At 51.3% G+C, this 70,929-nt stretch overlaps 1 protein-coding gene across 1 annotated transcript; it reads right to left on the bottom strand.

The window, feature by feature from the left end:
* Positions 1–40,980: 40,980 nt before the first annotated feature.
* Positions 40,981–66,512, bottom strand: LOC144247713 (uncharacterized). Its single transcript, XM_085564758.1, has 4 exons — positions 66,412–66,512; positions 55,412–55,654; positions 53,130–53,332; positions 40,981–42,285 (listed from the first exon to the last, which is right to left on the bottom strand). The coding sequence occupies exon 4, from the start codon at positions 42,256–42,258 to the stop codon at positions 41,428–41,430; it is 831 nt and encodes a 276-aa protein (XP_085420884.1). The 5' UTR covers positions 42,259–42,285; positions 53,130–53,332; positions 55,412–55,654; positions 66,412–66,512; the 3' UTR covers positions 40,981–41,427.
* Positions 66,513–70,929: the final 4,417 nt, after the last annotated feature.

Below are 70,929 nucleotides of genomic sequence, written 5' to 3'. Positions count from 1 at the left end.
CCCACTGCTGAGTTTGAGGATCTTTCCAAGTCACTACTGACTTGTGGGACCCTCCGGACGCGTCCGTAAAAACTGTTAGAGCCTTTAAGGGTTTTTTGCTCTGAATTTGTTTTGTTGACAGAGTGAATTGGATTTCGGAATTGAAAATTTTGTGGGCCGGTCTCAAAACAGAAATTTTTCCGGTGTAGCTGTCCAGTGCAAACTGCAATGATTCATTCTCTTGCAGCAGGTGTTCTAACATTGCCTTTGTGAATTGGCCCGATTCTAATTTCAAAGGAATGTGGATGTGATCAAAGTCACACCCCGCCAGCTCCCGAATCCGCGTTCTCACTTTGCGGATTAGCTCTGCCACCAGCTCTTGTGGCCGTGTCATTCTTTTGGATCGTGAATGACTCAGGAATACCCACTCTATGATGGAGAGTGGGTCCCTTTTGTCCTGATCCTTGCCCTTTCCTAGGGTGTCTGCCCATTGGAAGATGACACCGTGGAGGTGTGGCAGTCTGCCCAATATGATGAATCTGAAGGGCAGGCCCGGATCGTACCTGTGGGCCTGCCTGGCAGACATTGCCTCCTGAACCTTCTGCAAAGCAGCTTTGGCCTCTGGAGTGAGTTCCCTGGGAGAACTAGGCTCTTCCCCCCCTTTCAATAAATTGAAAAGAGGGGCTAGGTCTTCGTTGTTAATACCTAACCAGGGTCTCACCCAGTTTAAAGACCCACACAGCTGCTGCACGTCGGCTAGAGTCCGAATTGAATTTTTTATGGCCAATTTCTGCGGAACAATGGTCCGCTTGTTTATTTCTAAACCCAGGTACTTCCAAGGTGGCATTCTTTGAATCTTATCCTCTCGCAGCTCGAACCCTACAGCAACCAACGCACTGGTTGTCAGTTCAAGCGTGTGTGTAAGTAGATCGCTGTTGGGGGCACAAATAAGAATATCATCCATATAGTGCTGGATGATCACGCCCTCGGTGGCTGCACGCACAGGGGACAGCAATGAAGAGACGTACCACTGGCAAATGCTTGGGCTGACTTTCATGCCTTGGGGAAGAACTTTCCAGTGGTATCTCTCCATTGGGGCTTCTCGGTTGATGGAAGGAACCGAGAAGGCGAACCGTGGTGCGTCATCAGGGTGTAGGGGAATTTGGAAAAAACAATTTTTGATGTCAATGACAGCTAATTCCCAATTTTCTGGTAACATCGTAGGGGACGGCATCCCTGGCTGGAGAGGACCCATGTCTTCTATTACATTGTTGATGGCGCGAAGGTCATGAAGGAGGCGCCACTCGTCTTTGCCAGGTTTTTTCAGGACAAAGACAGGGGAATTCCAGGGGGATGTTGTTTCCTGGATATTCCCTTTGGCAAGTTGCTCCTTCACGAGCTCCCGAAGCGCTTTTAATTTCTGTTTATTGAGCGGCCACTGCTCTACCCACACTGGTGTATCTGTGAGCCAATTAAGTTTCCGGGTAGGACGCTCCTCAGTGACTGTTGCCCGAAAAACCTGGGGGGTCGGGATGTTAATTGTGACCCCCCACTGGGCCATCAGGTCTCTCCCCCATAAGGGTTCTGTGTAATCTAATACGAACGGGCGTAAATAGGCCGATTGTCCGTTCGGCCCCTCAAATTTTACGATGTTTTTTGATTGCTTTGCCAATTGAGAACCCCCTACACCTTGAATTTTCCCCGCCACATTTTGCAATTCCCAGCGTGACGGCCAATCCCGTGCGGGAATGACTGTCACGTCTGCTCCTGTATCTAGGAGACCGCTTAGGTGTTTGTACTCCCCATCCTTCCGCATATAGCAGGAGAGCTTTGGTCTTTCCTTCCCTATGACCTGGGCCTGGCACACCTGGTAGCTCTTCTTCGCTGACTTCTTCCATAGATCCTCAGGGTGTGCCGGAGGCCCAGATGCTGGAATGGCTTGGGCGATGATTTGGCCCTTGGGAAGGAAGACTGGAGGATGGGGGCAGTGCAGCCACACCACTAATCGCTCGGTGTTCCTGGATGTCAGGGATGGTGCAATAGTGACTTCGAGAGGCGTGAATTTTGTGTCCCCAAGAACGATGTACTTACTGTGGAGGTTCCTCCAGGTTCCTGGGTCCTCTGTGTCGACAGCGATGGAGTGCCAGTCGCTGTCCCTTAGGTGCAGAGCCTCAGTCAGGGCCAACCTATATGGGGAGAAACCAGATACGATGTTAAGTATCGGCTTGGGCTGGTTCGGGCCTCGACCCAGCCAAGCAGTGGGAATGAAATCTACATCTTCTCTCATATAGGCTGGTTTGTCAGCCATAATCTGGTGTGTCAAGTCCAGTGAAATGTCCTCAGGTGGGCATTGCAGGTAGTCGTCCCTCCCCTCCTCTGATGTTATAGAACCCACCATATTTATGTCCTCGCGCAGGGAGGGACTGCGCTGATGACTCAGTTTTTTTATTTTCCCCCCGAGTTGGGGGCACTCTTTTCTTGTCGCTGCTGTTTAAACCTAAAAAACTCGTCCCTCAGCGGGCATTGGGAAGCCCAATGTCCCTTCTGCCTACATAGATTGCAGGCCTGATGGTGCTGTTGTCCCCTCGGGGGTGCTCCTGTAGGGCGGCGATCTGGAGAAGGGGTGGCTGGCGGTGTCACGGCTTCAATGAAGGCTACTCTCTTTGTTGGTGGTTTAGGAGTCTCTGGAATGTCTTTAGCAGGAACTGTCACTTTCCTCGCACAGACTTGTAGCATGCTTTGAAGGGTAGGCTCAGGGTCCAGGGGCAGACTGAGGATTGCTTGCCGGCACGCGTCGTTAGCGTTCTGCCTCGCAACTGTGGCAAGCATCCCCTCTCGCAGCCTCTCGTCCGGGACTTGAGCCTCCATCGCGTGATGCAAGCGATCCACGAACGCGACAAAAGGTTCTAGGGATTCCTGCTTTAGGGACAAGAAGTTAATAACCGTACCGCTGGGTCTTAACTTAAAAAACGCCTTTTCTTCTGCCCTAGTGCTGACTTGCAGCGCCTCTCTGGGGATTTTTTCCGCCTGCTTGGTCCCCATTTTCCAATCCCCCTCCCCGCACAAGTGGTCTAGCGATATTACAGCCCCATCCTCATCCCTAGAGCTATCTGCATTGGCCCAGAGGTCAGGTAACACCTCTCTGATCTCCCGCTTCCACTCGGACTCCCAGATGAGGAATTCTCCGTGGGTAATTAAACAGGAGAAGAGAGTTCGCATGTCTGCTGGGACATATTCTTTGGAGGAGAGGGTTGCTTTTAATAAGCCTCGGAAGTATTCGCTTTCCATCCCGAACCCCTTCTTGGCCTTGCAGAGCTCTTTGATGGTCTGCTGGGGGATGGGGGACCACTGTGCAAGGGGCCTACCCCCCTGCCGCGGGGTACAGGTGACAGGTGCGGTCGAGAAGGCAGGTAGGGACTGGGGTGGATCGGGGTTCCCACGCTCCCCCCCCCCCGGAACCGAAAGCGTGGGAACTGGAAGTGGGGTCGTGGGAACCAGGGGACAAGGCGTGGTCTGGAGCAGGAGGAGTGGTATGGTGGGGACTCCCCTCCCCGGGGGTGGAGCTGAGGGGTGGGGTGTTGAATAATTCAAGGGAGGGGGAGTTGACGGGGGGTGGAGGAGGGAGGTGGGCGGAGAAATCCGGGGAGCAGAAGGGGTTGGTCTGCCGGAAGGGATTATGGGAGGGGGGAGGACAGGGATCATGGGAAGAAGGAGCACGAGTGGCGGGAAAACCCACGCGGTCACCTCCATCTTGTGTCCTGGGGAAGGGGGAAGAAGGGGAGCCATTTCGTGGGGTTTGGGGATGGAGGATGGGGGATGAGGGATCTTCGGGGGTCTGGGATAACTGAAAACGAACGGAGTCTCTACGGGACGGGGCTGTACAGCGCGGGGAAGAAGGGGAACGGGTAGAAGCAGAGACAGTGCCTGCACCGCTCTGCGGGGTGTCTAGGGTATTCTCAGAGGGGCCAGAATCTGCCTGCGGGCAATGCCGGGATGCCTGTCTGATAATACCCGACTTCGGGAGAGAGGGAGAGTTTTGCCGCAGTTTTCCCGCAGCGCCCGCCGCAGCCGCAGCCTCGGGAGCAGCGGCAGCAGCCGCCCCGCGCCCCGCCGCAGCGGTGAGCGCTGCATCGTACTGCAGCGACTGGGCTGAGGGACAGGGAAGTGGAGTAGGGTTATATGAACTACCCGCCGAACTGGGGATCGGTTTGTTTGCGGCTGGCTGTGGCAGACTTTCGTAGCGATATTTAATTATATCGCGAATTTGGAGAGCCAAATGGGTGAATATGGAGAGAGAGAGATCTGACTGTCGCAGGATCTTCCCCGCTACCTGTTCCCAAAAAGGGGCTTGGTATAATTTAGCTGGCGAAATGTCAGGGAAAGTTTGCGACAACCACTGAACGAACCGTTTTACTTCAGATTTTTTAACCTTAATTCCCCCCACTAAAAGGATACCTACAACTTGGGAATAAATGCTCTTCTGCGGCACGGACAGCCTTGCACCCATGGCTGTTAGATGTTAAATCGTGCTGCAGCGCCTACGATTGGGAAAACACGAACGAAAAACAAAAGACCACACTTCCGGCTTTGTCGCGGTCCTTAAGCTTCCCGCCTGGAAAGGGAAGCACCAAAAACAGGAATTTTTTCCCCGAACCCCAGGGAAAAAGAAACCCACCAAAAAGGGATCCTTCCCCTAAAACCTAGGGGAAAGGAACCAACCAAAAAAAAAGGACCGGGAAAGCCCCAGGGGCCCCTATACTCACAAACCACAGGGGTCCGAGAGGGAAGGGTGGAAAAGAAAAACCAATCGCAGGGCTTCTCCGCGAGAGAATCGACTCCGGAGGTGCTTTCCAGGGCTGCCGATCCTGTCCCCAAGAGTGCCACCCACTAAAACGTGGGTCTGCTCTCGCCGGGGTAGCTGACGGCCAGGAGGACGATTCTTCAGGTCTGCGCGACCCTAAAATCCTCAAACGAGGGTCCAACGCCGCGAAAACGGGGCCGCTCGTTGGGCGCCAGCTGCCGCGCTCCCGCCCCGGTTCCCTTTGTCTCAGCCCCGGCTAGCTCTCATCCTGGGGCGAGGGCGGGCGATGGAGGCACCCTCCGCCGCTCCCAGCTGGGGTTTGGAGAGTGCCTTTGTGGGTCCCGAGCAGCGCTAGCAAGCCTCGCGGTGGTAAATGAAGAGCGGATCCTGTTGGGGGCTAAGTCCGAGTTTATTGTAGCCCAACGGGGCCAAATGTCCTAGAACGATGCCAGCCAACAGGAACAAGCACAAGGTGCTTGCACTGGCTTATAAACTGTAAGGGAGGGGTATCCAACGACCAATGGGGATAGGGATAGGGGGTGGCTCCGGGATGGGGGGATATGGTGGGGTCCAATGGGGGAAGGATATGGGGGGAGCCCCAGGTCCTCGCCCAATCACCCGGTGCCCTGAGTAGAAGCTTCTGGATGGATGGGAAGGGGCACCGAGTGATAGACAAGGCACCCGGGGGGGGTAAAATGCCTCTTTCAGGGTGATGGATAGATACTGGGAAGGCGGGAAGGGCGGACAAGGCGGGAAAACTGGGGATAAACCAAGTTGCACACGGGGGTACAAAGGAATAAACCAATACATAATACAGGGATAATAAAACATATACATAACGCAACTCCACACCATCCAGCTGGACACCTGTATCCATGAGGTCTCAGACTTGAAGCAGTCAGGTTGTATAAGCCTCACGTCTCCATCGTACAATGTCCTTGTGCAGGTTACAGAGACTTTTGTACATCAGGGACTCGGTGATGATCACAACCTCTGGCTCCCCTGTGGGTTGTGAGGGCCTTCCCTTATCTGGGTGCTCTGATTCCATCTTAGACCTCCTTGTTTCTACAGGGGTGACTGCTGCTGGCTGTGGCTGCCTTTGTGGCTCAGCTGGAACCTGGACAGTTGTAACATCTGTGGGTTCCACTGCTGCCCCATCAGATTCTCCTTTTTTGGGGCAGGGGGAGGGCTTCCCACCAGCTGGGGAAATGCACTCCTTCAGCATCTCCTGCATCTCCCTCACCAGACCCCCACCCAGTCTGGGTGGTTCATATCTGGGGTGGCTGTGGGGCAGGGTCAGGCTCTGGGGCAGCAGCATCCCTGGTCTCTGGGGCCGTGTCAGGTTCTGGGCTGGGTGTCAGGGTGGTTATCCAGGTTAATCTTCCCTTGTCTCTCAGTGCCAAATAGAACAGGGCTAACAGCAACACAGCCCCTGTATGATATCATTGGTATTTGGAGTGGATCTGAGCCCTTCACAAACTGGTGGGGCAGCCCCAAAGAGATGGTTAAAGGCTTGGGAGAAAATTTCCCCCGGTGTCATTTCCTCACAGTAGGTGCCACTATTAAAGTAACCCCAAAAGCACACAGTCAGTGTGTGATAGCTGTGAATCCATGTGCCTGCTTCCCAGAGGAAGTTAAAGATCCATTAATTCTTCCCCTTATTCACCCGTAAAACAAACCAGAGGACAGCCACAGCAGCCTTGGCTGTAGGAGCCATGTTTAGATCAGGGCCTGCAAATGGAGAAATGCAGCCACGGTTCCGTGCCACCCAAACCAGGGCAGGCTGGAGCACAGGGTGCCGCTGAACGAGGTTTCTGTAGCAGTACACAAAAATCAAAAATTTGATTACTCAAGAACTGTTATTCCCTTTTTTGTTTCTTTGCCTTCGAGCTGCACGTTGGGTGCCAAAATCTGTCTTGGTTTGCAAAGACAGGAGTCTGCTAAGGAAGGCAGGAGCCTCCCTGAAATGGGGAAAAAAATAAATGTAGACTCCCTCCCTGTAAATTGCTATAAATTTGAAGTTAAGGGCGACTCTCGGGCAAAAATATGGGAGCAGGAATAACAGTTCTTTATTAGGGAAGAAAATAAAAAGATAAAATAAACAATGCAGTGAACCAACCTCTAACAGATGGCAATTGAATACATCTTGCCTCGCAATCTAGGACACAACTTATTCAACATGAATCACATCCATTTACCACATGCCCCTTACCCCCAGATATTGCCCACCTGAGACTGACATGCCAAAACATTTTTTAAAAATTATGCATTTTTCTTCATAAATAAAATTTAATTAAATTTTAATAAATTATTTCAATTAATTAATTTTAGCTTAATAACAATTAAAATTTTATTTTGCTTATGAATAAAAATATTGATCAATATTTTATTATTTCATTTTAATGCTTGTATAAAAAAATCTCTATATGTGTCTTGTAACCAAAAAATTATTGGTCATTGGTTCTAAGTAACACAATTAATTCATTGACCACTATTGGCTATTGATTGGGCACTCGGGGGGCTCGGGCGGGGCTCGCTGGGGCGCGGGGGCTGATGGGAGTTGTAGGCACGGGTACAATGCGGTGTAACGGGGCCGCGGAGCATCACGGGAGTTCCAGGCACAGCGACAGCGGCACTCGGTGGGGCGCGGGGCATGACGGGAGATGAAGCCTCGGGTGGAACAGCGCTGCCCGTGCGCCGCGGAGCATGATGGGAGCTGTAGTCCCGGAAGTGGTTCGGACGCGGCGTTTGGGGTCCGGGAAGGCCTCGAGGACACTTTTGCATGGGGCAGATGGGCGGCGGATACTGGGGGGGGGCGGGGTGTGTGCGTATGTGCGTGTGTGCGTGTGCGTGTGTGTGTGTGTATTTGTGTGTGTGTGTGTGTGTATGTGTGTGTGTGTGTGTGTGTGTGTGTGTGTGTGTGTGTGCGTGCGCGCGGGCGCGGGCGCGTGTGTGCGTGCGCGTGTGCGTGCGTGTGTGTGTGCGTGTGTGTGTGTGTGTGTGTGTGTGTGTGTGTGTGTGTGTGTTTGTGGAGCGCAGGGCATGTCGGGCGTTGTAGTCCCGACCCCAATGGGACTCTAGTGGGCTGCGTGGCATTATGGGAGTAGTAGGCAAAAAGAAAAGATGGCGCTGACTCCAGGCACCGCCCTCAAAGCGATGATCCCATGCGCTGATTAGCTAGGGGCTGTGATGGGCGGGAGCCTCGGCCAATGGCAGGCGGCGGAGGCGGGAACTGCCATTCAACCCCTCCAGTCCCTCCCAGCATAGCCCAGTTCATCCCCAGTACAGCCCAGTACAGCCCCAGTGCCCCTCCAGTCCCTCCCAGTACAGGCCAGTCCCTCCCAATACACCTGAGTTCATTCCCAGGCCCTCCCAGTTTCTCCCAATGTCATCCACAGTATGCCACAGTATTGTCCAGTCTTCCCCACAATGTCCCTAGTTTGTCCCCATATCCCCCAGTTTCACTCCCAGTTTCACTCCCAGTATGTCCCAGTGTGTCCCAGTCCACCCAGATTCCCCCTCAGCATTCCTCATGTTCCCAGGCTGTCCCAGTGCCCCACAGCATCACTCCCAGTATGTCCCAGTGTACCCCACAGCATTCCCAGTGTTCCCCAGTATGTCCCAGTCCTCCTCAATGTTTCCAAGGACAGTTTAATTTCTCAGGGCTACCGTGGCAGCCAAACCCAGCAGTGGGGTCAGTGCAGTGCCCATGGCCACAGCCCCTTGCAGTGCCCAGTGCAGCTGGGGCTGATGATCCACCCTCACAGCTGGCCCAGGGCCGGTCTGGATGGTTTTGGTGGCACCTTGGGCTGGCACACACCTGAGGAGGGTGTCTGTTTTCATGGGGAAACTCAGGAGTTTTAGATTGCTCCAAACATAGAAAAAGGGAAAGCCCCTCTTAGGCTGGGTGCAGCCAGCTCTGCAGGCACAGCAGGTCCCAGGTGAGTGAGGACAGACAGGATGGGCTGGGGCAATGTGGAGCAAGGTTGTCCACGCTGGTCCAGAGCTCAGGGCACAGCTTCTCTGAGCAGGCCAGAGCTCCTGAGGGGAGACTCTGGGTCAGTATCAATCACAGAATGCTGCAATTGCCTCTGATCTAAAGAGAAATGTAATAAAATACACCCTTTAAAATAGGAATGTGTATTTCTTACAAGCACTTTGAAATCTTTCCCCACAACTTGAATAGGAAAACTTTAATGACCCTCTCAGGGCTTTGGTTTTGTTTACATCAGACTCAGTCCCTGAGAGTGTCTTCAAAAAACTTCTCAAGAACTCAAAGTTAAATTAAAACTCCAAAGTCTCTTGAAGTTTTAATGGGTCCCACTGAGGACACGACTGAGAAAGTGTCCCCAGGTTCCAGTCAGAGCAGAACACTGGAGGCACTGATGACAGCTGGGGACAATCAAGGGAAAGGTGTCTCTGGTGCTGAGCAAACCTGGATGTGTTTCAGGAGTGCAAAGGGCCCAGGCTGAGCCCCAGGCCCTGGCAAGGCAGATCCTGTCCCTCCCTCATTGCTCAGGGCTCTTCCCGGGATGGGCACAGGCATGTGGGGATGTGCAGTGCCAAGGGCAGGACCATGGGGCGGCCCCTGCCAGGCTGCTGAGCAGGGACAAGGAGGCACTGAGGCCCCAGGGCTGCAAGGGTCACTTGTCCCCTCGTGGCCTCAGGCCCAGGGCCAGCAGCCATGGCCAAAGGGCTGCACAGGTTGGCTCTGTCAGGGCCTTGCAGCTGCTGCACATCCCTGAGCCCTCTGCAGCCCAGGCTGTCCCACGGTGTCCCTGCCCTGCGCCTCTGTCCCTGCAGGCTGTCGTCACCCCCGGCTGCCCCACCTCGCTGGCCCTTCCTTTGCTGGCAGCTCTGCCTCCTGCTGCCCCTGCCTGGCCACACAAAGCCTTGGGCTGCTCCAGGCTCCTGCTGGGGATATGTTGCACCACAACCCTGCCAGGGAGGGAAATTCCTCTCCTCATGTGTCCAGTCTGAACTTCCCCAGCTGCATTTGTGGCATAATTTCTCTCCCTGCCTGATTCCCACTATGGAGCAAAGCTCCACCATTTCTAAATCCACCCTTCAAACCCTCCCAGGCCACTCCTGATCTGTCCTCAGTCTCTTCACAGCTGAGCCCAGGCACATCAGCCTCCATACATGGGTTATGTTCTTGAGGCCTGCAAAACCCAGCTCGAGTGATCTCTGGGCCCTCTCCAAGGTGTTTGCAAAGGAAAACATTCTGCTCATATCACCAGAGGCCAAGGCCAGGCAGAACTGTCTGTCCTGGCAGCTTTTGTCTGGGAGCAATCCTAGGATAGATGGAATTTTGGTGGCCACATTCCAGTTCCTGCCATGGCCCCTGGACAAGAGGGTCAGTTCTTTTCTGCAGGAAGGAAGGCACAGAGCCCCAGTGCTTCTGAGGCAACTGAGATGCCACCACCAGAGGCCAAGGCCAGCCAGAGCTGGCAGGTTTTTTTCTGGCAGATACCCTTGCATACAGGAAATTTTTGAGGGGAAGTACCAATTTTGTCCATGGATGTCTGAAAAGAGGGACAGTTCTTTTCCATAAAAAGGAAAGCATGGAGCCCCAGTGGTTCATGGGCAAATGAGAAGCAGCCCTTGACATTCCAAGATCAGCCAGACCTGTCAGGTGGCCCCTGGCAGGCCAAGCCAGCCAGACCTGTTCCCTGTTCCCCTCATTCCATGGAGCCCCACAGTGTCCCAATGGTCCCTTGCTTCCAGGAGGCCCTGAGGTGTCACAATCCCCCTTGGTGACACCAGGCCCTGAAGGGTCGGAATGGTCTCCACGGTTCCACAAGGCCCCACAGAGTCATGGTGATCTCTGGGTTCCATGGAGCCCCGCGGTGTCACCATGGCCCCAGAGTGTCCCAATGGACTCCATGGTTTCACCAGGTCCTCACCGTGCCACCATGGTCTCCACAGGAAGGGAACAACCCAGCCCCAGCGTTCCAGGGGCAGATGAGCCACAGCCACCAGAGGCCAAGGGCAGCCAGATCAGATGGTGCTGGCAGATTTTGTCCTTGGATATAGGGAATTTTAGAGGTGGAATCCCAGTTTCAGACCTGACTGCCTGGAGGAGAAGGACGCTTCTTTTCCATAGGAAGACAAGCACAGAACAACGGTGTTTCAGGGGCAGATGAAAGGTGACCATCAGAGGCCAAGGGCAGCCAGACCTCTCTGTTCTGGTATTTTGTTGTCTGAAAGCAACCCTTGGATATAGGGAATTTGGGAGGTGGAACCCCAGTTTCGGCCATTTCTGCATTGTTAAGAAGGACGGTTCTTTTCCATAGGAAGGAAAGCCCAGAGCCCCAGTGTTGCAGGGGCAGAAGCAGAGAGAGAAGGCTCCTGGGAGGCCGAGCCAGCCAGCCCTGTTTGTCCTGGCAGCTTTTGTCACTAAGAAATCCTTGGACCTAGGGAATTCTGGAGGAGGATTACAAACTTTGGCCATGGGCATCTGGTGGAGATGGATGGTTTTTCCCATAGGAAAGAGAAGCGTGGAGCCCAGGTGTTTTGGAAGAAGATGAGAGGTGGTCACCATAGGCCAAGAGAGCCAGACCTGTCTCTCCTGGCACCTTTCATCTGGGGGAAATCCTTGGATATTCAGAATTTTGAAGGTGGAATCTCAGTTCTGGCCATGGGCACCTGGGCAGGAAGAAGAGTTCTTTTCATCATAAAGGAAAGCACAAGGCCCCAGTGTTTCAAAGGCAGATAAGGATCAGCTCTTTGGAGACCAAGGCCAGCCAGACTTGTCTCTCCTGGAAGCTTTCACCTGGGAGAAATCCTTGGATATAGGGAATCCTGGAGGTGGATTCCCAACTTTGGCCATGGGTGCCTGGATGTGAAAGGTGTCTTTTTCCCATAAGAAAGAAAAGCACAGGGTCCCAGTGTTTCACAGGAAGATGAGAGGTGGCCCCTGGGTGGCCAAGCCAGCCAGGTCTTTCTGTCCTGGCAGATTTCATCTGGGAACAATCTTTGCATAGAAGCAAACTAAGAAGAGGAATCCAAATTTTGGCCTTGGCACCTGGAGGAGAAGGACAGTTCTTTCCACAGGAAGGAGAGCACCGAGCCCCAGTGCTCCAAGGGAAGATGAGCAGCAGCCCTGGACATGCCAAGGTCAGCTGGACCTGTCAGGTGGCCCCCAGGTGGCCCAGCCAGCCAGGCCTTGATGCCTTGAGAGGCCACCTAGAGCAGAGGCTGGACAGTGTTACAGGAGTAAAGTGGGGATTTATTAAAAAGACCTTCAAAGGATTCACCTGGGCAGTACAAGGGCCTGGCTGAGGGTACACCCAGGATGGACGCCAGGTCACACGTTTACACACTTTTGTAAGATTTGGTTCATTTCCATATTGGGGTTAATTGTCCAATTACACCTTCAGGTTATGCAGCCCCACCCTCCCAGTCTGATCTCCTCAATTCGCTGTTGTTTTCACTTTTTGGGCCTGAAGCTGAAGCGGTGTCCTTGGTTCTCAGGCTGGAAAAGGATTGTTTTGTCTGACTACACCATGAGGAGAACTTGCTGACACTCTGCATGAAGTTCAGAGTTACAGATACAGGACAGAATTGGGAAAATATGGAAGCTAAAACTTAAGGCATCAGCCTGTCCATGTTCCCTTGGTTCCATGGGGACACACAGTGTTACAATGGCTCCTCCAGGACACTCTGGGCTGCACAGTGTCACCCTGGGCCTTTGGATCCATGAGAGCTTCCCAATGGTCCCCTCTGATTCCACAAGGTCCCCACAGTGTCACAACTGACCCATGGCTCCATGAGGCTCCCTGGTGTCACCAGGGTGTCCTTGGACCTGCCTTGTCACAACTCACCCATGGCTCCATGAGGTTTCCCAGTGTCACCGTGGTCGCTGTCAGAGGCTGGATGAGATCAATGTCCCCAGACACCTTGGGCTGAGCTGTCAATCAGTCACACAGCTGGGACAGCACTGACACAGCTCTGAACACCTGAGATATCAGAAGTCCCAGCTGGGGGGAGGCCCACGAAGGCCCAGGGGCTTAAAACCAAGGAGCACAAGGTCATCTCCTGGTATGGACTCTGCCTTCTCCTGGGGTTTGTGTCTCACCTACACTGGAGCCCCAGGAGCTGGGAGCCACATGTGTGTCTTTCTGTGGAGCTTCTGTCTTCTGTCTCTCTCTCTCTTTCCTCTCCTTCTAATGCTCTTTATATGGAACATTTGTGGGTACATGAACAACTTCAGTGTTTAGGGGTTTCCAGGCTAAATGGGCTGAGGGAATGAAGTTACAGCTGTGACAAATGATGTAAGTTGGATTTGTATTAAATGTTTTTCCAAAGTTTCTTGTTCTTTTGTACTTTGCCAGTAAAATTTTGGGGGTCCGAAATGGGCGCTGAGGGGCACTTGGGGGTCCCGGAGGGTCTGGGGGACACTGATGAGACAGATGGGGGCGGTACCGGGGTTCTGTGGAGCGCGGGGCATGACGGGCATTGTAGTCCCGGCTTTAATGGGGCTCTATGGGGCCGCAGAGCATGACGGGAGTTGTAGGCAAAAGAAAAGTAGGCGCAGACCCCAGGCCCCGCCCCCAAAGCCATGATCCCGGCGCTGATTGGTTGGGGCTGTGATGGGCGGACCCTCTGCAAATGGGAGGCAGTGGGGGCGGGAAGAGCCCATTCAACCCCTCCAGTCCCTCCCAGTACAGCCCAGTTCATCCCCGGTACAGCCCAGTACAGCCCCAGTGCCCCTCCAGTCCCTCCCAATACACCTGAGTTCATTCCCAGGCCCTTCCAGTTCCCCCCAGTTCCATCCATATCCCGCTCCAGTGTCCCCCAGTCTTCCCCACAGCGTTCCTGCCCATTGCGGGGCAGCGGCGCAGACGGAATGTCCTGCGGCCCAAACCTCCTGCTCCTGCCACACAGCGCCAGCCTTCTCCCCTCCTCCTCCTCTCCCAGCACAGCACAAATTCCAGCTCGGAGGAGGCTTCCCCAGAGAGGGCTCCGGCTCCTGTCTCAGCCTGAGCGTCCCTGCAGAGGAACAGGGCATCCTTCAGGCACTTCCACAAGCTCAGGGTTCCCATTTCATGGGGAATCTGGGATGAAAATGGCTTTGTTAGGAAGGACAAAAGCGGAGGGAATGGATTGGAAATTATTAGGAAAAACAATCCATTGTACAGGGAAAGTCCACCAAGTCATTCCCTGCATTTCTCCTTTTCAGATTCTTTCAGGCATCCCCTGAGAGGACCAGCTTGTTCTGGTGCTTTTCATGCACTGATTGTACTCTTGATTTCTGTCAGTGCTTGAGAGCTGGAAGGTTCTATACTGAACACAGAAACAAACTCCCTCTGTCAGCCCATTTTCATCTTCTACATCACTTTCAAGATGTCCATGGGGATGTTGGAATGATTATCACACAGCTCTCCATTTCTGGCTGCAGGCTCTGGAGATTCTTTCTCTGTGTTCACTCAGGCTTGCATTCCCTGACAATTCCTGGGAGCCCATCATGGTTTCTTAGGGTAGAACAATAACAGTGAAAATCTCACCAATGGCACAACTGCCCAGCCCTCAAGGAAAAGAAAGAACAAGTTGTAAAGTTCTTCATCTATTTGTCCTGCTTTTCTGCAAGAGTCGAGCTGCACACACGGTGTGGAAAGGCAAGAGAAGCTGCAGCTGGTGGCACATCTTGTGACAGAAGCTGCTCAAAGCCTCCTCGTTCTCCAGCAAAGGTTCTTGGAAACAGCAAACAGGACTGTGTAGAAGATTCTGGGAAAACTGAAACAGCTTTTAAGAAATGAAATGAAAATGGAAAGAAACAATCCAAGATGATTTTCTCTGTTTATTTTTATGCTACCCTTTTCTATCTTTCACTACTTCTCCTTCCCACTATTTGCAAATGGATCTCACTTCTATGATCCACAACGTGGCAAGTTTTAGACACTGTAAAATACCATGAGCTACACACTTGCCTTCCCCTGTTTTGAGGTTGTTTTTTTTTTTTTTTTTTGGAAATCAGTGCTGGGGACTAAGTGCAGTTTTTGGGTCAGGTACAAATTCAGCATTCAGGGAATGTGCTCCAAGAGTGTTTGACCCTCAGCAGGGACAATGAACAGCAGCGACCGAGGGGATTCCTGTGCCCCTGGGCAGGAGTCCAGGCTCTGGGTCTGGGCTGGACACGGCAAAGTTCCCGTGTTTGGACAGGCTCAGGGGCTGCCCCGGGGAGCGCGGCGCTGGGCACGGGGGCGAGCGGGCAGCGGACACATGGACATGGGGACACACGGACACAGGGACACACGAACACGGGGACACACGGACACGGGTACACATGGACATGGGGACACACGGACACGGGGACACACGAACATGGGGACGCAAGGACACAAGGACACATGGACACCGGGACACATGGACACAGGGAAACACAGACACGGGGACACACGGGGCACAGGGACACACGGACATGGGGACTTAAGGACACGGGGACACACGGACACGGAGCTTCAGCTGCAGCGGCAGCAGTGGCAGTGAAAGCCGCGAAAGCATCCAGCACCGGGGCGAGCTGGTGATGAGCGGGGCCAGCGGCAGAAGCCGGGCCGTGCCGGGCGGGGCTGAGCCGGGGCCCGGCAGGGTGGGAGCTGCCAGGACGCCTGGAGGGAGAGCGGGCGTGGGGCCAGCGCAGGGCGCAGAGCATCCCGGGCTGGCCGAGGGGTTCCCGACCCCCGGCACAGCATCAGCCCCACTGACGGCATCGTGCTCCTCCCGCAGCCCCACGGCACCAGCGCAGCCCTGGAGATCGTGCTGCTGGACAAGGTCTCCTCTGGCTGTGCTGGTGTCATTCAGCTTCTGGAGTGGCTTCAGCTCCCCGACAGCTTTGTGCTGGTGCTGGAGCATCCGGAGCGGTGCCAGGACCTGTCGGGTTTCCTGGCGGAGCGGGGGTTCCTGCCGGAGGAGGAGGCGCGGGGGCTGTTCCACCAGGTGCTGGAGGCTGCAGCATCCCCCGGATGAACTGTGTCTGTGTTCCACAGGAACCCTGTCCTACAGCCCACCAGAGGGGATCCACCACCAACACTACCACGGCGAGGCAGCGACGATCTGGTCCCTGGGCCTCCTGCTGCACCACCTGGTCAGGGGGAAGCACCCGTTCAGGAGGGGCCAGGAGATATCTGGGGGCAGATCTTGTTCCCAGGACAGCTCTATCAAGGTGGATCCTCATCTCTGGCCTCGGGGGCAGTACCAGTGCTGGGAGACAGCAGCAGCTCATGCGCATCCCGCTCTGGCAGCTGCTGAGGAGGTGGCACATGTCCTGCTCTCCTGCTCTCCTCCAAACAGAGAATCCATGGGGAAGTTTAGGCCCAGCTCTGGGCACACCCAGCACGGCCTGGGCACGGGAACAGAGGGCAATTTCTCCAACTGACTGGTGATTGCTGGTTTCTCTCCCCAGAGTGCCAGGATGTCATTAAGAGGTGTTTGTCCATTCAGCCCTTGGACAGGCCATCCTTAGAAGAGATTTTCCATGATCCTTGGGCTGTTCTGTGTTCCTCTGCCCTAGAAGATGGGAGAGATCCACATGCACATTTGGATCCAGGAGCCTGGCAGGTAACAGCTCCACACATCTCTTGGCACTCAGTGGCAAAGCCAACCAGACAGGTTTTGTCCTGCCTGTAGCTCTGAGCAGGGGTCAGCAGAAGGGAACACGCAGCTCTTGGGCTGCAGCTGAGCTGGAGACCTGGTGTGGCAAGCACTGGGGCCCACCATCCCCCTGGTTTTGCTTGCCATGGTTCATGGATGGTGGGGCCCTGAGCAGAGCCCTGACAGCCTGGTCTGGCCCAGGGAAGGAGAAGGAGCCCCTGGAGAAGATGTCCCAGGTCGGGCTGCTGCTGCTGGGGACAGTGAGGAGAACACCAAGGATGACAACCTCTTGCTTCACCTGGTCTCTAGCATGCTGAAGATGATAGACTTTGATTCTGACATCTCCTTCAAAGTCAGGTTCCACAGGGAATTTGCAGATGAGTCCACATGCAGGGGGATGCTCCCAGATTTCGGCATTGCTCAGCCTGGCTGGGAACCAAAGGTTCCCCCTTTGCTGGGGTGGATGCAGCTGATCCTTCAGTCGGCTGCAGGCTGCTTCTGGCAGGGCTGGGGACATGGGCTGGTGTGGGTACAAAATGGGAGTGGGCTCCTGGCACTGCCAACAGCCCCCAGCACCCACCATGCCCTGGGCTGGGGCTGGGCTGGGGCAGCCAGCCCGACACAAACAAACCCCCATGGTGGGAACAGAGGTGGGACTCCAGACCCTGTGCAGGGGCTGCTTTGCTTTGCAGGCAAGGAAGGGCTTGGGCTGCTCCACTGCCCTTGTTTGCTTTGGGATCACCATGGGGGCAGTGCAGGGGAAGAGAGAAAGCCTGGGATTATTCCCTCACCCATGCCAGGGAAAAACCTGGCATGCAGGGGTTGGGCCTTCCTTAAGGCCCTGACAGAGGTAAGATCTTTGACCTTTTTTCTTATTCCCCTTTTTGTCTGTAATCTATTTTAAATAATTTGATGTTTGTTTTTCTAGAAGAAGTGTTCCAGGTGGGGCCCAGGCTGGATCAGGATGTGCTTGGGAGCAGCTGTGGTGTGGATGGGCCGTGCCCTTGGAGAAGGCTGAGGGCATCGTTTGGGAGCAGCTTTTCTTCCAGCGTGGGATGGCGTGAGGTGGGTCCTGTCTGCTGGGGATGGTGGGATCAGAGTTCTGAGGAGATGGCAGCGAGCACAGGAGCGTCCTGCTCTGGGCAGCTGCTGAGGGCTGGAGGTGCCGTGGCTGGCTGCAGGCTGGGCACATGTCCTGCCCTCCTGCTCTGCTCCCAAAGGCAGCAGTGATGGGCAGCTCTGGGCACAGCTCTGGCACGGCCAACATGGCCTGGGCACCGCGGGCGGCTGGGACGAGGGGACAGGAGCCTTCAGCTGACGGGGCTTTCTGGTCTCTCTCCTTGCAGCCGGGCTCTGCGGGTGCTGAGGCTGCTCTGGGCTCTGCCAGGGCCCTGCTGGAGCTCAGCACCGGGCCACAATCAGCCAAATGAGAAATGGGGTGCCCTGCAGCACAGACTGGCTTGAGCATTTCAGCAACACAGCTCAAGTTTGCAGAGTGTACAACTCCAAGAGAAAACATGCCACCACACAAAAAATAGACTTGTTCAATAACTTCTGAAATTGAATCAATCTGGGATGACCCCAAATGACTTTTTTCAGCTTGCTCAAACAGCAGCTCAGCCCTTCTCTGAACTGTTCTCTCCCCCACCTGCCTTTTACTCCCCAACTGCTCCCTCATTTCCCCCAGTGAGTTCCCAGCCCATTCCAGTCTCCATCACACTGTTGCCTTCCTTGCTGCCCTTCACCATGAGGAAGGCTGAGCCCCAGGCTTAGGGACTCATCCTGTCACTGGCTGAGGAGCAGCAATGTCTCAAGAGGTCTGGTGGGATTTTAGTGTCATTCAGAGCTGCTCTCCAGCCCCCAGCTCTCCTCACTGCTGAGTTCCCGCTCCCTTTTCCTCGTCCTTGCAGCAGGATGAGCTCTGTGAATACCCTGGAGCCTCCCCACTCTTCCCAGCCCACACACCCACCTCAGCTAGGCTGAAGCTGCAGCTTCTCTGTCCCCTCTGGCACACCAGTGCAGTCCCCTGTGTGGGGAGCCCCAGCCCCAGAGCACAGCACTCAGCAGTGAAGCTGGAGCAGCTGCCCTGCAGCCCTGCCTTGGCTCTTTGTGGCAGGGAATGCTCCCTGTTTGCAGCTGTCCCTGCAGGATGGCCCCAGGGCAGAGCACAGCCGGGCTCCCACTGCAGCCCCTGAAGCTTGGGGCAGACAGTGGTCCCAGAGGTTCACGGGGAGCTCCTGGAGCTGTGCCTCGCACTCTGTTGCCGTGTGTCACCGTGCAGGCTGGTTTGTACGGGGTGAATGTACCAGCCCTGGTTTGACTGACAGGGGCCTGGCACATCACATCTCTCCCAAGGCTGCAGGCATTGCCCAGGCCAGAATCTGAAGGGGCACAGAGATAGAGCAGTGAAATCATCCAGACTGGGTTTTCAAATGCCCTTCAGAAAGAAAGTCTTGAGAATAAAAGTGTTCTTTTTTGCCACATGAACATCGGGATGAGTGGTCTCTTTGGCTCCAACCCACTTTCCTCCCCGAGCCAACGTCACCCACTCCCTCACACATTCCCCCCATGCCTTTCCACTGCCTTGTCCTGTCAGGGCTCCCGCAGCCCCTCATCCCTTCGTGGCTCCGTCCCCTCAGGTTCTCCCCAGCCCGGCCAACCTGCCCGGCAGCAGCGCCGCAGCCCCACAGGAGCTCCAGAGGAGCCCCACCAAGAGGCACCTGGAAGCCCTCAGCAATCCAGCCAGCAACACACGGGCAGGAGGACACGGATGGCGCTTCCTGCCTGGGACAGGGCTTGTGGCCATCTCCAGGCACCGCTCTCACAGAGATCCCCACAGCTCCAGCCCCTGCCCATCTGCTCTGTGGGCAGCACAGAGGGTTCATCAGAACCACCAAAGGCCAAGGGACTTCTGGCCATTTTCCCTGCAACCCTGCATGCCTGGGCAGCTTGCTGAGCCCAGGAACCCTTTTCTCCCTCTTCCCCTCGGCCCTGCAGAGCCTGGGCAGCAAAAGAAAGATCCTGGGAGTCTGTGTATCGCAACACATCCTATATTAACATGCTAAAGAAAAACAAAAGAAGAAAAGAACAATCTTAAAGAAACAAAACATTTCTGCTGGCTCAGGTGGCCCCTGCAGACAGAGCCTCTGCAATCAGCTCTCTGCAGAGCTCCAGCAGCGCAGCCAGCCGATCCCCGACAGACGAGGCCGTCTCCTCCATGCCCTGCAGAGCCGATCACGCAGGTTGTCAAAGATGGAATATGGAGCTCTCTCTGCTTCCTGGAGGATGTAAAGTATTTGAACTGCCAGGCTTGAGACCGCAACGCTGTTGTCATTTTCCAAGCCTTCAAGGGCTGAAAGAGAGAGGAACAGAGCCATGGTCAGTTCCCACATCTGAGGGCACCCGAGGGGACTCTGTGCCAGGGCCATCCCAGCCGGCTCTGGCCATGGCCAGCAGGGAGCAGGGACCAGCTGGATCAGCCCGAAGCTGCTGGCCACGAATCCCCCAGGTGTCCTGAAAGCTCTGTGTGCTCTGCCCACGCCGGCCCTGGTCCGCACAGGGAGCAGAGCCCTCCGCAGCCGGGGCAGGGCTCGCAGCTCCCCCGGCAGCCCCCGCTGGCAGCCCGCTGCCCTCGCTCACCCTCAGAGAGGAGCTGGAGCTCTTCATTCCTCCCCGTCAGGTGCCGCCCGGCCGTCCCTGGGAACACAGAGCCTGTCAGGCCCAGGGCACAGCTCCCTGCCAGCGGCGCCGCCAGCCCTGTGCCCACACGCCCTCCTGGCGCGGCTCGTGGCTCACCCATGAACCTGACGGCCGCCTCTCGCAGGGGCTCCTGTGGGCTCTGCAGGTAGGGCAGGGCCCGGCGCAGGTGCTCGGCCACGCTGCTGCTGTCCTCTGCCAGCTGGAGAGAGCGGCAGGAGGGAAGGGTTGGCCCCGCAGCCCCCCGGGCCGGGGCTCCATGGGCACCCGGCTGGGGCCGCAGGAGCCTGGAGCAGAGCCCGCGCGGCCTCGGGCTGCAGCAGCGGGCAGGGGCACAGCTGCCAGCCCGCACACCGAGCACCGCGCTCAGGGGCTGCTCCAGGCTGGGGCTGTGGCTTCCCGGCCCTCCTTACCAGGCACTCGGTGAACTGCCACAACTTCTGGTTCTGCACCAGCTGTCCAAGGTCCCTCCTCTTCAGGAACTCAGCCGCACAAAGGAGCGTTTCCTGAGAAGCCTGGAGAGCAGCAGAGATGCAGAGATGGCCCCACAGCCCAGGGCGCAGGACCCCGTCCCTGTGCCGAGGCCAGCAGGAGCTGCAGCCTGCGAGGCGCCAGGGCAGGGCCAGCCCAGCCCCTGCCAGGGGCCAGCGGCAGCTGCCGAGTCCTCACCTCTGCCACTCGCTGATTCTCATCATAGCAGTGCAAGGAGAGTGGCAGCAGGCTCTGGTGCACGTGTGCCTTCAGGGCCTTTCTCTCCTCTTCCGGAAAAAAATCCAGTATCTCCTTGAAGATAAACATGGAGCACAACTGCACCTGGCTGTCCTCCTGAAGGAAAGGAAGGAAGAAAGACCTCAGCGTCAGCTGCTTCAGGCCCACCTGGGCACAGCCTGTGAGTGCACAGGGCACAAAGTGTGCGGGCAGCACCCGCTGGCCGTGGCTGGAGGTGCAGAGCCTTACGTTGTCAAAGAGTGGCAGGAGCACCTCAGCCAGCTGCAGGGCGAGGGCGCTGGTTATTGGGGCACCATTGCAGAAAAATAAAGCCCTGAGGAGAACCGTGGTCATCCTGAGCATGGTGCTGTCATCTTCCTGCAGGAGCTCCACGAGCCTTTCATGCAGACTCCACATCCTTATGGCCATCTACTTGTGGAACACAAGTGTGTGAAACACCATCCTGCTGCCACAGGGCCCAGGGGCCAAAGGCCTGTGCCAAAGCCCTGGGGCAGCTGCAGCAGGAGGCAGGAGAGCTGGCAGCAGCTGCCCCAGTGCCCCAAGGCCAGCCGAGCCCCAGGGACTGCCTTCCCCAGCCCCACGCTGGCAGCACGGCTTCAGCCCCTGCGCTCTTCTCACCGAGACACTGGTGGTGCCGAGCGCCACGAGGCCTCGGAGTGCCAAGCGACGCCTCCCCCTGCACTCGCTCTGCAGGTGCTTGGACAAGAACTGCAGGACGCTGTCACGGCACTCACTCACGTTCAGGTGCTCCAGGATCTGAAAGGCACAGGCCGGTGACGGGGGAGCGGCCGGCGGGAGCCCAGAACCGCCCAGGGCCGGGCCCAGGCAGCAGCACAGGGCGCGGGCTCCGTCCCAGGCACTGCGGCCAAGAGAGGGCAGAGAGCCGGGAGGCAGCTCAGCGAGGCAGCGCCGGCCTTCAGGCTCACCTCCACAAGGAACGCCAGGGCGGCCAAATCCCGGCACAGCGTGTCCTTGCTGAGCAGCCCGAGCAGGTGGAATGCAATGGCGGAACACGCAGCTTCGGATGCACGGAGCATTTCTCTGACAGGAGGAAACAGGAGCCAAAGCCCTGAGCCAGCGGGGCAGACCTCTCCCAGGACTGCCTCACAGAGCTCTGGCCTTTCTCCACCACCCTGCAAGGGGCAGCTGAGCCCTCTGGGAGGTTGCTGCTCTTGGGCACGCTCCTCTCCCAGCCTTTTGCAGCCTCCTTGGCCGTCCCTTGGTGACAAGGCCTTCTGGCCCACGGCCATGGGGACTGTGTGGGGCACCTTGGGCACAGGGCACACATGCCGTGGACAGCTGGGGAGCAGGGGGTCTCACCTGGCCAGCACGCCCAGAGCACAGTGGTGGGTGTCAGCACAGAGTAGTGTGTCCCAGCCACGCTTGTCTTCCATGGCCACCACCACATCCTCATAGTGCAGTCGGCAGAGCAGGGCCTTGAGGGTCTGCTCTGCAAAGCTTTGCACAGAGCAAAGCCCAGGTCACGCTGGGAGCACTGGCCCCTGCCCTGGGCACATGGTAGGGACAGGAGGACTGGCATGGAGCACCTGCTGGGGCTGGTGGCAAGGCCGTGTTGCTGCTGGCATCCCTTCCAGAAGGTATCGACCTCCGCTGGCACATCCATTGTGCTGAAGAGCACTTGGAAGAGCAGATGCACAAAGAGACCGGGGAAATGCACGGTGACTACATGTGGCACACAGGGCAGCTGGAGGATCTTCCACATCACCACGGTTGCCTGCAAAGGACAGAGCAGCCCGAGACAGCGCTCAGTGCCGAGGTGTCCGTGTGGCAGGGCCCGAGCACAGAAGGGAGAGGCCCTGAGAGACGCAGGGGGAGCACCGGGACTGGTGGCCCTGGAGCTGCCCCGAGGCCAGGTTTCAGCCCAGCGCCTGAGGCAGGGAGACGCCGTGGGGGAGGGAGGATGGAGAGCTGCTGGAGAGGTGGCCTTGGGGCCAGCAAAGGCAGAAACTCACAGCCAGGCCAAGGACAGCCGTGTGGTCCCCATCGGAGGTGCACGTGCTGTGCTCTGGCCAGCTCCCCAGCACATCCAGGAGCACGAGCATGGCCAGCTCTGCAGTCCTGGGCGAGCACATGATGCTCTTCCACATGGCCAGAGCAGCTCTGTGGGGTCAGAACTCTGTCTCAGAGGAGTCTGGGACACAGCAGCGTGGCCTGGGCGGCAGCGGGGAGCTGAGCTGCTCTGCCAGCCCTGCCTCTGCCCACTGCACCTCACTGGCAGCATGCAGGCAGCCCAGCCCTGTGGGGACTGGCCCCTGAGGGGCAGGGGGGAAGCATGGCAGCACGCTGGGGGCTGGCAGGGGCCAGGGCTGGCAAAGGGAGCAGCCAGAGGGCCCTGGAATTCTCTGTTTGTCAGACACCTGGCACAGGCTGCACAGGGGGAAGGGCTGCTGAGCCCTGAGCCCTCTGGGCAGGTGGGCCCCGTACCTGTCACACAATGGGGCCACACGCAGGAGAGCCATCACCACGTCAGAGGGCTGTGCCTCTGTCAGATCCAGAAGGGGCCTGTACAGATTGTACTCAGGAAACTCATTGGCCACGAGCCACTGGTGGATGAACCTCACCATGGCGGGCACCTGGAGAAGGAAGGGGAGACTTGGAAAGCTGCCGGCGGAAGGAATGTGCCCGGCTGCCCCAGAGAAGTGCTTCCCTTGCCACCACACTGCCATGGCCTCAAAGGCTCCCAGGGAGCAGCAGGCGTGGCTTGGGAGGCCAAGCAATTGCTGGGAGGAGAATAGGCAGGCCACAGGCTGCTTACTTGCTTTGGGCTGGAAGGACCCTCCTCCACAAGCATATCCAGCAGGGCAGCGCTGGTCTTGGTTTTGAAGATGGGAGAGTACGCTCTGAGCACGGTGCCCATGGCACTGCTCTCTTCCTCCCGAATCCTCTTCATGAATTTGCAAACCATCTGCAGCAGAAGGGCAAGAAGCCCGGGATGCTGCATGGAGTGCTCCAAGCACAGTGCTGGGCTGAGCAGTGCCAGCAGGCCCAGCCCAGGTGGGGATGGCTGCAGGTACCTGCGCTGTTCGGCGGAATCGGCCACGGCTGCGTTCCTGCTCTCGTGTGCGCTGCACGGCTGCACCTGGCAAAGAGCGAGCGCAGCCCGAGCTGAGGGGCTGCGGGAGAGGCCGGAGAACACAGCCCAGCCCTGCGCTGCCCAGGCAGGGACAGCCCCGCGACGGCCCAGGGCACGGAGCACGGCTGTGGGGGGTCTGCCTGGCTCCTATTCCATCCTGTCCATGGGCATGGCCCCAGGGGATGGGATGGCATGGCATGGCATGGCATGGCATGGCATGGCATGGCATGGCATGGCATGGGGCCAAGTTAGCTGCAGGCACCAGCCCTGTGGCCCAGCTCTGCCACTCACCCTTCTGCCATGGCTGGAACTGCTCCAGCTCTTCAGGCTGCTGTGCTGGGGCAGCTCCAGGGCCTTCTTTCTCCTCCTTCCCCCGGGCCAGCTTGGGCACGCTCGCAGGTCTGTGCTCTACGTCACTACCTGGATTCATGGCTGCTTGCAGAAGGTGAAAAGGAAAAGGTCCGAGTCAGCAAGTGCTGCAGTCGTGCCTTTAGGGCACCTGCAAGAGTGAAGTCTTGGCAAGGCTACAGGACAGCAAGTCCTGCACTCTGGTCCTGGGGGCTCCAGCCACAAGGACAGGAGACTCCTGTCAAGGGCAGTGAAAAGCAAATGCCACAGTCTGCCCTCGAGGGCAGCTGCAGAAGAGATGCCTCGGGAAGGCCAGGGGTCACCAAGTGCTCTGGTCTGGCCACGAGCTCACCTGCAGGAGTAATACCTCGGGAAAGCTCCGGGTCAGCCAGGAACGAGTGACTGTGTGAGGGCTCCTCACAGCACCGCTCTCTCCCGTCCTGCCTTGTCGTGTGCACCGAGCACTGTGGAGTGTAACTGTAACTTGTAACTGCCAACACCTCTGCCAGAGTGTGTCACCAAGGGCCCTTGGAATCCCTGTCCCGTTCCATTCCACGGTGACCATGCTGCACCGTGTCACCAAGGGCCCTTGGAATCCCTGTCCCGTTCCATTCCACGGTGACCATGCTGCACCGTGTCACAAAGGGCCCTTGCACGCACTGCCACCTGCCCTGGGGCCACCCCCAGCCCCCCAGAGTGGCCCAGGTTGGAAGGAATGCCTTGCCCCAGGTGTGTCGGGCAGCCCAACAGGATCTTTAGGAAGGGCTCAGCCCATCAGCAAACGCTGCCCTGCTTTGCGGGCTCAGAGCAGCAGGAGCCCCCGCAACTGCCGACGCAGCCGCGGCGGGAAGGGCACGGGGCCTCCACAGAAGCTGGCACGGCCTCCTCGGGACACGTCCCACACGGTGGCCATCCTAAGCACGGCCGTGGGACACAGACCGGGAACGTGTGGGCCAGAGCAGGAATGCTGCTCTGAGCCCTGGGGCCCGGGCAGCGCTGACAGCAGCAGGTGAGGCACAGTCCCCGCCCAAGCAGAGTTCCCCCGAGCCCTGGCAGCACCGGTGCCCGTCTCCTGCCCCAGAAACCTGTGCCCCAAAAGGGCTTCTCTGCCAGAGGGCAGCCAAAGCTGGTGTGCACTGGGGGCTGTGCTCCGTCCTACAGGGGCTGTTGGTAGCAGCACCTGGAGCAACTGGGGGCAACACTTGGTGCGTGTCAGATGTTGTTGCTCCTTCCCGGAATGATTTTTTCATGGAAGGGATTAGCAGCAGCACAGAAACACCAACAACTACTGAACTTCACAGGACAAAGAGACTCCACCAAAACACTGTCATGTTTCCTTGTGCTTTTGCGTCTTTCTTGCACTCTGAAAGAAAAAGAATTGGCCCAAGCCCTGCTGTTCAAATCTCCAGCTGCTGTGTGTCTTCCTGTGGCAGCTCACTGCAAACACAACTGGCTCTCTGCTCAGCTGGGCAATGGACGGCCACAAACAGGGAGGGCCCCGGTGAACATCTCTTTGGTCTCGTGGGTCAGCGAGGGCACAGGAGACAAAGACTGCTCCTCCCGAGTTCATGGGGCAACAGAGAGATTTTATTTCCCAAGCTCCCCCTTAGACAGGGCATTTGAAAGACCAGGCCTGGAAGCTCTCATTGGTTTGAGCTCCACGCCCCTTCAGGTTCTGGCCTGTGAGGTGCCTGCAGTTTTGGGAGATATTTGATTGGTCAAGACCCCTGTCAATCATGGGAACACCTAACCCTTCTTTTCTGTATAAAATTCTGTGTATTGTTCTCTGTCACCCATCTGCAAGGGCCCTTTGCAAACATGGGGACAGAGGACAGCGTGCATCTAATTTACACTGGAGCTGCAGCATTCCCCTCCAGGAACTGTTAGGGGAGAACTCAGGCCACAGGCATAATTCTTCTTGGTTACAAATTGAACTTATCTCTAAAAGCAGAAAGCTATTTAACCCTGAGCCCATTTAACACTTAGAGAAAAACCCAATTTTATACAACAACCTTTAAGCACTTGATCCTTTGGGGAAAAACCAAACTCCCAGAAAACAATCTGTAAACAGAAAAACTGTTTGCAAACATGAGAAATAATTTGTAAACAAATCAAGTCCATCTATGAACTGTCCATGAGGCAGGTGATCATTTGTAATGCTGTCTGTGGTTTCCAGTGTCCATATTTTAGGCAGCTGTATTGTACTGTTGTAGGATTTATTGTAAAACATGAGAACAGACTCAGAGGGGAGGAGGGTGTACCCTCAATCCAACCCCTTTCCCCTTTTTTCTTTGTATAAAAATAATAATAGGAACAGTACATGGATTTTGAATACTATTAACTTATGCAAAGTTTTGTCCAGCTTTACTGATAATATTTTTCTTTACCAGTCAGGTTCAGGGCGAAGAACTTGATTGGGAGATGTTTTGATCAGGGCAAGGAACTTGGTTGGGAGACATTTTCTGTATTTATATTTTATCTAGTGCAAACCATATACTTTTTTCCCTTTGTTAGAAGTTAGAAATTTTGTTATTTGCTTTAATAGCTGACTTTTCACTTTTAAAATTATGACAAGTGGCAGAATTTCAGTGAAAATCTCTGCAACTGCAATTTGCTTATGATAAATCGATGTTCTATGTGCACCTCAGTGGATATTCTTTGAATCATACCAGTTTATCTTGAAGCAATGCAAGAATAATTACTAGAATATTAAGAAAAGACATGTTAATGCACATACTAGGACTTCTTTAAGACAATGATTTACTAAAATATGAGTATCAATCTAATATCGAAATCCAACTGAGACAGACAAAAACTCTCTAAGAGTTTAAAGTTAGAAAGTGTATGTTTATTGAGACAGACGGGCAGTACCTGGGATAATTCCCTAATGCACACTGCAAAAATCACAGGTATTACAAAGCTTTTATATTTACAGAAGTCTTGAATATACAAAATATGAATGCATATTCATATCCCTGTCACTTCCTCTGCTCCACTTCATGTGCTAATTGGCAAAAAGGCTATTAAGCATGTGTGGTTCTGTTCCCTGAAATGAGTCGGGGGTCCATTTTGGGGAGGGGTCTCCAAAATGAGGAAGCAAAATAAGTCTTCCTCGTTCTGACCTTTCTGCCTTTCCCATGCAAACGTGACAAATGAATCCTTGCCGTTTTCCTGTGCTTAATGGATCCCTAAAGTATGGGAAGTCTGCAACTGTTTTTGTGCCCCTGAAATCTGTTTATCACCAGGAGCGGGGCTGGGATGTGCTCTGGTGTCTGGGACATCACCAGGAGCGGGGCTGGCTCTGATGCTCTCCGGTGTCTGGGACATGACAAGGGGCGGTGCTGGCTGGGGTTTGTTTGGTGCCTGTGCAATCCCAAGGGCAGTGTCACAGCGGGGCAGCTCTCAGTGTCCCCAGCAGGTCACAGTGTCCAGGGCAGCCCGTGCCAGCGGTCACTGCGCACACGGGGCAGGCTGGGCTGGACAGGGGACGGGGCAGAAGCGCTGCCCCAGGACTGGGGTCTCCCCCTGCCTCTGGGGCCCAGCCCCTGCTGGGAGTGCCTTGGGCAGGGCACGGGGCTGCTGCTGGGCCAGGGGGACAGGCCGTGCCCCCTGTCCCCTGCTGCTGGGCCGGGGGACAGGCTGTGCCCCCACCAGCTGCCCAGGCCCCTCTGATGCCTATCCCTCGTCCTGTGGCTCCTGTCCCCACCACTCCCCACAACCTTCACTCCCTCCTTCAAAACCCCTCTCAACCCCTTCACAGTGACCTCTGGAAAGAAATAATGAATGAAGGAAAGGAAGTGTTGGCTGTTCACCCTGGCTGGATGTCAGGCACCCACCAAAGCTGCTCTCTCACTCCCCTCCAGAGATGGACAGGAGGGAGAAAACAGAATGAAGGCTTCATGGTTTGAGCTAAGGACTGGGACAGATCACTCAGCAAATGCCATCATGGGCAAACCATTTTCAAAATTGGAGATAATAATGGAATTTATTGCTATCTGGATCAGGGCAGGATAGTGAGAAGTAAAACCAAGCTTTAAAAACACCTTCTGCCCTTCCCTCCCTCCTTCCCAGCTCTACCTCCTCCCACAGTGGGTGCAGGGAGACAGGGAATGGGGGCTCTGGTCAGTTCATCCCCTGTTGTTTCTCCTGCTGCTCGGGGGGAGGAGTCATTCCCCTGCTGTGCCAGGGGTCCCTCCTGGAGACACTTCTCCATGAACTTCTCCACGGTGAGTTCATCCCACGGACAGCAGTTCTCCACAAGCTGCTGCAGCGTGGCTCGCCCCTCCATGGGCTCACAAGTCCTGGCAGGGCCCTGCTCCAGCGTGGGCTCCTCTCCAGGGGTTTGCAGGTCCCTGCCAGGTCCCTGCTCCAGCACAGGTTTCTCATGGGGTCGCAGCCTCCGCTCAGGCATCCCCCTGCTCCAGCACGGGCTCCTCCAGGCGCTGCAGGTGCATCTCTGCCCTCCGTGCCCTCCATGGGCTGCAGGGCCCAGCTGCCTCCCCAGGGACTGACCAGGGAATCTCAGGGCAATCAGCTCCAGCAGCTGCAGCAGCTCCTGCCCCTCCTGCCCTGCCCTGCCCTGGGGGTGTGCAGAGCTGTTCCCCTCACATGTCCTCACCCTGCTCCTCCCTGCTCATAGTCACAACTCCAGCATCACCCATTTTCTTAAATCTCTTATCCCAAAGGTGTTACCACCATTTCTAACTGGGCCAGCCTTGGCCAGCAGCCAGTCTGTCCTGGAGCCAGCTGGAATTGACTCTGTGGGACATGGAGGAGCAGCTGCTCTCACAGAAGCTGCTCCTAGAGCTCCTCCCTTACCAAAACCTGGCCATGCAAACCTGGTATAAGTATGGTAGAGTTTTTATTACCACTATTAATTCTTATTATTTCTATTACCTCTATTTTTGCTATTAGTGGTACAGTTATTATTATTACTAGTATTTTTAGCCTTTTGGACTCTATATTAATAGTGGCTAGATTAGAACTGGAAACAAAGGTACTTCATTGCAAGTAGCGGTTAGAGTTTTGTCAGTGTTATAAATTTACGCCACAACGGATCATAATCCAATTAGAATTTTATTAATTACAGCAAGTAGGATATGAGCAAAGACAGCGCTGGATGGCCGGGGAGTCTCTGCTCCACCTCTGCCGCCCCGATTCGTTCAAACAGCCTTCTTTTTATTCCATCCTTTCCATGAAGTTCTGGGTGCCTCCTTTTGTTTTCCTGGAATTTGCAAGCTAATTCCTGGATCATCTTGCAGTTTCTTTTTGTTTACGTAAGCAGTCTGTAAGTAATTCTCTTTATCTTGTATCATCAGTCCCCAGGTGTAAGTGTTTGTGGTTTTCTTATCTTGCAAATGCTGTGCCCGCAGGCTATTTGCGTATCCTCCGTTTCCTAAACAATACCTTAGTCTGTAGTTTGTCACACTCCGTTTCCTAACCTTTACATATATCTTAATAAACAATACCTCTGTCTGTGGTATCTCACAGTCAGCCTCTTGCCCTGCCCTGTTCTGTGTCATTGCTGTGTCTGTGTGTGAAGCTACTGCTGCCAGGCCTCCCTATTTCTCTGGTTTGGGAAATTCCATGGCATTGCTCACATGTCAGAAAGAGAAGGCTCATTCCATTCAAACACATGCCCTTAGCTCTTTGAGTCTCATTGTTGGAAGCTTGTTTTCTAACATTGTTGACTTTCTCAGCTTCTGTTAATATTTGTGATTTTATAACAAAATGTTCTTGGATGTGATTGTGCAAGATTCTCTAATCAGCTTTCAGTTTGCTCTTGGGTTTCTTACCGGTGTGTCCGAGCTGAAGGCAGCATTTTTGGTGGGAGGCTTCAGTGGGAGCTGGGATTGCCTGAGCAGCAGCTGGTTTTGCAATGTGAGCAGAGCTGACAGAGATTCCGTGCGCTGAATATTCCGGCTCGTTGGAGCCGCAGTGCCCGGCTGGAGGGAGCCGCGCCGGGCGCTGCGGGTTGTGCCGGGCCGGGCAGCGGCCGCAGCCCCGGCAGGGCCCGGCCGTGGACACGGAGCCTTTGCTGGGCAGGGCTCGGCCCTGCGGCGCCGGGCGGGCGGTGCCGCTCCCGCCGGGAGCCTGCGGGAGCCGGGACAGCGAGAGAGCCCGGGCCGAGCATCAGCCCCGGGGCACGGCCCGGGAGGGGGCACAGCCCGGGGGTCCCGCAGAGCCTCCCTGCTCCAGAGCCGCGCCTGCCGCAGCGGGGCAGCTGCGGCACCTGCGGGGCACGGAGGAGCCGCAGGCGGCGTTCCGAGCGCTCCTTCGGGGCAGGATTTTGTCCCGCTGCGGGGAATTCCCGCGGGCCGGGCGGGCCGGGGCCGCTGCCGAGCGCCGCCGCCTTTCCCGGGAGCCGCCGGGTAGAGCTCTCTGCTCGGGGCTGGGAAAAACACCTTCACTCCCCTGGGAACATTTAAAAAGTTTCATACAGGACAAGAGGAGACAAGGGCCATAGAGCAAAGGTTGTTCCGGCCGGGTGCATCTCGGCACTGAGCCAAGAGCACACGGTTATCTCCAGAGATACCCCTTGAATACCTTTTCCCTTACACCAGCCGGTTGCATATTCATAGTCCCTTATGCATAGTAAACTTTTTCCCAAGCTAGTTTACATATTCCAACAACTGTTCAGCATGGCTCCTCCTCGGTTCCACCTTTTTAGGGCATGTGTATTCCTTGGTTGTGGTTTTGGTCCTTTTTTATCATCATCTTCAGTTTTGGCCCCGGCCCACACTGCCTTCAGACGGTGAGTGCTGATGGTCGGCAGATCTGTACAGGTGTCCTCATCCTGTGCTCACTGGATGTTATCCCATCCAAGCAGGAATTTTAACACAAGCATGCTTCTATCAGCTATGGCACTAGTATGTCTGAGCTTAATCAATGAACAACAGAAATAAAAACTATATAACAAAGTTATTGTAACACCACACATATAAAATCCAATGGAATGTTTACAAAAAGCCAATATTATAATATGTATCTATAACAGGGCCAAGGGCCGGGTGCCCGCTCGGTGGCCCCGGGACAGCAGAATTTTGGGGTCCCGGTGCTGGCTGCCGGCAGAGCCCCGGCGCTGGGCCGGGGATGCGTGGGACCCTCCCGCGGTGGGGTTGGGCTGCCCGGGGCAGGCGCTGCATCGTCAGCCCGGAGCCACCGGGGATCGCCCGGTACCGGCGGGGCGGGGCTGGGGAGCGGAGAAGGGCGGCACCGGAGCTGGGGGACCCTCTGCAGCCTGCGGGGTCGGACATACCGATAAGGGGGTCCCCGGGAGCCTGGAACGTTGTGAAAAACGCCAATCACTTGGTTTTTAAAATTTTAAACGTTTAATAATAATAAAGTGTTTATAAAAATAGTAACACAATTAGACTAATCAAATTTAGAGTTAGGACAATTACAAAACAATAAAAAACAAAAAATTATAGACGTCCAGATGCTCTCGGACACTTAAGCCAGGACAAGCATGCCTTGTGAACAAAGGAATAACCTTAAAAGCAATAGCCTATTGCATATTCATGTATCTCATACATGATGCATAAATTCCTTGCAAATTAGGAACTTTTCTGGATTTTGTCAACTTCTTTCCCTTAATCCTGGTGCTTCCATAAAGATGGAGACAAGATAGAAGAATGTTTGTCTTTTCTGATAAGGAGGTTGTAACTCTTTATGTGGCCCAAGCCACCACCATCCCTGTGTGAAGAGTTTATTGATTATCTCATCTCTTGCTTGAGCAAGTAAAAAAATCCTACATTGCAGAGTTTCTATTTTAATATTATGTTGTTCCCTAAAACTCTAACACACTATTTAAGAGAATTAATACAGCATAACTTTCTAACATTACACATATAATATAATTTGTAACATTTGTGAAAAGCCAATCATAAAATAAGCATTCTTCACAGAAAGTGTTGAAATGGTAAAACCAGTCAAAACCCCTTAGGAATTGGAAGGAAAACCAGAGACAGTGGCAGCTAACACCTCAGAAACCCGTGGCTTTTGCTCCTCCCTTTGACCTGAGAGCTTCCTGGGCAGGGGCGACTCTTCCAATTGCATCAGCGTGGCCATGGCTGGGAAGGGCAGCGAGCAGATGGGTTGAGCTTCTCCTGCCAGCCCCTGAAGTGCCAGCTGTCATTTGTGCTCGCTGAGGATTCCGCTTCAGGCTCGGAACTGGCCCTGCCCCCTGTCCCCTGCTGCTGGGCCAGGGGGACAGGCCGTGCCCCCTGTCCCCTGCTGCTGGGCCAGGGGTGTTATGGACAAATTCAATTGGGGAGGCTAATTATAGATAAATCAATTAACAAGAATTTATTAAGCAAGTGGTATTAAGCAAAACAACAGCGCTGGGTGGCCAGGGAGCCTCTGTTCCGCCACGGCGCACCTTCCCCCTTCACCTTTTTGTTTTTATAGTCCCTTTTTATTTCCGGTTGACGTATTTTCTCTCTGTGCACTCTGTGCCGGTGCAATTGGTTCCTGGGGGGTTTTTTGTTCTGCCCTTGGTGGTCATAGGAATGAAGGCTCCTCATCTTCCTTGCAGATTGTCCTTGGCCTAAAAGTTAACTTGTATATAATTAGTTACACAGTCTTCTATGCTAGTTGCATTCCCTACTCAGTTCAAATTCTTATCTCCTTTATCGCTTGTTTTGATGAACAAAGACATTTTTATTTATTACAATTCCCCCTTTTTCTCTTTACCAATTTGTTCATTAAAACGCTTTAACTCTTGGTAGCTTAAGACCAGGGTTTCATCTACTTCTAAGTCCCTGGGCAATGTTTCCTTACCTATCTCGAATAAGCATTAGATGAGCTGCCTCTAATCTTCCTTTTACAATGTCTATGATTTTATTAAAAATGTAAGGTCTGAAAGTTAAACTTAGTAACAACAATGTTACGGGACCTGCAATCCCCCTTATACAGAATTTCTCCTTGAGTGCCATACCCCGTAATTTTACACCCCTCAGGGTACCATGAGGTCTTTAAAAATTTATCTGGATGGGTGACAGCCAAGGCGGTTGCTATGGCTTCACAGCCCCAATACCCACACAGATATTCCCCAGGATAATGACAATATCCCCTCCCAGGATTGGAACTAGGACACCAATCTGTAGCCTGGAGTTCAGGTTTACTCCATCCCCACATAGAGTTTATCAAGTCTTTGTTAGTAACAAAAAAATGGGAGCTACAGTGGTGGCATTATGCTTAACAACTTTCCCTTGGTCTGTTTTGGTCAGAGTCCAATTAAATGGCTGGTGTGCATAGTCCCCTTGACCAGGCCAGGTACAACATATAACTAATATGCACAGAATTTGCCAGCAAGGGTGGAGTCCAAACTGCCCCAGGATTTGATTATCATTATCTCCCCATTCCCAGTGTTTGTTTTGACATGTTATTGCTGGGCTCATCTTTACCCTTGGGAGATCAGTATCCTTGAGGCAGTTCTTGAAATACTTTGAATTGTCCCAGTCTGAGGGCTCTTTCCTCCACCACTTATCCCTCTGCCTCACTCGCCGACTCGGTTGCTCCGAGCCGCGAGGCGCACCATCTTCTCAGCAGCAAGGATATTCTTCAGGAGGACCCTTACTCTGTTTTTGTTGCCTCTTTTTGAATGATTCCCAGCTTTTATCCTTCACTTGTGGTGAGTCACACTGAATCCCAGGTAAAGTTTTCCAGCAATTCCCTTTTATAATTTGAACAATTAAGGGAATTGGTTCATTGGAGTGGAAACAACAATTTTCAGGTCTGGCCCCCTTAGTAAACACTTCCCACCACTCTTGGGATTCCCTTGGTAGGGTCCCGTTCTCTACTCCAATCCTTAGGACTGACTCTGTCAGTTCTCTTTCTAACTGATAACACCTTTACAAATATCCCTAGGAGGAGTGCCTCTGTAACTATGGACCCACCACCGTTCCTGCAAATTTTACAAATATAGCATACAAAAAGGTAACAATTACAATCCTTATTTGTACAATATACTCTAAAATCATTAGTTATCGGATATCCATAGTCCAATATCTCACTCTACCAGCTGGTTCGTACAATTCTTACTGAGTCCATTCAGTCCATTTAAATGGGACCTTAAGGTCCCCGGGCTGGCTGGTTATTCTCCAGGGCTCTTCGGCAGCAGCAGGAATCGGTCCCTTTATTCGGCTCGCATGGGTCCATCCCTCCTCGGCGGTTCTGACTGCAGTTTCTGTTGTGAGTAAAACAACATAGGGGGCTTGCCAATTTGGGGTTAGTGAGGTTTCTTTCTAGGTTTCTTATTAACACCTTATCACCAGGATTTATATTGTGGATTGCTAGGTCTAAAGGAGGTTGTTGCACTAGTACCCAGCTCTCCTAAGCCCTTCCCGAGCCTTCATAAGTTGCATGACATATTGGTTAATTTGTTGATTACTTATTTCAGGGTGATCTATAGGAGAATCCATGTCATAAGGCATCCCATAAAGCATTTCAAATGGAGAGATTCCAATATCGGTTCTGGGCTGAGTTCTTATATTTAACAAGTCTAAAGGTAAACATTTTACCCAGGATAACTGTGTTTTATACATAAATTTAGTTAGTTGTTTCTTAATTTTCCCATTTACCCTTTCCACTTTACCTGAGCTTTGTGGATGCCAGGGAGTATGATATTGCCACTTTGTTCCTAAAGCTGTAACTACTTGTTTAATTATTTTGGAGGCAAAGTGTGGCCCTCTGTCTGAGTCTATTACTTCTGCTAGTTCAGAGCAGGGGATTATCTCTTCTAGTAGTATTTTTACTACTGTTTGTGTAGTTGCCCTGGAGGTAGGGAATGCCTCTACAAAGTGAGTCAAGTGATCTATTATCACCAATAAGTGTTGATACCTTCCTACTTTAGGCAAATCAGTAAAATCAATTTGAATGTGGGAAAACGGTCTATGTGCCAAATCCCGCCCCCCCCCCATTTCCCACACCACTCAGGATTTCTCACACCTGGGTCTACTCCTGGGTCAGGGGTCTCTTCAGCCTCTCTAGAAATCTCAGCCCTCATTCTAGAGAGACTGCAGACTGTATAGAGAAAGCTTACCAGATTAAACACCAGGAAGATGGTCTCTTTAACAGTCAGGGGAAACGGAACATTCTTTAATAGGGAGCTAAGAGATTCAGAGGAGAAGAAGGAAAGCAACAGCTGAAAAGCCTCATCCCCTGCTTCCCCTCTAACAAACTAGCTGCACAACCATGACTATGAGCCATGCATTCCTGGAACAGACTTCAGCACCTTCATAAACCCCCTGGATGCCATCACACCCTAGCACAGCCCAATGGATATTCTCGTCAGTGCCCTTCTACTGCAAAAACTAGGTATTAGGGACAATACCAGATCTATTCCTGGATAAGAAAATAATCCTAGGGACCATAGAGGGATTAAGATCTCAAAAAAGCCCTAGGGATCAGAAACACATACAGGCCTCCACTCTAAAAGACACTATGAATTCAAACAACAAAGCCAGTAACTGCTCCATACTAACACAAAGTAATTGGGACCAAAATATGATTAGAACAGGGATTTTTTTTCACTCTCACTAGCTACGAGATGGGCAGCAAAATATTTGTCCTAGTTTAGGGCAAATTTGGGAGAAAAACCTCTGGAAGGAGCCCCCAGAAAACAAACCCCCATGGCCCCTCCCCACCCACCTGATTCAGGAAGAATTTTCTCTGAGAGAAGTGGAAAAGAACCTGTTTATTTAACAAACAAAACCCTTCCCAGCAGTAAAAAAATGAACAACACCAGATGACAACAAAACTCTTTCACCACTCTGAAGAGATGACAAATCCAGGAAGTCTCTCCTGGGAGTGGTCGCCCGGGTCTGGGCGCTGGGGATTGCTCCGGGCCCTGGGGATGGCTGCTGCAGATCACAGTGCGCAGGCTCCCGGTGCTCCTCGGTGTTTAGAGGGTCCCAGTCCAGAGCAGGCTAGATGGTATTCAGGAAAGGGAAAGGGAAAAGAAACAGTCCAGGGAAAGAATTGGACTGCTTAGCTAAACTAATTTAAAAAGCAAAGGCAAAAGCAAAAGCAAGAAAAAAAGCAAAGCAAAGCAAGCAAAAGCCAGCAAGCAAAAGAAAGCAAGTCAGTCAACACTGGCCTCTTCTAGACAGCAGAGCATGGGGGGAGGTGAGCCGGCTGATAACAAGGCAAAACAAACCTTCACTTTCTGAGTCAGTTCTGAAAGCACAGAACATAATATCAAACATAAACAGAACACACGATTGGAGATACAAACACCATAACATCACCCTCGGACATTCCACCCCTTATCTCCATATCTTCAACATCATGTAAAAACTCCATCAAGTAAGAACTTCTATCTTTCACTTACTCATACACATTTCTTTTATTTCACTTGCTCAAACCTTTGACACTTACACATTTCCTTCTACTTCACTTGCTCAAACCTTTGATACTTACACATTTCTTTCTGTCTCATGTCTGTATGTTTTCGTGTACAGACACTGGCAGTAACATCCAGCAAACAGTGATATTTGCACGAGTCTCACCCCACAGTCAGACCCCCCTGAGGTACACATTGTGTTGCTCCATCTCTCTGCATTATCCACCATGTACAACCTGGTCCCTGAGCAAAGACAATCCCACAAATGGATTTGTCTGTACTCGAGGCGGAATTGATCCACACTGATTTCCCTAACAAACCTCTGGCATGTGCCACTGGGACTTTATCTCCATCTCCTCTATTCAGGGGCTCAGACTGGGCAGGACCTGCTCGATTGGTGGAACCTTGGCTGTTAACTAACCAGGTGGCCTTTGCTAAATGTTGCTCCCAATTTTTGAAAGATCCCCCACCCAATGCTTTTAAGGTTGTTTTTAAGTGTCCATTGTGCCTCTCCCCTTTGCCTGCAGCTGGTGCATGGTTTGGGATGTGGTACACCCACTCAATGCCATGTTCCCTAGCCCAGGTGTTGATAAGGCTGTTCTTGAAATGAGTCCCATTTTCTGACTCAATCCTCTCAGGGGTACCATGCCTCCAAAGGACCTGCTTTTCAAGGCCCAGGATGGTGTTACGGGCTGTAGCATGAGACACAGGGTAGGTTTACAACGATCCAGTGGTGGCTTTTACCATGGTGAGCACGTAGCGCTTGCCTTGGCATGTCTGGGGCAGTGTGATATAGTCAATCTGCCAGGCCTCCCCATAGCTGTACTTGGACCACCGCCCACCATACCACAGGGGCTTCACCTGCTTGGCCTGTGATGGCAGCACATGTCTTACAGTCATGGATAACCTGGGAAACACTGTCCATGGTTAGATCCACCCCTTGGTCTCATGCCCACTTGTAGGTGGCATCTCTGCCCTGATGGCCTGAGGCATCACTGGCCCATTGTGCTCATAGCAACAGCCACTGGTTGAGGCTCACAGTCTGGTTTAGCTGCTGGCTTAGGCTCACGGTCTGGTTTAGCTGCTGGCTTAGGCTCACGGTCTGGTTTAGCTGCTGGTTTCGAGCCGGGGCTGTTGGCTGCAGCCTGAGTGACTGGGATAGCTGCTGATTTATCTCCCTGCCCCCCTTCCTCTGTCTGCTTCCCTACAGTATCTAGCAGGGTGCGATAAGCACCAGCCAGGACCCAGCTCACTGCAATGATCTTTTTCTCCTTAGACTCAACATGGCATTTCTCTTTAAAGTACTCTGCCACCTCAGCTGGATTCTGAATTTGTTCACATGGGAAGTCCCATGCTATAGGGTCAGAAAATTCCTTTAAGGTTTGGCCCATATGCTCCCATTTCTTTCTTGAACTCCCTCACATCTCCTGAGTTGAGAGGTACCTCCATATAACCTATTCCCAGAATTTGGGTTGGTTGTCCCTGCTGACCAGCACTGGGGTTAGGGATCATTCCCAAAGCTACTTCCCTTCATGGATATAGAGCTTGCCCTTCCCTTTCTCTTTCCCCCCTTGTTAGGCTACAAGTAACGCAGCGATTTTCCTCAGGGACTGGCTCCGAGATTTCTACCTCTTGGTTATCAAAATCTCCCCCTTGATCTAAATCGGGGTAGACTGCGGGTGGTGCTGGTGGGGGTGGAGGAGGAGGATGTATGTATGGTAGAGAGGGTGCATTTGGAACTTCCTCAGGCTTTTTATTTTTCTTTTTCCCTCCCTGAGTGCTTAAGGCAAAAAGTTTTGTTCTTGTTTCCCCCACTATCCAGAGAGCAGCATACTTGCTCTCTTCCATATCAAAAGGTTCTTTGGAGTTTACATAAATGTTTAATGCCTGGCAAATCCAGTCCTTGAAGTTTCCAAACACTGGACAAAATAAATTATCACTACAGATTTGTTTTCCTCCCCATTCTTTTATACAATAATGTATCATTTTTGCCCTAGCCTTCCCTTTCCTTGAAGGATATTCATCCCAAGATTTTATCATTAGACCTAATGGACTGTCAGGGGGGATCTGGGGAAGCGTTACCGGGTCCCCATCCCTATGGAAGCAGAGAGCTTGCTTTTCCTCTGTCCCATCTCCCAGGACACCTTCAGGCACACACACACTCGTGGCCCCTGTTCGTGCCCAGCCCCTTGCGGGCTCTGCAAACCGCACTACTCAGAGCTCTGCCCGTGCCTCGTCCTACAAGGACGTCTCACGCGTTATGTCCTGGGATCCCAGCCCAACCCAGCGGATCCCCACTTTTATACTCACGCTGTCCTGCGTCTTCGCCCGTCTTCGTGCACAAAGATTATGGGGTTACTGGTATCCCTTTTGCTTAATACCAAATTTGGGTTCGTCAGTAAGGGTCTGGGAAGGAAAAGCCTGCACCAGGGCTGCTGAAAAGGCAGCAAGGCGCCTCCCTGATTAGGAATTCCCACCCATTTTCCCTTATCTGAGTCACATCACTAAATTTGTTATAGACAAATTCAATTGGGGAGGCTAATTATAGATAAATCAATTAACAAGAATTTATTAAGCAAGCGGTATTAAGCAAAAGAACAGCGCTGGGTGGCCAGGGAGCCTCTGCTCCGCCACGGCGCACCTTCCCCCTTTTACCTTTTTGTTTTTATAGTCCCTTTTTATTTCCGGTTGACGTATTTTCTCTCTATGCACTCTGCACCGGTGCAATTGGTTGCTGGGGGTCTTTTTTTTCTGCTCTTGGTGGTCATAGGAATGAAGGCTCCTTATCTTCCTTGCAGATTGCCCTTAGCCTAAAAGTTAACTTGTATATAATTAGTTACACAGTCTTCTATGCTAGTTGTATTCCCTACTCCATTCTAATTCTTATCTCCTTTAACACTCATTTTGATGAACAAAGACCTTTTTATTTGTTACACCCACTCTCTCCCAGTGCCCCCCAGCGTGTCCATCTCTCTGCTGCCCTCGAGCTCCCGGCCCGGGCCCGGCCGCCTGTTCCCATCCAGCTGAGGTGGTTCCAGGGCCAGCAGGAGATCTCTGTGGTGGCCACCGACGTGGTCCCCAATGGGGACTGGACCCACCAGCTCCTGGTGCTGCTGGAAACCCAAACCCGGGCCAGGCTCACCTCCACCTGCCAACAACGTCAGCCTGGAGCACCCTGTGAGCCGACACTGGGGTATGGGGGAGGAACTGGGGGTGCTGGGAGAGCCACTGGAATGTGCTGGGACCACCTGGGAGGGAGTTGGAGAGAGCCTGGTTTCAACTGGGAGAGGAGGTTGTGGGTTTGAAAGGGCTAAGAAGGCATTTGAAGGATACTGGGGAAGGTGGGATGGGGTTCTGGGTGTCCTGGTGGGCACTGGGAAGGGACTGGGAGAGAGTTTTGGGGTCCTGGGGCAGTGTGGGCAACTGGAAGGAGGCTGTGGGATCCTGAGAGGGACAGGAGGGGCTTTGGTGGGTCCTGGGGAGGTCAGGAAGGGATCAAGAGGGAGGTTTCAGGGGATCCTAAGTGGGTTAGGAACAACCAGGAGGGTGCTTGGAGGGCCTTTGGGTGTCTGTGAGAGTTTTTGGGAGATCCTGACTACTGCGGACCCCCAGAGATGCTGCCGGATGCTGCCGCAGCAAGATGCTGACAGGAACTGAGACTCCCGAGTTGGGTTTTGTCTTCCTGACACTGGGGATCGGGTTCTACCTGCGCAAGAGTCTGGGGGGTCCCGTGAGTCGTGTCCCCCCTCCCCTGGAGTGTGTGTGCTCCCCGGGGCCCCCAGCCCGGTGTCACCCCCTTTTCTCTGCCCACAGAGCTCCTGAGCCGCCGGCGGTCGCAGCCGCTCCCCGTGGCCTCGGGCCCAGCCAGGACCCCCCACTCCATCCCCACGGTGATTTTGGGGGGGTCTAGTGTCCCCCCAGGCGTGCTATCACTCTGCCCCTGCCCGCCTGCTCCCAGTGTTCCCAGTAAAGCTTCCCAGTTAAACCCAGCCCAGTTCATGGGGGCACTGGGGAGGGACTTGGGGGGACCCCACGGCGGGGCCGGCCCTGGGCAGGGAGGGCGGGTCCAGGTGGGGAACACTGCCTGCTGCGGGTCTGCCCGGCAACTGGTGAGTCATCAGCCCCGCTCTCGCTGATTGGCTGACTCTTCTCCACCGCGTTCTCTCATTGGCTGAGGAGAGGCCCGGCAGTGCAGAGAAGGAACGGGAGAGATCCCGCCCCGAGCACCGGCACGGGGACAACAGACCCAGCCTGGGCACAGGGAGGGAATTTATTACCAACCAAACCACGGCAGCACCAGGAGAAGGGGAAGAAATCCCTCCAGCACCTTCCCCCCGCCCAACGGGGATCACCCACAACAGGGTTATCCACCATGGAGAGACGGGGACATCCGAGTTTAGAGCAAAGCCAATTTTACTGAGTGTACCAGGTGTTTATACAGGGATTTACTTGTATGGTGCTTGTAGAGGGCTCTGTTTTTGGTAACAATTTCCCATTGGTTACATATTCCTTGTGACATCACATCACCTGGGAACATTTATCTTATCACAAAGTCTCACACCATGTTGCTTGGCCAGTCTTCTTGCCCAGGGAGACTTCAAATGTGTCTGTGTCTCCCACAGTTTCTGCTCAGTCAGGCCTCAGATGTCGGGCCCCTTTATCAGCTCCATTGCTTTACTCGGGGACACCAGGGCTCTGCCCAACGTGGGTCACTGGGGATCATCCAGCCCGGATCCTCCCATGGGGGATGGAGCTGCAGCAGCTCACCAAGCTCTTCCCTCACTCCAAGCTCTTCCCTCACTCCAAGCTCTTCCCTCACGTGGTGCACTCACAGGGCTTCCCTTAGTGGTGCCTCCGTTGGTGCTGGGTCAAGTGAGAACTCCTGGAGAAGCCCTTCCCACACTTCCCACACTCGTAGGGCCTCTCCCCAGTGTGGATGCGCCGGTGCACAGTGAGGTGGGAGTTGTATTTGAAGCCCTTCCCGCAGTCAGGGCAGCGGAAGGGCCTCTCCTCTGTGTGAATCCGCTCATGAAGGAGGAGATTGGAGCTGGTATGAAACCTCTTCCCACACTGGGGACACTCGTAAGGCCTCTCCCCAGTGTGGATGCGCTGGTGTCTTCTCAGGGCACAGCTACGCCCATAGCTCTTCCCACATTCCAAGCACTCATAGGGCCGTTCCCCAGTGTGGATCACCTGGTGCTGGATCAGGCCAGACATGTGTCTGAAGCACTTCCCACACTTCCCACACTTCCCACACTTGTAGGGCCTCTCCCCGGTGTGGATGCGCAGGTGCATGGTGAGGCTGGAGTTGTGCTTGAAGCCCTTCCCGCAGTCGGGGCAGCGGAAGGGCCTCTCCTCTGTGTGAATCCGCTCATGACTGAGGAGATTGGAGCTGGTCTGAAACCTCTTCCCACACTCTCCACACTCATAGGGCCTCTCCCCAGTGTGGATCCTCTGGTGCCGGATCAGGTGGTACCTCTGGCTGAAACCCTTCCCACATTCCAAGCACTTGTGGGGCTTCTCCCTGCCATGAGGCTTCTCCACCAGCTCCGAGCTCCGCCTGGATCTCCGCCCGCCTTCCTGGCTCAGTGGGGCTCTTTCCTCCCCGCAGCTCCCTGGGCTGGGTTTGCAGCTCCTCCTCCTGCAGCATATCCGGGACTTTTCCTCCTCCATCCAGGCAAACTCTGGGTATGACAAATCCTGGTTTGGGGAAAAAACAACAGAAGAGCACCTTGGACTGGAGGTTCCACCTTGCCCAAGTTCACCTCAAGAAGTCATTGGGAATCCTGTTTCTGTAAGAACCTCCAAAACACCAAGATTCAGCCCAAAAATACCACAAACTTCCAAGACACAAATCAAAAACTCCCTAAACATCACAACTCAGGAAAAACCTCCTCCAGAATATAAATATTCAGCTGCCACATAAAACCAAAGCACCAGCATTTAGCCCAAGAAAGCTCAGAAACACCAAGATTCACCCCGTGAAAATCATGGATCCCCCTCCACAATCACCTGCTGCATGTGGAGGGAGCAGCACTCCTGGGCTGGGGGGAGGCTGCAGACACAGGGAGGGGTGGAACCTTCTGCTGCTTCCTCTTTCTGCTCCTCCTCCTCCTCCTCTTGTGTCTCTACTCTTCCTCACACCCCTCTTCCTCCTGCTATTCCTCCTTCTCCTGCACAATCCCACCCTCTCCTGCCACGTGCATCGTTTGACCATTCTGTTCCTCAAGCCTGCTCCTCCTTCCCTTCTCCTCCTGCCCCCAGGCCCAGCACCCACTGCCGGCTCCCTCTTCCCCCCACACCCACAGCATCCCAGCAGAGGGCAGGGATGGAGCTGGGGCAGGTCGGGCTGGGGCAGCGCTGGGCTCTCGGCCGCTCCCGCCCGCACTCGGTCCCCACTGCAGCCGCTCCCGCCAGGACAGCGCGGGGGGGCCCGGCCTTGGCGCTGCCCCACTCCCACCTCCCCAAATTCCCCTCGCGGGGGCCATGGGGCCGAGGGGGGGCGCAGGTGGGGTCCAGGTGGGGAACGCGGGGAGCTGCGAGTCTGCCTGGCAACTGGTGAGTCATCAGCGCCGCGGGCTCTGATTGGCTGAGCTCGGCCTGAGCGCTGGGGCTGCAGCACAGAGGGGACACCCTGCTCCAGGGGGGATGTCCCACAAACGGGGGACCCATGAAAGGAACAACAGGAAAGTGTCTTTACAAACAGATGCTGTGAGTCTGCTCGGAGATAGGGCCAGGGACCTGTATATAAGGAAGTGACAGCAGACACAATCTGTCTCAGAAAATGTTATTAACTGATGACACAGACTGCTCCTCAGCCAAAGTCCTGCTCAGAAGTTCCAGAAAAAAAACAAAGACTTAACAGAGCCATGAATATCATTTGCTATATAAAAACAGGAAGCATATTATGGGAGTATGTAGTAGGTGGATTGGGAAGTCTGTACCTCTCAAGTACTTCAGTCAATGCGGAAAGGGAGAGGAAGATGTGGCCAGGAGAATTAGGATGAAAAGGAGGCTGTGTCCTCCAACACTGTCCGGGGCGGCGGGCAGGGAGTGCAGCTGAAGGTGCCTCACCCACTTTGGGTGATCAGCTCCCTTGGCTGGCGGTGGCACCGGGGATTGATTGGGGACCCGGGAGTGACCAGGAGACAGACGAGTGACACATCAGGGGGGTCTGTGAAGAGTCAGCAGGGAGAGAGCACTGAAAATCTCATCAGTGAGTGCCCTGGGATCCTCGGGGAGTGAACATGGCAGGGCACCCATGGAGGGGAGAAAAGGGAAAGCCAGGGAGGGGTCCCGGCCAAAGGGATGATGATCGCAAAATGTCTCTGAAGGGTCCCTTGCGAGAATGCTGAGGTAGTTTGCACATTCCCCCACAGATAATTAAGGACATGGACACCCAGGGAGGAAATAAGGGAAATTGAGAAGGCATTTGGAAAACAAGGGAATGGAGGGTGTTGGTGTGCTGGGAAGGGATCAGGTGAAGGGGAGTGTGCAGCAATATCATTACAGCAAGAGGCAGCAGGAGGAATCTATGTGGTAAGAAAAAGGATGACGGAAAAGAGGAGAAGGAGAAAAATACTCAGGATTGGGATGATTTTCAGCAGGGTCCTATTCTCGAAATTTGCCAGCTGATCCAGATCCTTTCCATCCCCGGTTTCCAGGAGAGGAAAAGCAGGAGGTCAGGATGCCAGGGGTTTCTCTGCGGTGGCAGCGGCAGCACCGGGCACAGAGGTGCGGCACCGGGAGCACGGGCTGGGGCCTGTGGGGAGCTGCGGGGCCGGGCCGGGGCTGTGGGGCAGCCGGGGCTCAGCGCCGGGCGCTGCCTGACCCCACCAGCCCCGGGCAGGGCCGGCAGTGGCCCCCGGCCCCCAGGAGGCTGCGGGACGCCCCGGCCGCTGCCCGGCCCCAGGGAGCTGCCGGCCCTGCCCGCCGGGGGGGCCGCCTTTGGACACTGCGGCAGGACAGGCACCGGCTCTGCCACACGGGCTGTGCAGGGACCCTGAGCACAAGGGGGAAAACAAAGGAACAGCTGGGAAATGCAGAGTGCACATGGAAGGATCAGGATTTGCTGTTAAGGATTTGCTTTGGGTCCCTGCAGAAAGGAAAGGTTTTGCAGAAAGCTCAGCAGCTCTCAGAGGATGAGCACCCACAGGCAGTGACCGGGGCTGCAGGAGTGGCACAAGAAGGCCCTGCAGCACTTGGGCACAAAGGCACAGCAGCTGAAGGCAAGAAGGGATGACCAAAAGGCCAAGCTGAAGGCAAAGGCCATGGCAGAGTTCCCACAGCCCCTGAGGGATCAACCCCAGGGCCCAAGGGGGCCCCAGCATCCAGGGCATGATGGGGTTGGCCACAAGCACCTGGCAGAGGCATTGCCCTCCTGGCCAGGGCAGAGCCCACCCAAACAGGCCCTGGGAAGGAGTCAGGGCTCCAGCTGCAGCCCACAAGGACACTGCAAGCACAGACAGCAGCACCCTCAGCAGGAGCAAGTCCAGCCCTGCATGGACATGGATTGTCAGGGCTCTCTGAGCTCCCATCCCACCGGGGACCCACCACACTGGAGCCCTGGAGAACATTCAGGCTGCGTCTGCATCCAGAGGAGGCCTCTCCTGATGGACACAGGGGCCTCTCCATCCACTCTGAATCTTACACCTAAGGGGGGAAAATTGTAAAGGAATGTTTTCATTATTAAGGGAATAAATGGGAAAGTTGAGCTGGTATCATTTGTTCAATCACTGTTAGGAGCTGTGGGGGTTAGGTTTGAAATAAACTAATTTCTTTTTCTTCCTACTCTGATTGTAATTGACTAGGAAGGAATTTGATGGTGGCATTGTAATATTGTAAAAGGTGATACAGATGCTATTGCTGCTGTACCTTTGTGTCAAATGTCTGGCAAGGCCTGTGCTGAAGGGAACCCAGAGGTGTGGGCAGCCCCAGGGAAAGAGGGAAAATTTGACGTGGAGCCTCTCCAAATTACTTGGAAGCAACCAGGACAAGTGGTGTCTAAAAGCAACACCCTGTTCCAGGGGAGGGAAGGAAGGGCTCACAGCCTGGTATGGAGTCCCTGCTAAAGGCAGGGCTCTTGGAGCCAGGGATGTCTCCCTACAGCACTCCTATCCTGCCAGTCAGGGAATCAGATGTCTCCAATGAGGAGGACAAGAACAAGTGGTAGACAAAGCCCCAGTGAAATGGCTGAATTTCCTGGCTAAAAATATCTTTTGAGTATTGGGAAAAAAAAAAAAAAAAACAAACGGCAAATGGTGGAGAAAAAGGTTAAATATTTGGGAAATTGTGGGACTGAAGATTCCTGGTGAATTGACCCAGAGAGGCACTGGGCAATCTCAGAAGTAACATTTCCCTGGACCAAAAAGGAGCTGAGACAATTTTGAGGATAAATAGGGAATTACACAGCCTGGATTGAGGATTCTCTGTTCCAGCCAGAACACTGTAGGACTTTTTAACCCCAGACAGCCTCCATGCTGTGGTATGGACAGGAGAAAGAGAGCAAAACTTGAGAAAATGAACAACCAAAAATACTGATGCCTCAGCTCTGTCTCTTCCAGACTCAGAAAAGAAATTGGAATTGTAGGGGAATGTTAAACAGGGCCATGCCAAAGGAATTCTTGGGCCAAAATGTTTCACCCAGTGGCCAGAGTGGCCTCATTGCCTGCAGAATTGTGCAGCCACAGCTTCAGCGGGAACCAAGGCCCAAAACCTGATGACAACAGGATCTCCAACTGTTCCAGTCTGCCATAAAGTTCAAGCTTTGATAAGCAAAAGAGCCTCGCAATGGATGAGCAGTGCTCGGTTATTACAGTGTGAAACTTGTTCAGTGGCACAGGAGGATTCAGAACTGAGCACAGGGGAAGGGTTTAACCCAGCCTCCTGTTTGAACAGCCCACAGAGGGGCTGGGAAGAAACCCAGCACTGCATTCAAGTGACACAGCTCCAGACCCAGCCTGGGGGAGATTCAGGAGACATTGCCTGGCCTGAGGCAGAAAATGTCTTTGTGGATGGCTCTTCAAGGGCAGCAGAAGGGAAAAGAGTTCCACGACACGCTGTTATTGAGGAAAGGGAATCAGACAAAGCGCAGGTTACCCCCATGGTCAGCTCAACCAGCACAGCTGTGTGTGCTTGTAAGAGCCTGGCACTGAAATGCCCTGAGCAGGAAGGCTTCAATAGCTTCTGGTGACACCATCTCACCTAACAGGGGGGCAAAAGCAATTCTTACTGCTCAGCAACCACTGGATCACTTCCTAAGGCATTTCTAAAAGACATAATTCCAATAAAAGGGATTGTGGAAGCCATAGACTCAGAGAGCAGAACTAATTTTGCAGGAGAGTTCCTCCAGGGGGTTATGGCAGCTTTAGGAATATAAATGGGACCTCCAGAACCCCCGGCACCCCCAGAGCTCAGGCTGGGTACAAAGAATGAATGGGGATAAAAAGAAACACCTTTAGAAGCTGGGGATTAGATAGTAATAGTTTCAGCAAGTTTTAGAATGGATTTTCTCAGTGAAGATGGAGTCTCCAGCACCCTAACTTTTGGCTATTTATGGAGAAGGCACTGCACATAACAGCTGAGGCTTCCAAAGTGGCTCAAAGTGAAGATGTCTGTTTAGAATGGTGAAGGACATAGGTACAATTCACTAGTAGCTTTCAAATACCTGCTCTAAAGCTGGAGTTACTCAAAGAAGAGAGAACTACTTCAACACTTGTAAAGAAGCACCATTTTTTCCAAATCTAATTTTCACATGTAGCTGAATTTTTCAAGAATTGTGTTTTTTATCATACTATGAGTGCAAAACAATCTATTAGAAGTGTTTAAAAACAGATTATTAACAGGAAAAAGTGATCAAAAGATCTATTTCCTCTTGTATTAACATTTGAAATATGACTGAAGAAGGGATCAACTCTGCAGTCCCCTGAACCAAACTCACAACTTCTTTAACAGCATGCTCAAAGTTTTCTATACTTCAAGCTTTTCTAGAAAATTCACTTTCTTAATTTCTGCTGTTTCTGTAGCCCCAGACCCTGTATAGTTTATACCAGCTGCATTCTACAGAAGGGATACCCAACTGAGGATACAAATTGCCTGCTGAATGGCCTTCTCTGACTCCATGCTGTTACTTTTGACCTCAGATGGCACAGAAAATGCTCTCCAGTTGACTTGCTTCCAAATGCCAAAAAACCCCAAACTTTTAAACATAAAACAGAAGGAAAGCTTAATTATTTGAGTTAAAATAGCACTGCAAAACAGTTATTCGCAAATATAGCAATAAAAGTATTATAAAAGATGTGCCTCCTGATACATAAAGATATCCTGAAGAATGATTTTGTATTGTTTATATACATTCAAAATTAGTTTTCATCTTTTTTACTGAAAACTGCGTTTTCATAGACAAACAGAATTTTTTCCTATAACTGGATATCTGCCTGTCAGACATAAATGTTTCTGTCAAATTCACCATTCTGCCATGGATATCAGAAGACATCTTGGAGTGACATGGACAGGGTTTTGCTTCCTTTATTAATGTTTCCATTCTTTGGTTCTCACGTGACCTGTGTCATTTCTTTATTTAAATTCAGAAGCTCTTGCCAGAATACTCTTTCAACTTTGTTTGTAGTCGCAATGCAAGAGGTCTGCAACTCTTGCTTTAATTTGGGACAGGATTTATTTCTTCTTGTAACTGAAGACTAATGGCAGACATCACCTTCCTCATTTCTCCTGAAGTAATGCCTCAATTCTCTGTCTGGGTTAGCTGGCTAAATTATTTCCTTTCTAAATAGTCAGGTTCTGCTGTGTATAGAGAACTGTGACTTTCAGTGCTTAATATAAGCAAGCACTGAGAGGAGGGATGTACTGAGAAGACGATTTTCTGCGAGATACATATAATACCCTTTCTGCTCCATGTGTTCCTGCTGCAGCCTCAGTTGTAGCTGCAGGTCCAGATTTTGATAAGGATTTAAAAAATGTTGGGCACCACTTAGGGTCGATTAGACTAGCAATGTCCAGAGGTTTAGAAATTGCATCCTGTAGAAAAGGAGTTTTTCCTCAAAAGCCTGTAAAATGTACAGGGTCACAAAGACCAGAAACCTGATCTTTCCCTTATGTCAAAATGGCTCCTAGCTAAATTTCTGGGACCCTCTATGCTAAAATAAGAGAGGTTTGTCAAAGTAAAGCTAATAGTGGCAAAATTCCTTAGCCCAACAAATCAATCGAAATGTCAAGTAAAAATTAAGGATCAGAAAGGAGAGAAAGAAAATAAGAGGTAAAAATAGTCTAACAGAGGCTCCTGACTTAATCATATCAACAGCTGAAGTTAAAAGGTTAGCAGAGGTTGATCTGACTGTTAATGTTTTCTCATCATCTTGTTTATGAGAAAGAAGAAGGGAAGAAGCCTTCCATCCCTGGTATCAGGTTAAGTTCCTCTGCTTGAGTGGAACAACTCAGTACTCCAAATATAAAAGCTCCAAAGAAGCTCACACAAGGATGTTTGTCTCGAACTGTAATTGGAGTAGATCCATTTGTTTGTGTAATTGCCACCATGGTGGAAATCTGTGCTTCTCTATTTGTGCAACTGCAAATATTTTCTAGGAATGAACCATCTGAATTTTAATATCCCATAGATTCAGTGCAATACAGCATATTACAATATCTTGACCTTTTCAGTGTTCCATAAATTGATTGTCTGGTTGTTCCTGTCCCCCCTCGTTTACAGGCCTGGAAACCTTAGAAGAAGAGGTAACATGGCTATCTCTGAGTCGTATCTTTTATATTTATCAGCATTTCCAGAATCACACTTCTAGTGTCTTGAAGGCTTGACAGAAGTTACATACTGTGTGCCTGAGGTGCAGTAGCATATAAAATCATGCCAGAAAATGCAGAGATAAGTGCCACAGGCGGGCTTCACCACAGGTGGTCCTGTTGAAGGTCACATTGGTTGACCAGCATTGTTATAAAATTGTGATCTCTCCAGTGAGTTATTCTGACAGCCAGATAAACCTCCAGCTAAATAAATATCATGGGCAACCTTCAACCAACCAAATGTAACTGTTTAATTAATGTGCTTTTCCTAAGTAAATTAAAAAGCAGAGGGAAAAGGCTTCTGGTCTTTGAAGGATGCATAAAGCAGAAAATGAAAGATCTGAATATGAAAGGGAGAGAATCCTCTTAAAGCTGAGGATACAGTGGTAAGAAAAATTATTATTCATTTGCAGACATCACCTCAAACTGATGGACTAGTGAAAAGAAGATACAAATTTTAATAACTGCAAATGTTGGAGTAAGATGCAGAGAAAGAGCAATTGCCACTTTTTCATTGCTTGTCTTCCATCAAAGAAGGGAGAGGGGAAATTCACATTTGGTAGTGTTTATTACAATTATTATGCCCTCAAAAAAAAAAGAAAAAAAAAAAAAAGCCGCCAACCCCAAAATTATAGAACAAAACAGAAATGCTCTGAGGTGGCTCAAATTCTTCCTCTGAGACTAAATGCAGATATTTTTTCTCAAGATGCTTTTTCACTTCCAGATGTGCCTTCAGGTCCAACATGTGCCTTGAGGTAAATTCCTCTGCCTAGTGAGTGTGCAGCTGAAGAGGCTATTACTGTTTTGGTAGCTTCCTACAAGCATAGCTCAAGCCATCTCATCTGCCCCTTCCAGCAGCAGCAGAAAGAGGTGTTGAGGTGTTTTGTCTCAAGCGCTGAACAGAACAGGATGCAGATGACATGCATCACCTTTTGAAGTCTCACATCCAGTCTGGGGTAGGGGGAGTGCCGTGTGGCTGTGAGACAAACTACATAAGAGAGCCTGAAACGCAAAAAGACTTCAGTTCCTTTCTTCTCTGCATCGGGGCCATGATGAGTTCCATGACCGGGCTGGAACGGCGGGCGGGGCTGGCCTGTGATGCGCTCTGGGCTCTGTGACAGCACAGGGGCCGTGTCACAATGGGGGCAACTATAAAAGGCCCCAGGCCGGTGTCACTGCCCCAGTAGAGCCTCAGCAAGCGGTGAGTACACAGCAGAAGGGAGAGGGGGCTGGAGGAGGGCTGGGACAGGAGCGCCGGTCCCCAGGGCTGCCCCGTCTCCAGGGCCCAGCGCCGGGCGCAGCGCCTTGCTGAGGGCGCGGGGCGCGCGGGGCAGCGGTGCAGCCTTGCCAGCTGCCGGGGGCCCTTTCCTTCCTGCCACCACATCCCTGCCACTCCTGCCCCTCACTGCCTCCATTCCGGCCCCACTGAGCCCCTCCTGTGTGTCCTCCTGCAGACCATGGCTTTACTGTCACTGCTGTTTGTGCTTGTGCAAAGCCTGATCCAGTACCCCCAGCCAGCTGGGTATGGGCTGGATGAGGCCACGCACCAGAGAACGTGGGAGCGTCAGGAGCTGCTGGACCGTGAGATGGCCCGGCTGATGCAGGAGCTGGAGCAGGGGCCCCTGCAGCAGCAGGATGAGGGCTGGGGAGCCATGCTCTTTGGTGCCCTGCAGCAGTGGCCATTCTGGGTTCTTGCTGGCATCCTGCTCCTCTTGGGCCTGTGGCTGGGCTGCAGGAGAAGGAGCTGTGAGGCCAGCAGCATCAGCAAGGACCAGAGCTCCCGCAAGACCTTGGGAGATGAGAGAATAACTGAACAGGAAGAAGACACCGCTGATCCAGAGGAAGGTGAAGAAGACAGAGATATGACTCTGGAGGCAGAAAACAGTGGCACTGAAGATGACAGAGAAGGCAGTCCTGTGGCTGCAGATGATGGCAACAAGGATGATGCCACTGAAGACAATTATGATGTGAAGATGAAGGAGGACAGCGATGTCAACAGTGGCAATTATGATGTGAAGGAAGACAGCGATGTCGACAATGGCTATCACTTAAAGAAAGAAGGACAGAGTGATGGGGATATGCCAGGAGACACTACCACTGAAGGAAATGAAGAAGAACCTGGCAATGTTGCTGGAAATAAAGAAGATCTAGAGAAGCAAATGAAGAAAAAACCAAGGATGTACAGGTGGACCAAGACAAGGACACTGGAAAGGAAGAAGGAGAAGGAAATGAAGAAAAAAACAATAGTGTTACTATAAAGGCAGGCAAAAACACTGATGTAAATGAAGGTGAAGACAATGTAGATGGAACAGAAGAATACATGGATGTGAAGGTGCAGGAAAGCAGATGGGCCAATGACCCAAGAAGTAAAGACTGGACTGGGCAGGAAGATAGTAATCAATGTGGGAATGAAATTGCCCATAGTGGTTTTCCTGCACCTGAGGAAGTAAATAAGGATGTGATAGCAGAAGATGGCAATGATAGAAACAAGGATGAATAACAGGCTGATGTGAATGTGGAGGGAAACAAGAATAATGATAGACAAGAAGAGGAACAAGGTAATGTGGCTGCCAGTGAAAAAGGTGGCAGTGATGGTGGCAGGGAAGAAAATGCCAGTGGTGGAATTGAAAACAGAGAAGACACCCAAGATTCTGGGAATGAGAAGGACATCCTTTTAGTGGATGGCATAGAGTGGCCTGTGGAGGACCTGGAGAGAGGCTGCTCAGTGACAGCTGAGCTGATGGAGAGCTTCACGCATGTCTTTGTGGACAGCGTGAGCAATAGCTTTGATCCGGTGCCTCAAGTAGCCATTGGGGTGGGCAGTGCCTTTGAGGGCTGGAGCCCCCATGAGTGGGATGGGGTGTACCGTGTGCTGGTCCCACTGAATCCCACCAGGGCACACTTTCCACCTAGAGCCAAGCAGTGCAGGGCAGACGGCAGCAAGGACCTTCAGCGTCCGTGTGGAGCTGGTGTGCACGTGTGAGAGCGAGCAGCTGGGCGAGAAGCTGTTGTGCCTCCTGCACCACTCGCAGGAGGAGCTGCGGCGGAAGCAGCAGCGCAGCCTCCTGGAGACACTCTGCACCGGCTCCTACCTGGATGTGGAGAAAACCTCCCACTGGTTCTTCCAGATGGTGAGATGCTCGTGGCTGCATGTGCCTCAGTCATACTCATCACACTTGGTGTTTCAGCCCTGCAGCCGGTCCTGCCAATTCCAGCTGAGCAGAGGCAAGAGGACCCTGTCGGTGGAGATGCTTTTTGGGGTGTGCCAAGGGGACTATGACATCTTTGTGGTCAACCAGCCCTTAGAGGCCCAGAAAGGCAACTCCGGTAAACTTGTGAGCAGTCAGCCCGCCAAGGCCAACATCCTCACAAGAACAGCATGGCCTGAGACATTCGCTGTGGCGGAGGCAAAATTCTTCCAGCACATTGCCAGGCAGATACCATGTAAGAGGTTGCACCTGAAATACCTGCAGCTCTTCACCTGCATGCTGAGCGGCACAGGTTTTTCCACCTCTAACTGGAAGACTCTGGTCATGCATGTGTTAAACATCTTACCACCGGTCTACTGGCGCAGGAAGGAATTTCCACTGCGGCTGTAGGACATCATGGCATACATGCAGCTCTGCCTGAAATGGAAACGCCTGGACCATTTTGTTCTAGGCAACGAGAAGCTTCCTGCAGAGATCAGCTTGCCACAAGCAATGCAAAAGGTTGAGCCACTCAACCTCTTTGAGTACCTGGCCCGAGATCCGGATGCCCACAGAAAGGCAATGGAGGCTTATGCTCAGCTGCACTTTCGCCTCTGGATGATGCTCTCCAACACTGAGAAGAATTCCCTGCACAAAGCTCTGATGGAGAAGTTCGCAGCTGATTGCTGTGACGTCGACTCTTTGTGATTGTTGTATTTGTCCGTGGCAATCCTGAAGCTGCTTTCCTGCTCCTGTGGAAGGCAGATGGTGCAGCACATGGTTTCGTTGTACAGACACTTCCATGAGTGGCCTTGCCCTTCACCTTCCATTTGCAACAGTGCTGTTGCCTAAGTCAAGGAGGCAGAAACTGGCTCCACCTGCACATCCTCGCAGAAGAACAGTGAAGCTGATTTCTTGGAATACCTCGAAGACAGCAACCTAGACAGATTAGCCCTTGGGGTGTACCCTCTCTCTCTAGCTGGGGATTGTTGGGTGCTGATTCTGGGGCCTGTGACTCTCACGGGTGCTGTATTAACCTTCCTCATCTCCTCCCTCATCTCCTCTTTAAACTCCTTAATCACGGCTGAGATATGAGCCTGCATTGGGCCATTAATCATACTCTCATAATTCCTAAGTTTGTTGGCAACAGAGCCCACTGTCTCTCAGTGAGCGTCAGCATTGATTGTTGCAATCAAAGTGGTGTATTGAGATGGCCCAAGATTTGCTAGACTCCACAGCATTTGTCCCGTACACCTGACCTTGTCGGGGTCATTATTGTGTCGTCCATCCCTCCCAAAGAGTACCTCCAATACTGCCACTTCCCTCAGCTGTTGGATCCCTTCCTCGAGGGTCTTCCAGCACATTCTATGATGGTGCTCTTGCATTCTCTCTCTGTGGACAAACCTCTGCCTGACACTCATTAAGAGCTGCTCCCAGAGAGAAAGGGACCCTGGTTCCCTTACAAAAAACTGATTTATACCCGAGTCCTGGGTCAAGGGTCCCAAGTTCCTTGCCTCACCACCATCCAGCTGCACGCCTGTACCCATAAGATCCCAAACCTGGAGTAACCAGGTAGTATAAGCCTCACGCCCTCGTTGCACAATGTCTTTATGCAGATTACGAAGACTTTCGTACGTCAGGGACTCGGTGATGATAGCAATCTCTGGCTCCCCTGTGGGTTGTGAGGTTCCTCCATTCCTGTCTCTATCTGCAGGGTGCTCTGCTTTCATCTTAGACTTCCTTGTTTCTACCGGGGCAACTGCTGCTGACCGTGACTGCCTTTGTGGTTCAGCTGGAACCTGGACAGTTGTAACATTAGTGGGTTCCACAGCTGTACTATTAGACTGTCCCTCCTCAAGGCAAAGGGCCGGTTTCTCACCAGCTGGGGAAATGCACTCCGTCAGCATCTCTCGTATCTCCTTAACCAGAACCCTCACCCAATCTGGGTGGTTCATTTCTGAGGTGGGCTGTGGGGCAGGGTCAGGCTCTGGAGCAGCAGCATCTCGAGTCTCTGGGGCAGTGTCAGGTTCTGCAGGAGCATACCTAGCCTCTGGTGTAGGTGTGAGGGTAGTCATCCAGGTTAATCTTCCCTTATCTCTGAGTGCTAAATATAACAGGCAGATCAGCAACACCACCCATTGTATGATATCATTAACACTTAGAGAGGATCTTAACCCTTTGAGAACTGGTGGAGCAGACCCAAAAAGATGGTTAAAAGGTTGGGAGAAAGTTTCCCCAGGTGCTATTTCCTTGCAGTAGGTACCGTTATTAAAGTAACCCCAAAAACATAAAGTTAGTGTGTGATAGTTATGAATCCATGTACCTGCCTTCCAGAGGAAATTAAAGATCCATGAATTCCTCACCCAATTAACCCAGAAGCCAAACTTGATAGACACAGTAGCCTTAGTTATAGGACCCATTTTTAGATAAGGGTCTGCAAATGGGAAAAGTATAGCTACGATCACATGCCACCCAAACCAAGGTAAACTAGACCACATGGTGATGCTTAAGATGTTTCTACACACAACAAAAAACAAATTACTTAAGAACTGTTAATCCTTTTTCCCTCTCAATGCCCTCGAGCCCCACATTGGGCGCCAAAATCTGTCTTGGTTTGACAAGACAGGAGTCTGTGAAGGAGGGCAAAAGCCTCCTGTGCAATGGAGAAGGTAAACCACCTCCCTCTGAATTACCAGGATCTTTAAATTAAAAGGCTCTCAGGCAAAGATATGGGAATGGGAGTAACAATTCTTTACTAGGAGAAAACTAGATAACAATTTAAAAAGGCAAATGCAATCGGTACAAACAAAACTAGTGATAAAGTCCACAACCTGAGGATTCGGGGTGTTGGTAGCAGTCCGGTTGAAATGATAGCTGCTCCTCTTGCAGTGGCTGATGAATTGCAGCTGAAGTGGTGATCTTTAGAAGGGTATAGTTTTCTCTGAAGATCTGGTGGCAGCTGGGCCGGTCGTCCTCTGCGCCGGGGCTGACTCCGAGCTCCGCCGCCGCCGCCTCACCGCGCTCCAGCCGCTTCTCTGGGAATCCCGCTGAAGGAGCTGCTTCTCTGGGAAATCCTGCAAAGAGAGAGCTGCTCTGTCCTCCAAAAGGTACCCCTTTATCCAATAAAAGAGTGCTTGGCTTCCCCCTCTGGGTGGAGCATCTCACAATGGGATGGTGTTACATTACCAGCCCTGCATTGAGTCAGTCAATGGCCCATTTACATACCATTACCTCTTCGGAGCAAACCATTGCTCTTGAGAGATAACAAACCTGCCCAACCTCCAACAGATGGCAAATAGAATACAAGCTTATCTTACAACCCAGAACAGGGGCATACATGAATGTATCCTTTTCCTCAGTTTCCCATTCCCAAGACCTTTCTAAAACCCTTCCTCCACACTACCATGCCAGCATGATAGCAACACCCCCCTCTGTCCCCTCTTCTTGCCCAGGGAGACTTAAACTGTGTCTGTGTCTCCCACAGTTTCTGCTCAGTCAGGCCTCAGATATCGGGCCCCTTTATCAACTCCATTGCTTTTCTCTCTGTTTTATTCCCCATACAGGGGCACCAGGGCTCTGCCCAACGGGGGTCACTGGGGATCATCCAGCCCGGATCCTCCCATGGGGGATGGAGCTGCAGCAGCACACCAAGCTCTTCCCTCACTCCAAGCTCTTCCCTCACGCGGGGTAATCAGAGGGCTTCCCTTAGTGGTGCATCCGTTGGTGCTGGGTCAAGTGAAAGCTCTGTGAGAAGCTCTTCCCACACTTCCCACACTCGTAGGGCCTCTCCCCAGTGTGAATGCGCCGGTGCCTGATGCAGCTGGAGTTGCACTTGAAGCCCTTCCCACAGTTGGGGCAGCGGAAGGGCTTCTCCTCTGTGTGAATCCGCTCATGTAGAAGGACACTGTAGCTGGTCCGAAACCTCTTCCCACACTGGGGACATGCGTAGGGCCTCTCCCCAGTGTGGAAGCTTTGGTGTATTCTCAGGGCAGAGCTCCACCCAAAGCTCTTCCCACATTCCAAGCACTCATAGGGCCGTTCTCCAGTGTGGATCACCTGGTGCTTGATCAGACTAGACCTGTGTCTGAAGCCCTTCCCACACTTCCCACACTCGTAGGGCCTCTCCCCGGTGTGGATGCTCCGGTGCACAATGAGGCTGCAGTTGCGGTTGAAGCCCATCCCACAGTTGGGACAGCGGTAGGGCCTCTCCTCTGTGTGAATCCGCTCATGACTGAGGACATCAGAGCTGGTCCGAAACCTCTTCCCACATTTCCCACACTTGAAGGGCCGTTCCCCAGTGTGGATCCTCAGGTGTCGGATCAGGTGGGAGCTCCGGCTGAAACCCTTCCCACATTCCAAGCACTCATAGGGCCGTTCCCCAGTGTGGATCCTGTGGTGACAGATCAGGCTGGAGCTCTGGCTGAAACCCTTCCCACATTCCAAGCACTTGTGGGGCTTCTCCCTGCCATGAGGCTTCTCCACCAGCTCTGAGCTCTGCCTGGATCTCCGCCTGCTTTCCTGGCTCAGGGGGCTCTTTCCTCCCTGCAGCAACCTGGGCTGGGTTTGCAGCTCCTCCTCCGGCAGCATCTCCAGGACTTTTCCTCCTCCTCCATCCAGCCACGCCCTGGCAATGAAAAATCCTGGTTTGAGGGAAAAACAAGAGGAGAGCACCTTGGACTGGAGGTTCCACCTTGCCCAAGTACATCTCAGGAAGTCATTGGGAATCTTGTGTCTGTAAGAACCTCCAAAACACCAAGATTCAGCCCAAAAATCCCACAAACTTCAAGACACAAATCAAAAACTCTCTGAAAACCACAACTCGGCAAAAACCTCCTTCAAAAGATAAAGATTCAGCTGCCACATAAAACCAAAGCACCAACATTTAGCCCAAGAAAGCTCCGAAACACCAAGATTCACCTTGTGAAAATCGTGGATCCCCCTCCACAGTCACCTGCTGCATGTGGGGGGACCACCGCTCCTGGGGCTGGGGGGAGGCTGCAGACACAGGGAGGGGTGGAACCTTCTGCTGCTTCCTCTTTCTGCTCCTCCTCCTCCTGTGTTTCTGCTCTTCCTCACACTCTTCTTCCTCCTGCTATTCCTCCTTCTCCTGCACAATCCCACCCTCTCCTGCCACGTGCATCGTTTGACCATTCTGTTCCTCAAGCCTGCTCCTCCTTCCCTTCTCCTCCTGCCCCCAGGCCCAGCACCCACTGCCGGCTCCCTCTTCCCCCCACACCCACAGCATCCCAGCGCAGGGCAGGGATGGAGCTGGGGCAGGTCGGGCTGGGGCAGCGCTGGGCTCTCGGCCGCTCCTGCCCGCACTCGGTCCCCACTGCAGCCGCTCCCGCCAGGACAGCGCGGGGGGGCCCGGCCTTGGCGCTGCCCCACTCCCACCTCCCCAAATTCCCCTCGCGGGGGCCATGGGGCCGAGGGGGGGGCACAGGTGGGGTCCAGGTGGGGAATGCTGAGATAATTTTAAGAGTGGGTCCCCAAGAAGAAGAATTGGAATTTGTGGTAGACACAGGGGCAGAAACCTTTCTCTTAAATATTCCAAAAGGTTATAGTGTAAGCAAAGATACTGTAAAAGTAAGAGGAGCAAAAGGAGAGAGTTTCACCGTACCCGTTATTAAAAATTTGGTAATAGAGGGAGAAACTAAATTTTGGATGAGGGATGTTTTCTTGGTCCCAGGGGCAGGTAGCAATTTATTGGGACAAGATTTACAAGTGAAATTAGGAATAGGGGTTGTTCCAGAAGATGGGAAGATGACAGCTAGACTATTAAAACTAGGCCAGGAGGATGGAAGAAGAATTAATAAGGAAGTTTGGGCAGGGGAGGGAAATAGGGGAAGATTAAATATTGACCCCATAAAGATTACAACTGAGGAAAAAAAAATTGTCCTATACATGTACGGCAGTATCCTGTATCTTTAGAAGGACGGGAATGTTTAAAGCCAGTAATAGAAGGACTAATAAAGGATGGGACATTAGAACCTTGTATGTCTCCCCATAATACCCCAATACTCCCAGTAAAGAAGCCTGATGGGAGCTATAGACTGGTACAAGCCTTCAGGGAGTTTAACAAAGGAACTCAGACCCGCTATCCAGTGGTACCAAATCCTTATACTCTTTTAAGTAAAGTTCCTCCCCAGCATCAGTGGTTTAGTGTAGTGGACCTTAAAGATGCCTTTTGGGCTTGCCCATTAGCCCAGGAGAGCAAGTTATCTTTGCTTTTGAATGGGAGGACCCACTAACTGGAGAAAACGGCAATTAAGATGGACAAAACTACCACAGGGGCTTACAGAATCCCCAAACTTATTTGGACAAGCTTTAGAAACAATACTACAAATTTCCCCATTCCCCCTGAAATACAAATTATCCAATATGTGGATAATCGTTTACTTTCTGGGGAAGCTGAAGCTGAAGTTAGAGAGGCTACTATAAAGCTTTTGAATTTTCTTGGGGAAAAAGAATTAAGGGTATCAAAAGGGAAGCTGCAATTTGTAGAATCAGAAGTAAAATATCTTGGACACTTGCTTAGTAAGGGTAGTTGGAAGCTCAACCCAGACTGAAACACAGGGATTCTATCCCTTCCCCCTCCCTCTTCAAAGGGGGAAATCAGAAAGATACTCAGATTATTGGGATATTATAGATTGTGGATTGAAGGATATACACAGGCAGTAAAATTTTTGAATAAAAAAAATTGACAGAGGGAGATGATATAAAATGGATCAAAAAGGATAATGAAAAACTAAGAAAAAAGAAGTTAAAATTAGCCCCAATATCAACTTTAAGCTTACCTTTACTAGCAAAACCCTTTCATCTGTATGTAAATGAAGAAAAGGGGGTAGCTCAAAATAGGGTTTTGTTTCAAGAGTGGGGAGTAGTAAAGAGACCTGTGGCTTATTTATCAAAGATGTGGGATCCAGTAAATCAAGTCTGGCCAATGTGTATTCAAGCTATAGCAGCTACTGCAATCCTAGTACAGGAAAGTCATAAACTGACTTCTAGAGGTAAATTAATTGTGTGCACACCTCATGCAGTACTAAATTTCTTCCAATTTGCATTGTGATTTTTATCTTGAAATACATAACTTACTGTACTCTAGGATTGAAAAACTAGTTTACAGCTGTGACATAGCAAAACCTGCTATTAATTTGAGTCAATGCAGGCTGTTCAATCAAGTGTTCTCAGTGTGTAAAGTTAAACTAAAGGTAACACCAGCTGCTTGGTAGGTCAATGAGAAATAATTTTCCTTCCAACCAGTCCTTTTTCATGTACCCAAATGTGTTTTGCTTTCTTAGTTTTTTTGTTTTGTTTGTTTGCTAGTTTTTCTGGAAGTGCTAACTACTTGCAGTGTATCTAGAACAGCAAATAAAATTGTGCATACAAAACACTTGTAAAAAAATAGGGCTCATTTTTTCCCACAATGGGAGGTGGCTACATATAGAAAAGGGAAACTACAAACCTAAATGAAGAAAAAGTTTCAGTATCTTCTAATGTAAACAATTTGTTACTTCCAGCATCACAGTGGGTGTGTGATACGCACATATGAAAAAGATGGTGAGGGAGATCTCTGTTTACTATAGTTTCCTATTTCTTGAATGAGTTAGAGAGCTATGAAGCAATTGTGATTCCTTGTGTGGATTACCCAGGCCTGCAGGGAGGGCTTGGCCATGGTTCCCTCTGTGCTGCAGGCAGCCCTGCAGCGTGGCAGCAGTGGCTTGCCTCTGGTGAGTTTGCAGGCAGGGTGCTCCAGCACTGCAGTGCTCAGGGGCAGTTTCCTACTTTGACACCAAAGCTTAAATTCAAGAGTGCCTCTTCCCATCCACTTATTGTTTGTACTGTAAGAACCTCTTCAGAGAGTGTCTCCTGGCAGTCAAAAAGAGAGTATTGCAGAGATAAATTCCTTACTTGCCGTCTCCCCCACTGTATCCACATTTTGTCTATTCCCTCTTCAAATTATAGATTTGTAAAACTCATGCTCTGTGTCCTCAGAAGCCCTTCCCAAATCAAACCTTGGCTTCTTTGCAAATTATATTGCACTAACAAGCATTGCCTTAAATTTTTTATTGCAGGCAAGATCACTTCAGAAGTAAGTTTTTGTTTACCTTGTTCCTACAACCCTTTCAAGCTTGTGAATGGAAAATTGTGACAGCAAAATAAGTCTTTAGTTTTAGCACTGTCAGCTGTGGGTAGCTGGTAGCCCTTGGTGGAGGGTGCCGTGAATTACAGGCCTGCAGAACACACATAACAAAAGTAATTAAATTTGTAAGGAAGTTGAAAAAGGAGGGAGAGGTGATTGGCAGACTCACCTCTCCAGGATGTAGGACTAATGTTAGAAAGTGGACTGATATTGGAATGTGGATGTTGAAATGTGAAAAGAGAAAAAGAGGGCGAAACAGAGAGAAAGGGAGAAGAGAGAAGAAGAGAGAAAAAGAGAGAGAAAGGGAAAGAGAGAGAAAGAGAAAGAGGGAGAGCGAAATACGCCCCAAAGTCCCCATACCGTCGCTATTTGTAAGTTCTCCCCCATTCCTGCTAGACAGAGTGACAACAAGGGGAGGGGAGTGAGGAAGTACAGTCAAAGGCAAAGCTGTGAAAAAGAGGGAGAGCTGGACCACCAATAGAGATAAGATCAAAGCAGAGATAGCTGACTCTCACAATGTGCTTTATTTTTTTAAACAAGACTTCTTTTTTTTCCTTCTGATTTTTGTTGTTAAGGAAAGGAGGCTTTTGTTCTGAAGAATGGGTCTGTAAGACTAAAACAGTTGGATGTTGCCTAAAAAGCAAAAAACCAAAAGATGTGATACATCTTCTGTTAAATTTGGGCTAGTCTTTTTTTATTTAACTAATTATAGCTCACAAGAAGAATTGGCCTCTGCAGCAATTAGCACAGCTGGATACAAGAAGAAGCAGCTACAGAAAAAAATTTTAGTTAAACCCAGAAAGTTTTGAAGAAAACTAATGGTGAAAGTTAATGCAGTATTGTTTTTCTTTTAACACTGTGTTATTAAGAAGTCCTTTCCAGGTACTACTAAAGCAGCAATCCCAACCATGGAAAAGAGGGTGAATTCATGCCAGCAAAATAAAAGAATTTGTGAAGAAACGTGAGGAATGGACTATCACATCTAAACCGGGTGATACCAAATTGACTTTCAACCAGGACTGGGTGGTAATGGTTTGGGAAGACCCACATGATCCAAGGCAGGTACAAAGAATAACACCTAACTGAGAAATAAGGCAAAGCTTGCATCACTGGTTCTAAGCCCTGCCTGAATAAACCCTGAGATGCCTCCGACACCTCCTTGGCAGAGGAACACTGCCACTTCAAACAGGAGGATCAGGAGTGTTTGAGTCAAAGAGTTCTTATAGTCTGGCCTTAGCCTGTGGCTTGTACAGGCAAGAAGGGAAATTGCCATTAATACTATGCTGTATACTTTATTTGATTCATCCCCATATTGGACATGGCAGCTGGGTTATAAGTGAATGTTTAAATTATGAGAATAATTGGCATTGTAGCTCACAAAATCTATGTTCTTGCGGCAAGAAGTATTGAGTACTGAATCAATCCCCTATACAGAAAGATCTTAAAAACTGAAGTAATAAATTGATTTTGTAGATGGGAATTATCAATGCCTGTGGACTGAGAGATACTTGAGGAATGGTGGAAAACCACAGTTAAAAGGTGTCAAAAACAATTTGCCTGGAAATGAGTAAAAAAGGAGTGACAAGGGAAACAGAGGGCAAGCCTGGATTGAGCACTGTACTCACCAGCGAGAAGATCACACCTACCTGCTGTGGGCAGCAACCCCACAGGCAGGGGAGGTGGGGGTATAAGCCATGCCAGACCTCTGTCATTCCTGTTTCTGTCTCTCATTTGTTGTCTTTTCCCTTCTGAGATAGCAGCAAGATCGTGTCACAAATGCTACAGAAAGTATCACATGGAAAGAAACCAAATGACACACATGGAAATAAACCATGACACACACCCACGTCAACAGCCACTGTTATAACCCATCCAAATTAAGTACCTGCAGGAAAAAGGGGGAAAATTATCACATTACAAAGAACTTAGGGAAAAGTAGTAATACTTGGGGCATGGAATGTCCAAAAGGAGAGAGATGGATTTGTTTTACATTTGATCTTAGAAATATAGTCCAAGATTCAGTAAAGAGACAGTAAAAAAAAGGTAAAATAAGCACAGCAGTCTAGCTCTGTGTTAACCCCAAATTATATCCTGAGTCATATTAAATTACTCCAAGCAGTTATAGAGAAGATAATAAAAAAAGCTGCTCAGGCATTGGAATTAATATTGAGTCTGCAAAGCCAAACATCACCTGCAATGCATTAAAATAGGTTGGCTTTACGCTATTTATTGGCTAAAGAATGGGGTGTACAGATTGTTGAAAATAGAGGGCAATGAGGATGTCATCCTGGAAAAAACAAAGAATATCAGAAAAAAATTATGACCCAGGAATCAGTCCAAAAATGGGATAATAATGTTAAAACCTAGCAGGTGGGGTAATGTATTGAGAATGGGATGGTGGAAGAAATTAGGATTCTTCCTTTTATGTGTTACAAGTGTTTTGATATTTCTTCTTTGTTTAATCCCATGTTTTATTTGATTACCAACAGAGTCCAAAGAATGCAAGAGGACAGGAAATGTTCTTTATAAATCATTTGGCTTGCGCAGTAAGAGGTGGGATTGTGAAAAATGCATATTTATGATTGGCTTTTCGCAAATGTTACAATGAATATTATATGTGTAATGTTAGAAAGTTATGCTGTATTAATTCCCTTACATATTGTGTTAAGTGTAGTTTTAGGTTACAACATTATGTTAAAATAGAGATTATGTATGTGGGGGGAGTTTTCTTTTTACGAATGAGATACTCACTTCGAAGAACATCTAAATCTTCCAAAGGAGAGGAATTTATGGCTTCTTATCAGGAGAAGCTAATTTCTTCAGGCCTTGCTCAGACTTAAAGACGCCAGGGGATTAAAGGGAACAGTTGACATACAACAGAGTTTCTTGTTTAGAACAGAATGTATGCATAACAATGAAGGATGTATGAATATGCAACAAGTGTCTTGGTTTAAGGGTGATTCCTTTGTTCACAAGTCATGCTTTTCTTGACTTAGTGTCCGAGAGCATCTGGACGTCTGTAATTTTTTGCTTTTTTTGTCTTGTAATTGTCCTAACTCTAATTGTATTCTTATTTTTATAACCACTTTATTATTATTAAACTTTTAAAATTTTAAAAACCAAGTGATTAGAGTTTTTCAAAATTTTCAAAACTAGATGAGATTTAAACGTGACCCTTTAACACATAAACAATAAATAGATTATTTGAAGGGGGAAAAAAAAAGCAGCAGGTTGTGGGGGGGGCACAAGTGAGGCTGCTGAAGGCTGCTGTGGAAGAGAAGCTGCATTCCAGGCACCCAGAAGGAGCTTCAGAAATCCAAATTAACACTGCCAGGGCAAAGTGGGGACAATGTACCTGGCTCTTCTTGCCTGGGGCAGGAATTGCTGATCCCCTCTGCCCCTCACCCCAAGCTCTGCCTGCTTGCACAGATGGAATCTGCACAGCTGAAGGCAGAGCCCATGCTGAGGATCTCTGACTCTGCAACAGAAATGGCTGAAGCTGCAAAGGGAAACAGCAAATGGAGAATGCTGGGAAAACTTCACTAAAATAAGGGGGGAGGATCATCCCTCTGCCCACTCCAACATCTGCTGTCACTGTCTGTGCTGTACAGGGTGTATCAGAGCACTGGGGGTTTTGCTATAACAAGTTCAGGGAAATCAGCTGGAATTCAAGTATATGATGAAGGAGTAAGAAAAAAAATGGTCAATTGATGCAGCCCCAGTTTGAGGGAGTGCCCAAACATGGGGAAAAGATGAACGGCCACCAGAACAGATCCTACAACACCATGGACCAGCCCCTGGGAACCAAAATGATTTTGTGAAAAATGCATGTTATATGGCTCTATGCAGATAGTTACTATATGTATTATGTTATATTGATAACTTGTGCTGCATTAACATTTTAATAGTATGGTAAACGTAGCTTTGTAGATAAAATGAAGCTTTAGTAGTTAAAAGAGAAAATATGCATGTGTGTGTGGGGGGGGGGGGGTTAAGGAATGAGAACACCTAAATTTGCTCAAGGAACACCTAAATTCTCCAGACAAGAGGAATTTATTGATTTCTTACTAGAAGAAGTTAATTTCTTCAGGCCATGCTCAGACTGGAGGATGCCATGGGGATTTAAAAAAACAGCTGACATACAACAGACAGAGTTTCTTGTTTTAAATAAAATGTATGCCTAACCATGAAGGATATATGAATATGCAACAGTGTATTTTTTTAGGGGTGATTCTTTTATTCACAAGGTATGCTTGTTATGGCTTAAGTGCCCAAGAGAGCATCCAGACATCTGTAAGTCTTTGCTTTTTAATGTCTTGCAATTGTCCTAACTCTAAATTTTTATTAGTCTAATTGTATTCCTACTTTTATAACCATTTTACTAGTATTAAACTTCTAACATTTTAAAAACCAAGTGACTGGCGTTTCTCACAAAATCAAATAAGGAGACAGAGAACCCATTTATCATTTCAATGGCATCATTAGATTATAAGCTGTCCTCCAAATAAGAACCAACCAGACAGCTCCAGCTCCAGACCTTCCTGCTGACCAAGCCACTGAAAGAGAAACAAAACATTTCACCAGGGGATGGGATCAGATTATCTCTTAGCAGAAAAAGCAGAGTTTGTGGAAAACTAAATTACTCCAACTGATGTTGGCAAAGAGTTGACCAAGGAAAAGTGGAGAAAAAGATAATAAAGGAAATAGGAGAGCAGTTTATGTATTGGTCCAAACATGGAAAGGATGGAAATGGGACACGGTTCCCTGGCTCGCCAGCAGACCAGGGGTTAAAGGAATGCTGCTTCTCCTCTTCTGTGCTGCAGCAACTCTCATCTTTTTACCATGCTCCACACCTTGGCAGTGCAGCTCATCCAGCAGCTGAGCCAGGGCATGCAGGTGGCAGCCAGGCCTCCTGATCCACAAACGCCTACAAAAGGACAGGGAATGAGGACACCGAGAATAATCCCAAAACCAAAGAGGACCCGAGAAGAACAAAACAGAGTCAAGGAGTGAATCTGCCTGGAAATAGGGCCAGGCACTTGTAGAGAAGGGGAGAAACCATCAGTTCCAATAAATGTTACAAATTGACCCAGAGAGCTGCTCAAAGTCCCGCTACATTCCCGAACTTCGAGGAGAAGCACAAAGACTTAACAGAGCCATGAATATCGGCTGTTCTACAAAAGGAGGGTGCACATTAACGAGGACAGGCTCCAGGCGCATCAGGAAGTCGGAACCTTCCAAGGAACTCAGCCGGTGGGCAAAGGCAGAGGGAGATGCGGCCGGGAAAATGAGGATAAAAAGGAGGCTGCGGACTACAAGCACGGCAGAGAGCGCACGGCAAATGCCCCACGGCCTCTGCCCCTGCTCGGCAATAAAGTCACTTTGACAGGACTCCTCGCTCTCCCCCGGGCACACGAACCTCTGGCGACGGGAATTTCCCCGCCCGCTCCCGGCCGCGGGGCAGCCCCTCTGTCCTACCCACAGCAGCCGGGCCGAGCCAGCGCTGCTCCGGCAGCGGCTCCTGCCCGGCCCCGGCGGGAAGGAGACCGCGGGCAGCCGCTCCCGCAGCGCCCTCGGCCCGGGGCCGGCACGGGCCGGACACGGCACCGGCGAGCCGCCGGAGCCCCCTGCCGCCCCCTCCGCCCGCAGCCAGCCCCGAGCCCCCGCAGAGCCCAGCGCGGCTCCCACCTGCGCCGGGGCCGCCTCCGAGCTCCGCCGCCGCCGCCTCACCGCGCTCCGGCCGCTGCCGCCGCTGCCGGGCCCGCACAGCCGCTCGGCCAATGGCGCCGCTGGGCGGCCACGGCCGCCCTCAGCCCGCCGCCGGGGCCGCGCCGCGCCCCGCTCCCACCAATCAGCGCGCCGCAACCGCGACTGACGGCACCGGCGGCCAATGGCAGCGAGCTCGGGGCGGGCTCTGCGCACGGCCCCGCCTCGCCCCGCGCTCTCGGCGCCCCCGGGCTGCGTGAGGGGAAAGCCGGAGATGAGGAACAGCCCCGGCACGGGCCCGGGCCCGAGCCGGGATTGAGCTGCCCACACAAACAAACTTCTCCGCTCCTCCCGCCACGGCTTTCCCGGCCCTGCGCCTCCCGTGCCTCCGCCTCTGCGGGAAGCCCAGGAGCCTCACTTCCCCTGCCCCTCGTTAGTGCATCAGTGCTTCGCTTTGATTTCCCCCAAAAAGGGCAACCTGCCCCGAGCCCTGTGGGTGAGTGGGGCAGGGGAGAGATTTCTGTCAGAAAACTCCAAAGACTCGGAGCAGGAGAAGGAGAGTCAGTGCAGAGCCTTAAATGCAGCTTTCCCCACGCCTCCCTGCTCCCAGCTGCACCTCCTCCCCCGGCAGGGCAGGAGACAGGGAATGGGGCCATGCTCAGCTCATCCCCCGGGGCTTCTCCCTCTGCTCACGGACAGGAGTCGTTCCCTGCTGCACCCTGCGCTCTCTCCCGGCCGAGACTTCTCCAGGAACTTCTCGGAGCGGAGTCCATCCCCTGGGCACAGCCCCCTCCGAGTGCTGCAGCGTGGGTCACTGTGCCACAGGCTCAGTCCTACCAGGACAGGTTGTTCCAGCGGGGCCCCTCTGCCCGCGGGCTCACAGCCTCCTCTCAGGCATCGCCGAGCTCCAGCCCGGCTCCTCCAGGGGCTGCAGGGGACCTCTGCATCCCCATGGACCTGCAGGGGGATCTCTGCGTCCCCATGGACCTGCAGGGGATCTCTGCCTCCCCATGGACCTGCAGGGGATCTCTGCATCCCCATTCTAATATATGTTGTGGAATAATTCGTTCTTATGTAAAATATACATCAAGTCAGTTGTGCTTGTACAAAAAGATTCTTAAAGTTTAAATGACCAGTGGCTGCAGCCGGGGCTGGAGAAACCACAGTTGGCAGAGAAAGAAAGACTTAATTTAGAAATGAAAAAAGGTGGCTTTGTGCAGAGATGGGTCCTTTCCGGGAAAAATCCAGCATACACCCAACGTGAAAAATGCATATATGTTAGTTTGATTAGTAGTGCTGTATTAACATTTTAATAGCATGGTAAATGTAGTTTCATAGTTAAAATGAAGCTTTAGTAGTTAAAACATAAAATATGTATGTGGCTTTTCTTTTAAGGCATGAGATACTCGCTTTGAGGTAACCATCACAGAACACCTAAGTCTTCCAGTGAATAGGAAATTATGGCTTTCTTATCAGAAGAAGCAAATTTCTTCACCCCTTGCTCAGACTCAAAGACGCCATGGAGATTAAAGGAAACACTTGTCATATAACAGTCAGAGTGTCTTGTTTTAAACAGAATGTATGTATAACCATGAAGGATATATGAATATGCAATAGTGTAATTTTAAGGGTGATTCCTTTGTTCATAAAGTATGCATGTTGTGGTTTAAGTTCCCAAGAGCATCCAGACATCCTTAAGTCTTTGCTTTTTATTGTGTTTAATTGTCCTAACTCTAAATTTTTATCACTCTAATTTTATTACTATTTTAATAACTATGTTATTATTATTAAAATTTTAAAAGCCAAGTGATTGGCGTTTTTCACAATTATGGTAGCAAAGATGGTTTCTAACACCTCTCTGCCGGGGCCTGAGGAGGGTCAGGGTGAGGAAGACGGGTCCTGCCCTATTTAGGCAGCCTTGCTCTGTTCCCCTGGTGTGTGACCACAGACACAGGTTATGATCCATGGGCAAAAGGAGACAATAAAACAAAAAACAGGGAAAGGATTCCTTTAAACCGCGGTAATTAGCCCCTGAGACTAAAGTGTACACGAAGAACCAAGACCCAAGGACAAACGACAGGTGAGTATTTGTTGGGATGGGGTGGATAAGGGGGGAATGAGTGATTGCTGCAGTCTCTCATGCTGTGTTTTGTCTTTTTCGTGAGAAAAGCAGCCAGTAAAGAGACCAAGGGAGTGATAAAAAAGAGAGAATCCCCCCCCGGGGAAACTGGGACTGGGTCTTAGGGAAGAAGTGGAACCTCGTGGAGAGAAGCCAAGAGTTTTCCTGGCAGTGGAAAAACAGGGGAAAAAAAATTAAAAAAAAAGAAAAAAGAAGGGGCCCTAAAAAATTCTGCTGGATTGAGGGATAAGCGTGCCCAAGAACATCCAGGATTAAACCTGCTGGGTTGAGGGATTTGCATTCCAAGAGCACCCAGGGTTGCCAGATTGAAGATATGCCCACGGGGATCTGGGGTTGGACAACAGTAACATTAACACCTAAAATTCTGCTGGGTTGAGAGACATCCAGGATTAAACATGCTGGGTTGATGGATTAACATTCCATGAGCACTCAGGATGTAGATATGTAATGTAGACTGTTTGAAAGTGAAAGGTATCTTCTTATTGTATGTGAGAGTGAGTGAAAAATAAAAGTGAGTAAATGTAGATTAATGGAAGTGTATATAATGTAGATTGTTTATTTTGAGCTTTACTTTATCTCCTTGGAGGGAGGTGGATTGTGTTGAATGGTATTGTGAGAGAAAGGACTTTCTGAGTAGTTGAAAGAAGGTGGTATTCAGGTTGTTAGAGAAAGTGGGAAACAGAGGCAGAGGACTTGTGAAGAAACGTGAGGAATGGACTATCACATCTAAACTGGTGACACCAAATTGACTTTCAACCAGGACTGGGTGGTAATGGTTTGGGAAGACCCACATGATCCAAGGCAGGTACAAAGAATAACACCTAACTGAGAAATAAGGCAAAGCTTGCACCACTGGTTCTAAGCCCTGCCTGAATAAACCCTGAGACGCCTCCAACACCTCCTTGGAAGAGGAACACTGCCACTTCAAACAGGAGGATCGGGAGTGTTTGAGTCAAAGAGTTCTTATAGTCTGGCCTTAGCCTGTGGTTTGTACAGGGAAGAAAGGAAATTGCCATCAGTGCTATACTGTATACTTTATGTGATTCATCCCAATACTGGACACGCCAGCTGGGTTACAAGTGAATGTTCAAATTATGGGAATAATTGGTGTTGTATCTCACAAAATCTATGTTCTTGTTGCAAGAGGTATCAGTACTGAATCAATTCCCAATACAGATAGAACTCAAAACAACTGAAGTAATAACTGTTTTGTGGATGGGAATTATTAGTGCCTGTTGACTGAGAGATACTTGAGGAACAATGGGAAACCACAGTTAAGGAGTGTCAAAAAGGACTTGCCTAAAAATATCAGTAAAAAGGAGTGACAAGGGAAACAGAGGGCAAGCCTGGATTGAGCACTGTACTCACCAGCGAGAAGATCACACGTACCTGCTGTGGGCAGCAACCCCACAGGCAGGGGAGGTGGGGGTATAAGCCACGCCAGACCTCTGTCATTCCTGTTTCTGTCTCTCATTTGTTGTCTTTTCCCTACTGAGATAGCAGCAAGATCGTGTCACAAATGTTACAGAAAGTGTTACATGGAAAGAAACCAAAGTTCATTTTTGTTACACACACCCATGTCAACAGCCACAGACTCACCCAAATTGAGTACCTGCAGGCAAAATGGGGAAAAATATTGGATTACAAGGAAATTAGGAAAATGTGATAATAGATGGGGCATCGAATGTCTGAAAGGAGAGAGATGGATTTGCTTTACATTTGATCTTAGAGATATAGTCCAAGATTTGGTATAAAGACAATTAATAAACAAAAAGGTGAAACCAGCACAGCAATCTAGCTCTGTATTGACTCCAAATTATATACTGCATCATATTATAGGCCTCCACGCTGTTATAGAGGAGATAAAAAACAAAGCTGCTCAGGCACTGGAATTAATATCAAATCATAAAGGCCAAACAAAAACTGCAGTGTACCAGAATAGGTTGGCTTTAGACCATTTATTGGCTAATGAAGGGGTGTTTGTGGAAAGTTTAATATATCAGATTGTTGAAAATAGATGACAACGGGGAGGTCATCCTAGAAAAAAACAACCCAGATACCAGTCCAAAAATGGGAAAACAATGTTAAAAACTAACTAGTGGGGTAATGTATTGAGCATGGGATGGTGGAAGAAATGGGGATTCTTCCTTTTATGTATTACAACTGTTATAAATGAAAGTTTGTCTAGACAAATTAATATGAAAAAATAAAATATTTATTTTGCAATCAAATTCTACCTAGCCAGCCACAAGGAAAGAACAGAGACGAGCCCGGGGTCGGCCCTGGGTGTGCAACAAAGAGGTCAGCCTCAGCACAGGTTTTCCTCTAAGCCCACACACCTCCATCCTGGCACAAGAGGT

The sequence above is a fragment of the Lonchura striata genome, chromosome 34 (assembly GCF_050655825.1).
Source record: "Lonchura striata isolate lonStrDom1 chromosome 34, ASM5065582v1, whole genome shotgun sequence".
Classification (NCBI taxonomy): Eukaryota; Metazoa; Chordata; class Aves; order Passeriformes; family Estrildidae; genus Lonchura; species Lonchura striata.
This window is presented reverse-complemented; position numbering and strand designations above follow the sequence as displayed.

Coding starts and splice junctions, on each gene's coding strand:
- LOC144247713 (XM_085564758.1), bottom strand. CDS start 42,258: ATGGAGGAGGAAAAGTCCCGGATATGCTGCAGGAGGAGGAGCTGCAAA.